The 72,089-nt window shown below is 44.7% G+C and overlaps 2 protein-coding genes across 12 annotated transcripts in view; one reads left to right on the top strand and one right to left on the bottom strand.

Annotated features, from left to right (window-relative positions):
* The first annotated feature begins 22,364 nt into the window (after positions 1-22,364).
* On the top strand, positions 22,365-61,866 carry abi3bpa (ABI family, member 3 (NESH) binding protein a). 6 transcript variants are annotated; one of them, XM_079519076.1, is made up of 22 exons: positions 22,365-22,931; positions 31,861-32,040; positions 32,279-32,347; positions 32,497-32,629; positions 37,441-37,622; positions 38,787-38,833; positions 39,703-39,748; positions 40,840-40,917; positions 42,647-43,231; positions 43,673-43,750; positions 44,221-44,397; positions 45,977-46,042; positions 50,944-51,018; positions 51,750-51,869; positions 52,433-52,522; positions 52,681-52,890; positions 56,242-56,350; positions 58,392-58,471; positions 59,442-59,471; positions 59,938-60,096; positions 60,230-60,352; positions 60,631-61,866. In XM_079519076.1, the coding sequence occupies exons 1-22, from the start codon at positions 22,826-22,828 to the stop codon at positions 60,744-60,746; spliced, it is 2,859 nt and encodes a 952-aa protein (XP_079375202.1). In that variant the 5' UTR covers positions 22,365-22,825; the 3' UTR covers positions 60,747-61,866. The 6 variants fall into 6 exon arrangements, with proteins under 6 accessions (XP_079375202.1, XP_079375203.1, XP_079375204.1 ...); XM_079519077.1 differs by lacking the exon at positions 40,840-40,917 and adding an exon at positions 40,541-40,606; XM_079519078.1 differs by lacking the exon at positions 45,977-46,042.
* Positions 61,867-65,095: 3,229 nt separating this feature from the next.
* The window catches only part of tfg (trafficking from ER to golgi regulator), a 27,783-nt gene continuing 20,789 nt past the window's right edge, over positions 65,096-72,089 (bottom strand). For 4 of the 6 annotated variants that reach the window (XM_079518020.1, XM_079518023.1, XM_079518024.1 and 1 more), the window contains 2 exons: positions 66,992-67,081; positions 65,096-66,514 (listed from right to left, as the gene is read on the bottom strand). In XM_079518020.1, the coding sequence (XP_079374146.1) occupies positions 66,087-66,514; positions 66,992-67,081 (518 nt within the window). In that variant the 3' untranslated portion in view covers positions 65,096-66,086. The remainder of the gene's footprint in view (positions 66,515-66,991; positions 67,082-72,089) is intronic. The other 2 variants (XM_079518022.1, XM_079518025.1) reach the window with 1 other exon arrangement.

Genomic DNA, 72,089 nt, shown 5'->3' with positions numbered 1-72,089 from the left:
GTTTGAACCCACCATCTCCCAATCATGTGGACAGCCTCCTTGCACACTGAGCTACTGTTACCAGACAATTCTCACTGTTTTTTTTGTAGTTTTGTTCATCTCGAAATCGGTCTTGAAAGTAAAGACTTGAGAGGGGTTTGAACCCACCATCTCCCGATCATGTGGACAGCCTCCCTACACACTGACACCAGACAATTCTCACTGTTTTTTTTATTGTTTTGTTCATCTCGAAATCGGTCTTGAAAGTAAAGACCTGAGTGGGGTTTGAACCCTGGACCTGTGGATTACAAGGACAGCCACTTATCACACTGAGCTAACTGCTGGTTATTACAACAGAGCTTTTTGGTGCTACTTGATGTAAGTGTGGAAAGCAAAGTGTCACAGTAAAGACTGGAGTGGGATTGGACCCTGGACATTCTTTTTTGTTTGAACTTAAGTGGGGTTTGAACCCACGATCTCCTGATCATGTGGAAAGCCTCCTTACACACTGAGCCACTGGTACCAGAAAATTCTTATTGTTTTTTGTTTATTTTGTTTATCTCGAAATCGGTCTTGAAAGTAAAGACTTGAGTGGGGTTTAAACCCACCATCTCCCGATCACGTGGACAGCCTCTTTACATGCTGACCCACTGGTACCAGACAGTTCTCACTGTTTTCTCTTTAGTTTTGTTCATCTCGAAATCGGTCTTGAAAGTAAAGACTTGAGCGGGGTTTGAACCCGCCATCTCCCGATCATGTGGACAGCCTCCCTACACACTGAGCCACTTCACTTCACTTCCGTTCACTGTAGTAGAAGAGGTGCGGGTTTCCAGAGAGGTGATGGCCACAAACTCATTCTTCCAAGAATCTCTTGCCTGAAGGACAATTCGTCCGAAACGTACCAGAAACCTAACCCTAACCCTAACCCTAACCCTAACCCTAACCCGATTGTTACGGCTCTAGCAGTGATTCTCAACCCGTTTAATTTCAAGGACCCCCCGAGTTTGACATGCATTAGTCTACGGAACCCCATTGAATGCCATTTCAATCCTGGGACGCTAAATTTATATTGTAAAATCAATGTTAATTTTACTCTGAAAGGGAACCCCCTGGAGTCAGTGTGCAAAGCAAAGTATCACAGTTAGGACTATTGTGGGATTTGAACCCTGGACCTGTGGATCACAAGGACAGCCACTCATCACACTGAGCTAAGTGCTGGTTATAACAACACAGCTTTTCAGTGCTACTTGATGGCAGTGTGGAAAGCAAAGTGTCACAGTAAAGCCTGGAGTGGGATTGGACCCTGGTCCTGAGCCTCCTTACCCACTGGCACCAGACTCACTGTTTTGTTTTTGTTTTTTCTCTCGAAAACAGTCTTGAAAGTAAAGACTTGAGTGGGGTTTGAACCCACCATCTCCCGATCATGTGGACAGCCTCCTTGCACACTGAGCTACTGGTACCAGACAAATCTCATAGTTTTTTTTTTGTTTTGTTCTTCTGTAAATCCATCTTGAAAGTAAAGACTTCAGTGGGGTTTGAACCCACCATCTCCCAATCATGTGGACAGCCTCCTTGCACACTGAGCTACTGTTACCAGACAATTCTCACTGTTTTTTTTGTAGTTTTGTTCATCTCGAAATCGGTCTTGAAAGTAAAGACTTGAGAGGGGTTTGAACCCACCATCTCCCGATCATGTGGACAGCCTCCTTGCACACTGACACCAGACAATTCTCACTGTTTTTTTTTATAGTTTTGTTCATCTCGAAATCGGTCTTGAAAGTAAAGACCTGAGTGGGGTTTGAACCCTGGACCTGTGGATTACAAGGACAGCCACTTATCACACTGAGCTAACTGCTGGTTATTACAACAGAGCTTTTTGGTGCTACTTGATGTAAGTGTGGAAAGCAAAGTGTCACAGTAAAGACTGGAGTGGGATTGGACCCTGGACATTTTTTTTGTTTGAACTTAAGTGGGGTTTGAACCCACGATCTCCTGATCATGTGGAAAGCCTCCTTAAACACTGAGCCACTGGTACCAGACAATTCTTATTGTTTTTTGTTTATTTTGTTTATCTCTAAATCGGTCTTGAAAGTAAAGACTTGAGTGGGGTTTAAACCCACCATCTCCCGATCACGTGGACAACCTCTTTACACGCTGACCCACTGGTACCAGACAGTTCTCACTGTTTTCCCTTTAGTTTTGTTCATCTCGAAATCGGTCTTGAAAGTAAAGACTTGAGCAGGGTTTGAACCCACCATCTCCCGATCATGTGGACAGCCTCCCTACACACTGAGCCACTTCACTTCACTTCCGTTCACTGTAGTAGAAGAGGTGCGGGTTTCCAGAGAGGTGATGGCCACAAACTCATTCTTCCAAGAATCTCTTGCCTGAAGGACAATTCGTCCGAAACGTACCAGAAACCTAACCCTAACCCTAACCCTCAACCGTTTAATTTCAAGGACCCCCCGAGTTTGACATGCATTAGTCTACGGACCCCCATTGAATGCCATTTCAATCCTGGGACGCTAAATTTATATTGTAAAATCAATGTTAATTTCACTCTGAAAGCGAACCCCCTGGAGTCAGTGTGCAAAGCAAAGTGTCACAGTTAGGACTATTTCGGGATTTGAACACTGGACCTGTGGATCACAAGGACAGACACTCATCACACTGAGCTAAGTGCTGGTTATAACAACACAGCTTTTCAGTGCTACTTGATGGCAGTGTGGAAAGCAAAGTGTCACAGTAAAGCCTGGAGTGGGATTGGACCCTGGTCCTGAGCCTCCTTACCCACTGGGCCACTGGCACCAGAATCACTGTTTTGTTTTTGTTTTTTCTCTCGAAAACGGTCTTGAAAGTAAAGACTTGAGTGGGGTTTGAACCCACCATCTCCCGATCATGTGGACAGCCTCCTTGCACACTGAGCTACTGGTACCAGACAAATCTCATAGTTTTTTTTTAGTTTTGTTCTTCTGTAAATCCATCTTGAAAGTAAAGACTTCAGTGGGGTTTGAACCCACCATCTCCCAATCATGTGGACAGCCTCCTTGCACACTGAGCTACTGTTACCAGACAATTCTCACAGTTTTTTTTGTAGTTTTGTTCATCTCGAAATCGGTCTTGAAAGTAAAGACTTGAGAGGCGTTTGAACCCACCATCTCCCGATCATGTGGACAGCCTCCCTACACACTGACACCAGACAATTCTCACTGTTTTTTTTATAGTTTTGTTCATCTCGAAATCGGTCTTGAAAGTAAAGACCTGAGTGGGGTTTGAACCCTGGACCTGTGGATTACAAGGACAGCCACTTATCACACTGAGCTAACTGCTGGTTATTACAACAGAGCTTTTTGGTGCTACTTGATGTAAGTGTGGAAAGCAAAGTGTCACAGTAAAGACTGGAGTGGGATTGGACCCTGGACATTCTTTTTTGTTTGAACTTAAATGGGGTTTGAACCCACGATCTCCTGATCATGTGGAAAGCCTCCTTACACACTGAGCCACTGGTACCAGACAATTCTTATTGTTTTTTGTTTATTTTGTTTATCTCGAAATCGGTCTTGAAAGTAAAGACTTGAGTGGGGTTTAAACCCACCATCTCCTGATCACGTGGACAGCCTCTTTACACGCTGACCCACTGGTACCAGACAGTTCTCACTGTTTTCTCTTTAGTTTTGTTCATCTCGAAATCGGTCTTGAAAGTAAAGACTTGAGCGGGGTTTGAACCCGCCATCTCCCGATCATGTGGACAGCCTCCCTACACACTGAGCCACTTCACTTCACTTCCGTTCACTGTAGTAGAAGAGGTGCGGGTTTCCAGAGAGGTGATGGCCACAAACTCATTCTTCCAAGAATCTCTTGCCTGAAGGACAATTCGTCCGAAACGTACCAGAAACCTAACCCTAACCCTAACCCTAACCCTAACCCTAACCCGATTGTTACGGCTCTAGCAGTGATTCTCAACCCGTTTAATTTCAAGGACCCCCCGAGTTTGACATGCATTAGTCTACGGAACCCCATTGAATGCCATTTCAATCCTGGGACGCTAAATTTATATTGTAAAATCAATGTTAATTTTACTCTGAAAGGGAACCCCCTGGAGTCAGTGTGCAAAGCAAAGTATCACAGTTAGGACTATTGTGGGATTTGAACCCTGGACCTGTGGATCACAAGGACAGCCACTCATCACACTGAGCTAAGTGCTGGTTATAACAACACAGCTTTTCAGTGCTACTTGATGGCAGTGTGGAAAGCAAAGTGTCACAGTAAAGCCTGGAGTGGGATTGGACCCTGGTCCTGAGCCTCCTTACCCACTGGCACCAGACTCACTGTTTTGTTTTTGTTTTTTCTCTCGAAATCGGTCTTGAAAGTAAAGACTTGAGTGGGGTTTGAACCCACCATCTCCCGATCATGTGGACAGCCTCCTTGCACACTGAGCTACTGGTACCAGACAAATCTCATAGTTTTTTTTTAGTTTTGTTCTTCTGTAAATCCATCTTGAAAGTAAAGACTTCAGTGGGGTTTGAACCCACCATCTCCCAATCGTGTGGACAGCCTCCTTGCACACTGAGCTACTGTTACCAGACAATTCTCACTGTTTTTTTTGTAGTTTTGTTCATCTCGAAAACGGTCTTGAAAGTAAAGACTTGAGAGGGGTTTGAACCCACCATCTCCCGATCATGTGGACAGCCTCCCTACACACTGACACCAGACAATTCTCACTGTTTTTTTTATAGTTTTGTTCATCTCGAAATCGGTCTTGAAAGTAAAGACCTGAGTGGGGTTTGAACCCTGGACCTGTGGATTACAAGGACAGCCACTCATCACACTGAGCTAACTGCTGGTTATTACAACAGAGCTTTTTGGTGCTACTTGATGTAAGTGTGGAAAGCAAAGTGTCACAGTAAAGAATGGAGTGGGATTGGACCCTGGACATTTTTTTTGTTTGAATTTAAGTGGGCTTTGAACACACGATCCCTGATCATGTGGAAAGCCTCCTTACACACTGAGCCACTGGTACCAGACAATTCTTATTGTTTTTTGTTTATTTTGTTTATCTCTAAATCGGTCTTGAAAGTAAAGACTTGAGTGGGGTTTAAACCCACCATCTCCCGATCACGTGGACAACCTCTTTACACGCTGACCCACTGGTACCAGACAGTTCTCACTGTTTTCTCTTTAGTTTTGTTCATCTCGAAATCGGTCTTGAAAGTAAAGACTTGAGCGGGGTTTGAACCCACCATCTCCCGATCATGTGGACAGCCTCCCTACACACTGATCCACTTCACTTCACTTCCGTTCACTGTAGTAGAAGAGGTGCGGGTTTCTAGAGAGGTGATGGCCACAAACTCATTCTTCCAAGAATCTCTTGCCTGAAGGACAATTCGTCCGAAACGTACCAGAAACCTAACCCTAACCCTAACCCTAACCCGATTGTTACGGCTCTAGCAGTGATTCTCAACCCGTTTAATTTCAAGGACCCCCCGAGTTTGACATGCATTAGTCTACGGACCCCCATTGAATGCCATTTCAATCCTGGGACGCTAAATTTATATTGTAAAATCAATGTTAATTTTACTCTGAAAGGGAACCCCCTGGAGTCAGTGTGCAAAGCAAAGTATCACAGTTAGGACTATTGTGGGATTTGAACCCTGGACCTGTGGATCACAAGGACAGCCACTCATCACACTGAGCTAACTGCTGGTTAACAACACAGCTTTTCAGTGCTACTTGATGGCAGTGTGGAAAGCAAAGTGTCACAGTAAAGCCTGGAGTGGGTTTGGACCCTGGTCCTGAACCTCCTTACACACTGGGCCACTGGCACCAGACAATTAGCTCTTCGCTAAGTCCCACCCAAGCCCGTTGTTGGCCAATACCACGTTAGCGACGGTTACTAAGGTAGAAAACTGGTCACGCTTGCAATGCTGGTCAAAATGTTTAAGCAGTGTCAATAAATATATTTGCTGTACAGCATGTGTGGACCTCAGAAAGAGGGTTTGTTTTCTTACCTTGTTATGAGCAAACTAGTCCGTTCCATGAATTATTTCGCTCCGTTGTGCAGTTTAATAGTACATATTAGAAATAAAAATAGGCTCTCATTGACTTCCATTGTAACGGGGGAACAGCTCTCAAAGTCACTCTTTTAGAACACTAAGCTGATTCTGACCGTTTATGACATCAGGAAAACTCACTCACTTTTATTTTTAATAAAAAATGTCAACGTTGTCTTGTCTGTTTTTGTTTTGACTTCAGTGTTGCCACATTGTGTGAGAGAAATAAGCCAACCCACCTCCAAAAACAAGCCAACTCTTAAAGCCAAATCAAGAAAAACAAGCCAAAACAAACACAATAATATGACCATATATAATCATAATAAAAAGATTGTATGCATTTATCATTATAAATACTATGTAGGCCTATGTCTATGATAATTAATGTTTTGGTAATGTATTACATACACTAATTATTAGCCTTAAGCCAAAAGTAGCGGGAAATAAGCAGACCTGGCAACCCTGACAAGTTTGTGTGGAAAGAAGTTCCGGTTTGCCTACAAAACGATCTGATTGGTCCAAATCTGTACACACACTTCTGAAGTAGCCTCGGTCTCAGCCTTCCATCCAGGCCGTTGGATGTAAACAAATGTATTTGATCTCGTCCACTTGTCGCAAACACCATACACAATTTTGGACGCGTTTGAGGGAGACACTTTAGGAGAAATGTCTGGGACTGCAGCTGGGTGCTCAAACAGCATGGAGACTTGTTTACAAACGAGAGTTGGGAACACCAGAACCGCTTCACTGTATATCTCCAACCAAAATAGTTACTTTATAAATCTATCAAAAGACGAAAAGTTTTCCTGATGTCATAAACTGTCAGAATCAGCTTTTGTTGTGTTCGCTTATGTGCTAACTGACTGACTTTGAGAGCCAGGTATTTGACCAGCATGCAAGCGTGACCAGTTTTCTACCTTAGTAACCGTCGCTAACGTGGTATTGGCCAACAACGGGCTTGGGTGGGACTTAGCGAAGAGTGAATTCTCACTGTTTTTTTTTAGTTTTGTTCTTCTGGAAATCAGTCTTGAAAGTAAAGATTTGAGTGGGGTTTGAACCCTGGACCTGTGGATCACAAGTACAGCCACTCATCACACTAAGCTACCTGCTGGTTATTACAACACAGCTTTTCGGTGCTACTTGATGTCAGCGTGGAAAGCAAAGTGTCACAGTAAAGACTGGGGTGGTATTGGACCCTGGACCTTTTTTTGTTTGAACTTGAGTGAGGTTTGAACCCACCATCTCCCAATCATGTGGACAGCCTCCTTACACACTGACCCACTGGTACAGTCTCCCAAAGCCTCAGTTGCTGTTGTCCAAGCCCCTGTCACATGGTTTCCAACCAACAGTGCATGACAATGTCTATATATATAGCCTATATCAGGGCTTCCCAATGTGGGTGCCATGAGATTCAAGTTGCAAATTTATATTGTAAAATCAATGTTAATTTTACTCTGAAAGTGTACAAATGGAACCAAATGGACCCAAACGGGTCCATTTGGTTCCATTTGTACACTCTCAGAGTTACAGACCTGTAAGGGTCCATTTGGTTCCAAACTATCATTTAGCTGGGGACCCCCTGGAACTCTCTCAAGGACCTCCGGGGTCCCTGGACCCCACTTTGGGAACCACTGCTCTACAAGACTATTCTTTTACTGGTTTCTTTGCCAACAATAGCCGATCTACAAGATCACATTGCAATGCATTGTGGGCTTGTAGATCGGGTATTTTTTTGGCTAATGTTCCCCCAGAATAAGGCTGGGGTTCAAGTTATTAAGCGAAAGATTCTCTTACAGCACCTTTAAGAGTTTGATAACACAAGTGAATGATAAATTAAATGAACAGAGCTGACAATGAGGTTATATCTTCCCTTCTTCTCTGGAGTCCTGCCTCAGGGCGGACCAGAGGTAGAAAGCTGTCGTTCCCTGATGTCATCGCTAGGGACATTAGTAGGCAGGAACTGGGGGTGGCAATGAAGGACCGGTGCTTAGGCAGGAACTGGGGGTGGCAATGAAGGACCGGGAAGTCTGGCGTAGCATTGTGGAATCCATGATCTCGACCGCGGTCGGAAAATGATGATGATGATGAAATGAACCCTAACCTTAATGATTTGAATAGTTTGAATATCACTGCACTATTGTGAATTATAAGAATAATCTATCCAAATGTTATCCTTGACAGACTGGTAGGTTACTCACGTCTCACCATAGTAATAATATTGACGATGCTGCACAGGTTATCCAGCAATAGGTGGGTGCTTTCCTCCTCATTTTAATAATCACTTTGAAGCTCTTCCAAGCATCGATGCAGTGCAAACTACAAACACTAACGCAATGGTAAATAGTGGGGCCTAATGTTGTTGCTAACAATAAGTCAAAGGCATTTCTCAAAACAGAATGGTCAATTATATTAATAATACGTCCAAAACTGTGAAAATGAAGAAAATAAAGTTGAAGAATCACTATAAATCTTAAAACAGGTCGGAGTATTTCATCCAGTTGTAAATAAGGAAGTGTTCCGAGTCTGCGACCATTTGATTGGAGGAGACAATGTAAGGAGCCCTAGCATTGGCTGAAGGCGGACCAATCTGATTGGCCGAGGAATCATTCTGATTGACAGATTCCCTCAGCCAATGATGACGTTCGTTACCGCCCAACGTTAGAAGAGTCTCAAAAGTAGCGCAGCAGAGTTTCAGCACAGAGAGAATTCACCACAGCACAGAGAAGCACAGCACAGAGAAGAAGTTTGCACATGCACATGAAGGGTTTGTGGATGTATATGACGTGTGTGGGGCGAAAAACATTATTTGTACATTCGTTTTTTGTTTGTAAATTAAAAAAAATTGCAAAGTTTAAGTGTGCCATTGAAACTGGATGTGAAACACAAATACAAAACACAAATTTGAAACACAAATACAAAACACAGACGTGGAACACAAGTACAAAACACAGCTGTGAAACACAAATACAAAACACAAATTTGAAACCCAAATTCATACAAAACACAAATGTGAACCTGTGAGTTACAAATCTGAACTTGTGAGTTACAAATCTGTGATCGTGACTGTGAGACTTTTTTTTTAGACTGTTCTGGCTCCATATATATGTTCTATAAGCCAGTCCAGCTGTGTGAGATTCTGTCCCCACCAGGCCTGCCATCTGTCAGAAGGCAAACGGAGTGACTTGACTTGACTTGTGTTTATAGTTATGTTGGGGTATGGGCTTTCATACCACTGCAACAGTGACCCTCAATAGTTATTAATAGCAGCTGTTCTTTATTTTGTATGCTACTATAGTCTATAAATTCATCTTGACATTCAAATGTGTTCTTTATTTGCCTTTCCGGCAAGTCTGATTTAAAACCCTGATGGCATATGTTTCTTCAGAATGCCAGTGTCTCCCTTGGTTTTTTCTACCTTGAGACTAGCATTGTTGGCGTTTAGCTTTCCATTATTCTAAGGAAGATGTGCTTATACACTACCAACCCCAAATACACACAAACTGTCTGAATGATCAAGGCATGGGGGGTTTCAAACTTCATGCCAGCAGAATGCCAAGTCTTTTATTAGTCCATGGAACCCTATTTCAAACAACCCTGTTCTAGGATCCCTGATATGAAAAGATATGCTTTGGTATAAAGAGCAGATTTTTTGTAAGCACTAAACATCTCACCTGTTAACATGCTAAGGTGAGTTTCAGTGATATATGGATTATGCCATGGTACCATAGATATTAAAAATCACACCCGTGTGAAGTGAGTGGCTCTTATCATCGTACAGCATCATTGCGACGTAAAATTGACACTGTGCCTATTTGCTCAGACACTATGATGTAAAATTCTCCAGTCATTGTCAATGGGAATGTAATGTTTGTGTATAGGACAAACAGACACTAAGCCGATTTGCTCAGACACGATGATGTAAAATTCTCCATTCATTGTCAATGGGAATTTAATGTTTGTGTAGTCGCAGCCCAGACACAGCCTAGTTGCAGCCCAGTTGCAACCCAGTCACAGCCCAGTCATGAACACTATTGTATGAAAAACAACATACAATAGTGTGTAGTTTGTCATGCAGCCTACTGTAGTTGCAGAAATGCAGATGCAGCCCAGTCACATTCCAGTTGTAGCCTAGTTGCAGCCCAGTTAGAGCCCAGTCACAGCCTAGTGTAAGCCCAGTTACAGCCCAATCACAGCTCAGTTGCAGCCCAGTTACAGCCCAATCACAGCCTAGTTTGCAGCCCCAGGTCCCATCCCAGTTGCAGCCTAGTTGCAGTCCAGTTGCAACCCAGTCACAGCCCAGTCACAGCCCAGTCACAGCCCAGTCACTGACACAGCCTAGTTGCAGCCCAGTTACAGCCTAGTCACAGCCCAGTCACAGCCTAGTTGCAGCCCAGTTGCAACCCAGTCACAGCCCAGTCACAGCCTAGTTGCAGCCCAGTTGCAACCCAGTCACAGCCCAGTCACAGCCTAGTTGCAGCCCAGTTGCAACCCAGTCACAGCCCAGTCACAGCCTAGTTGCAACCCAGTTGCAACCCAGTCGCAGCCCAGTTAGCACGTAACGTTGGGAAAGTGTCATAGTAGCTTGTTTACAACTGAAACGGTGCATAACTTCCCCTTCAAAATAAGAGCCACGTGTAATGATTAGTCTATTTCTATTTCTAAGTCTACTTACAGGACATTAACAACACATTTGAGTTCCTTTTGAATGCCTGTCAGATTTCTCTACATAACTGTCTCAGCTGTTGGTGCGCAAATGCGCCTTACAGCCCAGTCACAGCCTAGTTTCAGCCTAGTTACAGCCTAGTCACAGCCCAGTTGCAGCCCAGTTGCAACCCAGTCACAGCCCAGTCACTGACACAGCCTATAGTCGCAGCCCAGTTACAGCCTAGTCGCAGCCCAGTTACTGTACAGCCTAGTTGCAGCCAGGTTGCAACCCAGTCACAGCCCATGTAGCTTTTAGCAATGGTTCAATTAGGAAGATCTCTGTTGTCATGTACAACTTGAGAGGCCAGCTCATCTAGCCAATCTGCAGTCAGCCAATCAGGCGATTGGACTCCGCCTTTAAATATCACTGCCTCTGACACTTGCCATTCTCTTTTCAGTTTGCAACAAGCAACTCCACCTTGTCCATAGTGTTGAGAAGGAAGGAGGTTCATCTGCTCTGCCACCACCAGCGTCTACAGACTCCAATGCTCCAATGGGGGGGTTCTCCCTATTAAAAGCTAATCTTATTCAATAAATGCAATTGGAGTCTAATCGACAAAATGTTAGGCAATGCCAATGCAATAATGCAAATGCAAATGCTATGCAATAAAAGTATTAATTCGCAACAACTTGATCTCTCCTTTCATTGAACTACACCGGTGCATTAGAGAGCCTGGGGCCTCCAAGGACATCAACAACTCAGAGTTGGTCGCAATATGTTGCATAATCATTAGAATCGTTTTCCATTCATCTGTATAAACAGCTGGATGAAATGAACAGAAACGTCACATCAGTATCATTATTTCCACATTGTTGTCCACGCTCCTTTTTTGCTATACTTTCAGGCAGTTCATCCTGGTGTCCCTATCTTACCTATCTTGGGCATTTTGGCCAAAACTCTGCAAGCTCACAACATGTTGCATTGCAATGTGATGTGACCATTAGATCAACTAAATGTAATGATGGTGACAGCCATACAGTAGTCAATCTTTTCTCAGAGACATCTGACTGCCGTCTCTAAACTTAGCTAAACATCCACCCATGTGATTTATATGCCTCCCCCGCAGAGATAACGCATCCACGTTCCACCACCTAATGGGAATACGGAGTTATTGCCATTAGACTTAGATCCAAATGTAGTAAATATTCAGCCTTGTTGACAACAACAAGAAGCACAGACCTTCTGTTGTTTCATGTCTTCCCGGCCATGTTGCAGTAGGGAAGGACATCTCTGTGGATGCCTGAGCTGCTGCTCCAAGGCATGGTTCTCCTTAGCGAACCATGCATCAGCTGTCTTTTGGATTCACCTCACATGCTGTGTTCGTGTGAAGTGGAAGGCCTTCCATGGAATGAACATTAAGCCGCAGTGTTTTTACTGACTGGAGACAATATGCAGCAGCGCTCGTGCTGATTGTGTTCATCATATCCAGACCTTTCAGACCTTTTATTGTCCTATACACATGCGCACACGTGCACGCACGCCACAACACGCACAAACACACACTCACACACACGCACGCACGCACGCACGCACACACAAATAGACGCACTAATCAAGACACAGCTAGGTTATTGAGTATGAGTGCTTGTGTATACAAATTCCATTCACTCCATTCCATATCTCTCTGTCTTCTGTTGACCTGCTTCAGTCTGACAGGAAGGAAGAAACATACAGCTTTGGACTGATTAAGTTGTGTATTTTATACAAGGTCAAACAAGGACTGGTGTGTATACAGTATATCACTTCTTCATCTGCAATGATTTTAGTTTGGCACATTGCCACAACATTCTTCAACTTTATTTTATTTTTTTGTCAGCATGGATTGATTGATTGAATACTTTATTAACAGTTTGCAAAAAGTACAGTGGTATACGGTTACACAATAATGCTAAGTACAGCGCAAAAAGCCCTGGAGGAACGAGATGCAGTCAAGCTCCTTCTGGTGTTGTGCCCGTGGGCGTTTCCAACTCTATTGAAGTATTTTGACAGGGCACATGGTCCCTTGAGTGTCTTGACCTCTCAAAACAAACTAATCAGACTACTACTAGTAGTAGTCTGATTATAGTTTGTTTTGAGAGGTCTGTGGGTTAGATTTTAGTGCCTTTGAGGTGCTAGAGCAGGGGTTCTCAACGTTTTTGGCCAGGGACCCCCGTAAATGCTTTGGCAATGTCCCGGGACCCCCGCCCCCCTCCCTCCCGACCCCCAATATAAATTGACTGCTACAATAACCTTAATAATAGACAATACATCATAAATAAATACTGAAACCACATTAGGGGAGGTGTATGCATGTACTGTGTGTAGGCCTACTATGTAAACTCTTCATTTCCATTTTCCAGCCATTCAGCAATTTCTATTTTAATTTTTTAATTTGGGGACCCCCCAGAATTATTTGCCGACCCCCCGAGGGGTCGCGACCCACGGGTTGAGAACCCCTGTGCTAGAGTACCATGAGGTAGGTACATGCATAGTCAAAATGACGTTGGATGAGTACTCCAGCTAGTGACCCAAAAAGAACAGATTCAGTTTTACCCAGGTGTAATGAAAGTTTATCAATGGGCCATGGAGAGACATGTGCGAATTTTACTGAGCTCGGAGCTAAGGGCTTTTTCAACCTGCAATTTGTTCTAGTCCAATACCAGGAGTGCAAAGTCATCCGCGAACATGAACAATTTGCAGCCACATGCTGATGTCAGCATGTCGTTAACGTAAATTAGGAACAGTAAAGGCCCTATAGCTGGGGAGCCAGCCGTCCAAAATTTGAGAGGACCTGTGATGTCATGACATACTTTTTTTTGTATATATCTTTTGTATTTATTTGGTCATTAGAATGTCTGCTTTGCCGGAAATATCGTTATGGACATATTTGTATACCCCACCATAGACAACCAATATAAGGCAACATTTCATCATACCTATTTAAGTAGCATATGACATGTCAAACTAGGGGGTATTCATGATTCTGAATCCATTCCAAGCATTAGTTTTGCACGAAAAAAACCTAGGCCTAAATTCGGCCATATCCACTTGCCCAAATGTGCTCAAATGTGCTGACCTCATCACGTTTGTGATGACGGCTATCGCCGTTTTCCGTTTTTAGGCCAAGGAGTGTTTTTCGTGCAAAACTAATACGGGTGCATGAGTTTTAACCCGGCCACGGGTTAGTTCTAACCGGCCACACATGTCGGAAGCGACGTTGTTGTCGGACTGTTCTATGTCTAACCAACGTAAGCACCCCGTGTTTTACACCATATAGGCGGCCCTAGATTGAGAGGACAGATATGTTAACCAGTGTGATGGCTATGGTTGAAAACTTGTAAAGATAAGTAAGCTAAGATTAGTAGCTTTTCAGTAATGAGCGTGCCATGATCCAAATTAATGTTGATGTTTGCAGATGGTTAAATAGAAAGATGGAAGGATCGCCATGGCGATGCAATTATTCTCACTGGACCCCTGAAGGGTCTGTTACATCATTCAGAATGTGGCATCGACACTCTGTTTTGCTTGTGGGTTTGAGTGTGGACTGCTGTGATGATGTGATGCAGAGGAGGTGATTATTTTCCACCGTCCAGTCGACGGGCCTCCTTTTTCACCTTCACCTACTCCACTTACTACATGTACGCTGTACTGAAATACCTCTGTCCAAATGTCTCCCGCCTCCCTCCGTTCTGTCTTCCAGGGCCTGTCTAGGTCTGATCCCTTGGTTTATTTGTCTTAATCACCCAGAGGAACAAAGCGGGAGGGGAGACCAAAGACGGCGTAAAGGCGACCAAATCACCAAGCCAGGAAAACAAACGCGTATCACTCCGAAATTATCTCTCCATCTTTTTTTTCTTTTCTGTCTATCCACTTCTATTTCACTCGCTCAATCATCTCTTCCCTGTCTCATAATTTATTTTCCCTATTTTATAGCCACAGATTTCAGAGTATTTCAAGATGGTTGTAAGTAATCTAGGTCAACATGGGAGCATATATCAGTATGATCTAAGAAAAACTGTATTTACCCAATGTTGTTTTATAATCAGAACCTTTGTTATTTCTGGTTTTGTCAGCAGGCCTCGCTCTGGGTGAGAAGTAACGCATGTTTGCTTATTCTGTTGAATTCCTGGAAATCATCATATCAAAATGTTTGTGTTGTTTAACTTGTTTCTGGAGAAAGAGTGATTGACAAAATACAACAAGAACAGCGTTCAGAATAACACAAACTCTGAAGGGCAGGTATAGGCCTCACTCACACGTAAGACACACGCAAGACACACTTGTGTCCTGTGTCTTCTGTTTGTTATGGCTGCCTCAATGCATTTCCAATGGGAGTCACATGGTTTGAAGACAAAACCTTGTTGCATGGCTGTTGCATGGCTGTCTTCTGCCCTCCCCCCATATGACTCACTCAGACCTTTACTGCATTGCTGTATGCTTGTTGGATGAATGTTGTGTAGTGTCATGTAGTGTAGTGCCCCAATGCATTTCCAATGGAAGTCACATGGTTTGTAGTCCACATTTTGGACTACAAGCTGTTGTATGGCTTTCGGCTGTGTTTCGACTGCGCCCCTCCCCCTCATACAACACAAATGTTGTGTCAAACCATGTGACTCCCATTGTAAATGCATTGGGGCAGCCATGACACTACACAACATTCATCCAACAAGCATACAGCAATGCAGTAAAGGTCTGAGTGAGGCCATATGCAACAAGGTTGTGTCTTCAAACCATGTGACTCCCATTGGAAATGCATTGGGGCGGCCATGACACTACACAACATTCATCCAACAAGCATACAGCAATGCAGTAAAGGTCTGAGTGAGGCCATATGCAACAAGGTTGTGTCTTCAAACCATGTGACTCCCATTGGAAATGCATTCTGGCGGCCATGACACTCCCAACACGCAAGACACATTGTGTCTTGCGTGTCTTTTTACGTGTGAGTGAGGCCATATATAGGCATATACGGTGCAAAAACACAAACACACTTGGTAAGGGATTCCCCTCTATTCTTTTGGTGCTCATCGTTAACCCATTATGTGTGACTCATGTACAGTACTGTAGGAAATGTTACATGCCACACAAATATGTGAGAAATAGCTTATGGCTCACCTCTAAAACAAATGCTTGTCTTTTATACCGAAGGAGTAGAGTGATTTTCAGTGTGTCTATGTCTGGAAATGACTTAAGCACAACATGTAACTCATATGCGATTTCGCTCATAAATGTGTGTTACATAAAGCTACATTGCTGTTTTAGCTATTGTCAAGGAGGGCCCCTTTCTTCTGTTTGAGATGTATTTGGTTGCCATCGTAAGACTTAACAACCTATAGTGGAGTCATGGAGAATACAATTCAATATTGTAATAATAGGATGGTTGAATATTTGGCTCATTGATCAAGTTTATATTTTCTGTTACATAATACGTACGTATACTTTTTGTTTTATTCACAGACTACACACACACACAAGCACACACACGCACACATGCACATGCACGCGCGCGCGCGCGCACACACACACACACACACACACACACACACACACACACACACACACACACACACACACACACACACACACGCACTTGTGTGTTTGTATTTGGTAAACTTTTAGCTTGAATGTGCATCTCATGCCTATATTAAAGCATGCAAGATTTTTCCAAACAACTCCCCTTTACAGACAGCAGTGTATAGCATAATTGCAGAAAGCATTTACCGTAAGAAGTGGGACTTTTATGATGGCTCCATCTGTGTATTTTTGAGCCTCTGTGTATCTGAGCCAGAGTCTTAGTTTATGGCCTGTGGAGTTGTCTCGTATCTTTTCTGCTGTCAGCTCAAAGTTAAGACCTGATCTTCTCGTGTAATGTGGTTATTTATCATTAAGAGACACACACACATAATTTAAAACACATTGAACTCATGGCTTCTCTCCTAAACATACTTGAGTGGGTGAAGCATTTTAGCACATCTTTGCACTCTCTCTCTCTCTCTCCGCTCTGTTCTGTCCAGATCTCTCTGCTTCACTCTTCACAACATGCTGCCCCACATACGAATTCCCGTAAAATGATTGCTGATTGCCTCATCGTGGTTGGCAATAACTATATCTGGCCCGTCTGTCAAAATGTGTTGCCAGTAGGATGGACGATCGTGTCATAGTGACGCATTTTATTTTGCAGAGTAAGGTGTACTGTAAGCTTTGTCATGTTGTGGGTTTGGGCCCCATTGCTCTGACCCAAACCAAAATTGCTGACCTGACCGAAATTGCTGGTTTTGGCCCGTGCTGTAATGGGATACGCTTGAGCATGAGCATTTACAGTCACAGCAATCAAGATTTTAATCCCGTGTAGACTCCTACCCTTCAAAACATTTCTCCAGATGTGTATCCATGTGCAGATGTTGTTCACCTGTTTGCACGAGTATGAGTGAGTCAGTTCAGTCAGTTTGACGTAGGCGCTTGTCCTACAAAGCCCAGAAACTGATGAAGGCTGATGCAATTGTGATTTTGTCATCTTTATCGACATATTATGGTTTATCTAGCTACCGTGGGGACTAGGAGAGTCAGCTGAGCATTGCTGTCAACATGCGCAGGAGAGTGGGATTGAGCCATAGATCATTCGGAGAAGTTTGAATGGATACAATAGGTTGTGGCTGTCAGTATAGGCTGGCAATAGGCTGTGGCTGTGCACATGATTAATGAGATATTCATATACAGTATATGTGTACAATGCATGCGTACGCATGCGTGTATATTTGTGCAAGTGTGTGGGGGGCAAATGCAAAGGTACCTTTGTGTGTGTGTGGCTCAGGCCTTTGAAGAGCTGTGTAAATATTTGGTGGAACATTCCATACATCATATTTTCCACTTTGCTACAGTATGCGGAGCCATTAGAGGGCACGGAGGAGAGACTGGAGTTAAACATGTTCATCTGGCGGTGAAACCAGACGGCTGCAGCACCACAACCTGACAGACACATCATAAATTTCCAATAACGGAGTGGGGTCAAAAGTCATTATTCACTCTTTCAATAAATGCATGAATGTAAAGTTTATAGCATATGAACTTAGTGATTCAGTGATGACAGAGTAACCTGAATTCCACAGGGGTAGAACTCTCTTATCAAACACATGAAGACTACGAGTACATTACCATTGTGTTTGAACTCTCGCAACATTAAAGCTTGGAGAGCTCGAGGCAGAATTCTTCTGACCTGGTATGGAACAGTGGAAGTTAATAAGCCATTCCATTCATGGCATCAGCAGATGCGGATGGCCTTTGGAAAAAGTAGGTGGAAAAAAGAAAATCTAAATTATTTTCTTTTTCCATACTCAAAATCGAAAACGGGCCAAGTGGGGAAAACTTACAAACTGGACTAAGCTGTGAAAGCCCTTCTCCTGCACTTGGCTGCACCAGCAATCGTTTTCCAACTCCCCACACCTAGGCCCACTGGAAGCGACAAGTTATGGCTGTTTAAAACAAAAAAGTGACCTCAAAATTTCAATATTTTATTCTGATATTGGGAAACATTTGGGCCTTGGCTGATCTTGTTCTGGCAATGGCCGCTCGGGTCGTTGGGATCCGACAGAGCAGTTTTCCACCTGAGTAAAGGTGATCCCTCTTCAGGGAATATCGTGGATTAGCCTATTAATCTATAAATGAGGAGGGAGAGTAGTCTATTGTTCCTTTGAATATTATCAACTTTTTCCCCTGCACAGCTGACATGTGTGGCTGAGTGCGTCTCATGCATGAAATCCCAACGTGTGCAGAGCGTTCCCCTTTCTCCTCCGCCGTGCCCATCCCCCGACACAGTTTTCCGGCTGCGTGGCGCTCGTTGGCAGGTGGGCCTGATGATGTGTTGAAAACCTATAAAATGGAGAGAGGGAACGACCAATCGGTGATGACTAAAGCAGAGCGAGCACAACGTGTCTGTGTGCCGCTCTGTTCTCCCCACTCTGCGTCCTTCACAAAACCCCCGAAGCACAGTCAGGAGGAAGGAGAGGAACAGGGACAGTGGGAAGGAGACCGAGGTGAATAGGAGGAGAGAATATGATGAAGGGACAGAAAAGAGCAGGGACGTGCAGAGAGTGTTAGAGGGGCAGGGGCTGAAATCCCGTAAGAGGGCACGTTTGGACACAAATAGCGAAAATAGCTGATCTACAAGCTCTCAACGCGTCGCGCTGCGACGCATTGAGAGCTTGTAGATCAGCTATTTTCGGGGCGCAACCCAGCACTCTTTAGCTATAGTGGAGATGCGGTGTAACGACATGGATTTCTAAACAAATTTGTTCAACGCAAAATACTGTGTTCAAGTTCAGGAGACTTCAGAAAAAAAGCAATTCTCCTGAATGCTGCCTTCCGGTATGGCATGGAAAGGAGTGGCATTTTGCATTACAAACGGGTAAAAGGGCAGGGGCTGAAGCCCCCATTAATGTCTATGTGTGCACGTCCCTGGAAAAGAGATCAGGGAAGGGAGATGGACAGAGGCCGAAAAGGATGCCGGTGTTGTAACACCATCTGAGGATATGGCAACCCCCAAGACTTGCAAAATATCAAGGGGCACGGTGGCGGTGTCGGTACTAGTGCTGTCGCCTCACAGCTAGAAGGTCCTGGGGACGCTGTGGGCGCTGGGGGCGTGTTCCCTCCTCCGCGTCATCAGTGCCCATACCCGAGGTGGGGTTGGCGAAAGGGCCTTTCTGTGTGGAGTTTGCATGTTCTCCCCGTGTCCCCTAGGGTAGGTACCCTCACAAAAACATGCAGTAATCCTGGTCTCTAAAACTACCTCCCCCTGGCCAGCCGGGGTGCCTGATGGAGGGGAATGGAACTGGTCGGAATAACATGTTCCTTCCACGTGCTACGTCCGGCCAGGGAAATTCCCCCCTGTCAGGTGAAAAGAAGCAGCTTGGACTCCTCATGCATAGAAGGAGGCATGAGGTCAGTCCGCTGCCCCCCCAGGTTGGCAGAGGAAGTGTAGCGCCCAGGATTACATGTGATAATTGGCACTGGGTGAAAAAACTGGGTTGCAAAATCGTGGGATAAAAATTATAGAGAAAAAAGAAAAAGACTTGCAAAATATCATCTGCGACTTATAATGTTGCATAATACAATATAGGGACAGGGGACACCATCTGGGACTAGGAAAGACACTTGTGTGGTACCATAATCATGACTGTAGAGAGGGTCTCAATGTGGGGGTCCGGGAAGAACCCCCAGGGTGAGGGGAGAAAGGCAACAGGAGGAGGAGAAAAGGAGGAGATGGTCGAAGCAGGAGGAGGACAGAAGGAGGAGCCAGACACAGATGTGGTATAGGAATGAGAGGGAGGAGATGGTATAGGTGAGGGGTGGATGAAGAGGAAGTGAAGGTGTGGTGGCGAAAAACCACTAAAGGGAGCGAGAATGGCAGTATAGCTGTACCAGTACAATCCTGTCATTGACAAAAATCCATTCATTTAAAGCCACAATGTGTATTCTATAACTTTATTTTGTGGATTAAATGCTATTTTGATCAGCATGGTGGAGTATGTTCATAACATAGAACACATTCTGCAGTGGTTGGTCTCCCTACTTGACTTAGACCCTGTGTTTGGGTAGGAACACAAGGATTACTGCATGCAATTTGAAACAAAATATCTTCCCTGCCAAAGCGGGTGTTCTGCATTAGCTCAGCGGTAGACATTTTCTTTACCCCGCGCGGGAGACCAATTTGAATCCAGAGAAGGACATCAAGACTTTAAGAGGAGAGCAAAAAATGCATCCGCAATTTGTCCAATTCAGGAATTTGACAGTGTTATAAGGACATTGACAGCAACCTATGTCCACTCCCATCCCAATATCTGTACCTTATTTTTGTGTGTCCAAATCATCATGACGTGAAAAGGAGCCTTACTTGTTTCCAGTCAAAGTGTTATTGTAAAGTTACAGAGTGTCGTACCAATAAATAAAGCCAGTGAAGTCTCAGACATCGTCTACAGTTTATTGAGATGTTTTCATCATGTTCTCTCGGTGCAGCACGTGTTGCCTCGACACGTCTCTCCTCCGTGGAGGCTGACAGAACGTCTCTCCTCATGCATGGAGGCTGACAGAATGTGTAATTGGGATCAGAATACAAGGGATTTCCAGGGGAGACACACCTCCGGCGTAGTCTCCATTTCCTGTCTCATGTGGAGCTCATGGAATAACCGCACGCACCCACGCACCCACACACGCGCTCAGACACGCACAGTCGCACACACAGAGTATACACAAAGACACACCCAAGTCCTTTGAGGCCTAATTCTGGATAAATGGATTCTTGGACGGTTCGCGAGCAGACTTGGGTCCAGCCATGCACGTGACACGTCTGCATGCACGCACGTGCACGTGCAAACACACACACACACACACACACACACACACACACACACACACACACACACACACACACACACACCCACGTGCACATGCACATTATATGCAACCACGCACACACACGAATGTACGCACGCACACACACACACACACACGTACACACTCATGCACACACGCACGCACAAACACACACGCGCGCGCGCGCGCGCACGTGCACATGCACAAATATGCAACCACTCACACACACACACACGCACGCACGCACGCACACACACACACACAGAGACACACACACAGACAAACACATAGCCACACTCAAACATACACTGAGACTGTAAAAACTATGATGGATTAGCTCAGACTTCAAAGAAAATGGGGCAATGCAACATCAGCATGTGTTTGTGATGGGCTGCATTCTGCAGAATGACATGTTTGAAGCATGTGCAAAGTATGCGGTCTGCAGCACGTGATTCTGAAGGGCTCTGCCGTTATGCAGCATTGCATGGGTCATAATGTGTTTCTGCTTTTGGCAGCGTGTGTGTTTTGTGGGATGACAGACAATGTTTCCATGGAGTATAATGGGAAGAAATCCCCCTACATTCTGCAGCGCTTCATGGATACAGGACGATAACACAAGTTATCAACATTACAAAAAAAGAAAACTCTCCAATTCTCCTTTGGTCCGAGTGAAGAAAGGAGGGAAAATAAATGGACTGCATCTGCACGTGTGGAAGAGTGAGATGGATGTAGCAAATAGTGTACACAGAACATTATGAAAGTCAACACAAACTAAGAGAGGGTGAAAGAATGAAAGAACGAACGAGAGAAAGAGATAATGAGCAATTGAAAGGATTAAAATGGCCTTGGGGATGGAAAGCCAAGTTGAAGAGGACGAGCCAGACCAAGAGGAGGAGGGGGGGGGGGGGGGGGGAATGGGACAGAGGAGGAGGGAAGAAAAAGAGAGAACTTTTTTTACACAGTGAGAGAGGAGAGACCGAGAGAAAGAAGGGTGGGTGGTGGTGTGTGTGGGGGGGGGGGGGGGCAGTGGGAGAGGGAGAAATGAAGAAGGGAGGGGGCTGTGGGAGAAAGAAAGAAAGAAAGAAAGAAAGAAAGAAAGAAAGAAAGAAAGAAAGAAAGAAAGAAAGAAAGAAAGAAAGAAAGAAAGAAAGAAAGAAAGAAAGAAAGAAAGAAAAAGAAAGAAAGAAAGAAAGAAAGAAAGAAAGAAAGAAAGAAAGAAAGAAAGAAAGAAAGAAAGAAAGAAAGAAAGAAAGAAAGAAAGAAGAAAGAAAGAAAGAAAGAAAGAAAGAAAGAAAGAAAGAAAGAAAGAAAGAAAGAAAATAAAGGACCTGGTACGTGCATGTGGAGTGGGTGGGGGGCGTCTCCCTCATGTCCCCTCCCTCTCTCCCGTACCGGTATAGATGGTGCTGGAGGAGCCCGCTTACGTCCAGACACCCGGTCCAGTGAGCTGTACTAGTCCTGAGAGCTACCAAACTCAGAGAAGTAGTACAGCCACTATACAACTATCTACAGCATACATTTCTTCCAGAACTCTCCTCAGCACCGCTCTTGTCCCTATACTAGCTATAGTCCAACTTTCATCCTGTTCACAAGGTTAAGTCAGCAGTTGTTTCCTCGTATTTCTGCCCAGTAAGGTCCCTTATTTTTTCTTTTATTTTTTGCAAAAATTGCTTCGCTCAGTTCCTCGTCCAGCTCCTAGCATCTAACAGCAGCAACACGTTCCTCGTCACACCTGAGACCGTCGGTGATGATGCAGCGCCGCACCACCACCCACACCTTCCTGGTCCTTCTCCTCGTGCTCTTCGTAACTGGGATTGCTTTATCCGGCCCCTCCACGGCCCAAAGGAGCAGAGGTACGTGGCATCAGCATCAGCATTGTGTACTGAAATAAATATAGCCACTTATCAGAGGATTCTAAAAGCTCCTGACATCCTTGTCAAATAATCCTGAGTGATGATTTCAATGTTTACACTTCAAGGATTAAATTAACGCTCACTTGCTGAGCAAAAGCTGCTGGTTCATGGAATGCATTGATATGTATATCTGTGTATTTGTGCTGGTTAGGTTTGAAGTCACATATTGGGATGTACAGTAAGTTGCATGGGGCTGTTCAGACAGACAGATCTTATTTGTTATTGTGATTCAGCCATGAAGACGAACAGTTGGCAGTTCTAATTTATGTACATTTTTGTTGTGTGATCGATGCTGGCTGTTATAGGACATAGTAGAGATGTTGTATTTATGATCTCTTTGCATATACTGTATATGGCTACAGAAGAATACCCTAATCAGCACATATGTGGTCATAAGGTACTGTAGCTCCTCCTTGGGGTTCCCATTGCAGACACTTGTTTTGTGGGTGTATCCTCGAAGCAGATCTAGCTGCGCTCTATCATTATAGCACATGGTATTAAAATGGTTTCTCTGCTCCAAATGCACACTGAAACTTTTATTTATTCGAAAATATAAAAGCAAAAAGTCAAATCCCTAACACTGTAAAAAAAAAAAAACACTCCACACTGTACAAGCACGTACGCCATTTAAAACGTAATTGATTTGGAACTATGCAAACACTGGGTGTTTATGACCCAAGTGCGCTATTCCCATTTCCCTGAAATGAGGAGAGCAGACGCACGCAGAGAAAAGAGGTCATGCCGCTGCTCACGGTGTCCAATGAAAGTGTTTCCAGGTCGGTGGTCATGGGGGTTAGGCTTGTATAGACACCCTGGTGGGATGGCTTTCCCAGAACCGTGTGCCCACATCACCCACCAAGCAGAAAATCTGTCTGGTTAACAAGCTGGCTAATTACTTTCATTCATTGCTTCTGGCAAGAGCTCTTTTATTGTTTCTATAAAGATTTGTATTAAAGCGCTCATTAATGTGTTTACGTCAAAGACCCTGAAGGGAAGTCTTGTGATGTAAACAAAAGACATATGGGAGACATGCAGAGCACAGACCCTTCCCAGAGCTACATTTTCTGCAGGTTTTGTATTACCAATTTGAATATATTGTAAACATAGCTCCCAACTAGTGGTTTCTTTTACAGACATAACCATAAAAAAGGGGCTTTAAACAGGATACACTAACGCAAATTCGCCTGTATTGGGCCTTTCTACTGATTAAGATTCTCACGTCCCGACAGTTGTGGAAAACTGCAGATTTTCCACCAACGTTTGCCATATTGTATCATTATCCTGCCACTTGAACACACACACACACACACACACACACACACACACACACACACACACACACACACACACACACACACACACACACACACACACACACTGTACACCCACCCACATGCACTTGATGCACACATGCACGCACTGGCACACATTTATACACACACGCGTGCACAGTCTGCGCACGCACGCACACACGGACACACACGGTCAAATAGATTTCTGGCTTCTTGTTGTTTGAGCTGGTGTGTGTGTGAGCAGCCGTACTGTTTTCTGTGAATTAAAGTTGGGCACCCTTTAGAGACTTTGACGGTCATAAAAGTGATTTGAAGTGAAGAGAGTGGAGTCAGTGAGAAGAGGCAAGCGCAGTGGAAAAGACTGTGAAGTTGGCTCCCAGACAGCTTCCAATGTGTTGCTAGCTAAACCTGGCTTGCATACAATCAGTGTGCAGATTTGGGAGTTGGATGAAAGGGTGTATGTGTGTTTTTGCTTTGGGGGAGGGGTGTTTATGGTCCGCTCTTCTTCTTTTGGATCACGGCCCTGGTGTTGGATTGACGCGTATTATGAAATGTGATATTGTATGTGTTTTGCATGCTTTTTTATTTCTTTTCAAAATCTTTTTATTAAAATGTTTCAATAGCAGAAATCTCAGGGGCAGGTAAATAATAAAAAGACTATGTTGTTGAGCAACACGTGCCCCTCCCAGACAAAAGAGAAAAAGAAAATTCTCCTCTTCATGTCCCAATTTAATACGTAAGCCAATTCCCAATTCCCCAGCCTCTCTACGAGTACTCCATCTCTGCTAACCCCCACAATAAGTCATTGGGAGGGGTGAAGATAGCCTCGGGTCTCCTCCGATACCCGGGCCGTCAAGCCACCATCTTTTTTTTCCCCTGACAGTGAAGGGTCTCACTAAGGGGGCGTATCGAATGTGGAGGTATATGCTATCCCCCCCCAGTTCCTCTCCCTCCCCTGAACAGGCGCCCTGTGCATGCTTTTTTCAACTGTAGATAATACGTACAGTATGTAGCCTACTGTTTATATTTCACAGATGACTTTCTTTTTTCAACAATGGCACTTACACCAGAACTATGATAGGCTAACGAGCTACAGTAGGTGGAGCAATAAGGTAGCCACACAACAGCTGTGCCAGTCAAAACATGCCATATATTCACGTGTAGAGTAATGATGAGGACAAGGAGAGGAAAAGTGGAGAGATTACTCGAGGGGAGTGGAGGACAAGAGAGATGGATTTAAGGGATTGAGAGGAAGTTGAAAGAGGGTCACGGAGACTGGAAAGATGACTGAAGACAGATATGGGACAGGAGAGATTGAGTGAGGGTAACAGCTGTTGCTCGGTAGAATCTGACACAGGGAGATATAGTGTGAGAGCACGGGGAATAGCACAGAACCAGCCAAGGCATGGGAGAACGTGGGAGAGTGATCCCCGGCCCAGCAAGACTCTTTCCAGCTGGGCTTCGGGGTGCATGCAGAGGGTCCAGGCCTCCATGGCTCCCAGAGTCTTAGGCCCCATTTACACTGGCAGCCAAATCCAGCCTGAATCAGATCTGAGCCACATCCAGATTGGAATCTGATTTGTCTAAATGAGTCATGTGACCATTTAAACCAATCGGATTTCAATCTTGATGTGGCACAGATCTGATTCAGGCTAGCTGTCTGCCAGTGTAAATAGGGCCTTAAAGCCCCCTTTCAGCAGATCTACAAGCTCACCACGCATCACAACAGCTATACGTGATGTCACTCAACTTATATAAATCACCCTGAAGAGTGTGGTTCCAGTGACAGAAGAGGATGTGAGAGGTCATGCCGTGGATTGAACAGGTGGGTTGAGGCCCCCCCTGGGTGACAGCTATAGGGTATTTCTCATTAGGGCTAAATATACAGTAGGTCAGCACTATTGATCTATATCAACAGACACTTCCTGAGAGGCATATCTCTCTCTCGCTCTCTCTCTCTCTCTCTCTCTCTGCCTCTCTCTGCCTCTCTCTCTCTCTCTCTCTGCCTCTCTCTCTCTCTCTCTCTGCCTCTCTCTGCCTCTCTCTGCCTCTCTCTGCCTCTCTCTCTCTCTCTCTCTCTCTCTCTCTCTCTCTCTGCCCCTCTCTCTCTCTCTCTCTCTCTCTCTCTCTCTCTCTCTCTCTGCCTCTCTCTCTCTCTCTCTGCCTCTCTCTCTCTCTCTGCCTCTCTCTCTCTCTTTACAGTACTTACCAGTATTGCTGGCATGAGGCTCGTGGGATTTTGACACTTCACTGATTTAAATGAAGGCGACCGTTTTACCGAGGGCCATTAAACATCTCTGCCTTTCTCCCCAGTGGCGGAGGCCAAGTCCCTCACTATACCTCCTCCCTCCTCCATTCCCATGCAGGACAGAAACCTGAGAGGCCAACATATGCCAGAGCTGCATGAAATCACGCTGAGACTCATTATCTGTGCGTCCGTCCGTCCGTGTGTGTGTGTGTGTGTGTGTGTGTGTGTGTGTGTGTGTGTGTGTGTGTGTGTGTGTGTGTGTGTGTGTGTGTGTGTGTGTGTGTGTGCGTGTGTGTGTTATTCTAGGAATTATATAGACATTATGATCCATGTAGATTGTAAAGTTTATGCACAGCAAATTACGTGAATGCTTTTGGGACGAGTGCCTGAAATCGCGCAGTGGAGCAGATAGCTGTAATGTTCAATTGCAGTTCCTTATTTAGTCGGTTCCAACAGTCAGACGCAAAAGCAAACGGTTCTTCCACACGTTTCGCAATAAATCAAGTCGTTCTTGTTGTTGTCCCATTCCAAGACATTTGAGATGCTGCTTTGGATATTTCTAGTTCGTTACCTCACAGAAGAATAATCTCTCCGTATATAAACAGAGCACTTGCTTCCACGTACTGTAGTTCCCCTCATTTAGCAAAAAAAAAAGAAGAAAAAAAAGAGGAAGTGTGAGCAGTCATACAAAGACAGGAGAGTACGAGGTGGGGTTGCCAAGAATAATTAGTTTGGCAGTGTCAGACAGAAGGATGTAAATCAACAACTAAAAACACTGAAATACATAAATACTAACACTACACATGCATATAAATGCACGCGTACACATGCACAAGCGTCATAAAGACTCTCTGAGGATTGCGTGCATGCGCGTGCGCGTGCGTGTGTGTGTGTACTGACAACCTTATTAACCCACTCCCTTTCCCAGAGGACCATCCATCATCACTGATGAGCCAAGATTGCCTCTCCCGAGCTCACTTGCCTCCAGTGAGTGTTTCCATTGAGCCTTTCCAGTGAAAGGGAGTTTTCTCAGTCTCAGACCCAGAAGATCACACCGCCTGGCTCCCAGTTCAGAACAGGACGAGAGCCACGGTGGTGTTTTTGCTGAATGATGTGGCACTGTTTATTGTATGATCTGACGTGTTTATTGGCTGCCTCTTTGCGGATTGATGAATTTGCTGGTATTGTAATTACCGACGGACCCAGCTACAGTATTTTCTTGTTGCATAATGTACTTCGCAGGATGATTATCCATCTCTGGGTTGGTCAGCAGTATATCTTGTACTTGTTGTAGCCTTGGAATGCAGCTGAACATTGTGCAAGGTTTCAGTATGTGCTTCCCTCTCTCTACTGCCATATGAATGTGCCGAGAGAGCGAAGGGCTGACTTTAGTGATGGGATTAGGTTTTATTCCCTATACCTTAAAAGTTTTAACAAGATGCCATGGATGGTCTTGGATTTGTGTAAGCCAGTCTTTCAACACAGTATCCATTTGTAGCATTGTGTTGGATCAATGTAGTGTATTTTACTATTTTCAGACAGTTAACCACATTTAAACCCTCAATAAACTTGTACTTCGTCTGCTCTTTTTCCCTCCCTACACCAACTGCCAGGCGTTGCGTGCTTGCAGATTGGCTAATGTTCCCCTCAGGGATGCTAGGGTTCAAGTGATTAATGTAAAACAAATCACACCTGTGTGAAGTGAAGGGCGCTTTACCAACCCTTATCATCTTACATCATCGTGATATCATTATTCGCCGACCCTGAAGTCTTTGGGGAGGAGGTCGTATGGTGTTCGTCTTACGGCGTGCATGGACGGTCACCCTCCAGCAGGAACCAGTTGAGAAATGGGAGAGGGGGAGAAAGTAGAGAGAAGAGAGTTTTGTTTTAATCGTTTGTTCCACTTTAGCGATGTGAATGTAGGATTTCTAGTGCCGATAAGCTCCTTTGAGGGGAGCAGAGAAAGGAGCGAGAAGCCTGTAGGAAAAGCTGTAGCGACGCAGCGAGGCAGGTGAAACATGGAGGGTTCTGCATGGGCGGTATTGGGCAGGTGTAATTAGGGGCAGGTAGATTGGCGTGGAGGGCGGAGAGTGGCGTGAAGGGCAGGGTGAATGTGTGTTTCTCCAACTCCTGAACATCTGTTGTTCCAACTCCATTTAATGTTTGTGTTAGTGACAAAACAAACATTAAACTCTGTCCATTGTCAATGGCGTTTGTCATGCCATTTAATGTTTGTTTAGACAAGACAAACATTAAACCTGTATCAAAAAAAGGTTCCTATCACACAAACATTTGACAGCCCCACCGTAGTAACTCCGAGGACCCCCTAGGAGGCCCCTGGCCTCAGCTATCTATTCTAAGACATGTGCAGAAATATGTGGTCTTTTCCTCATGACTTTCATTAATTCCCTGATTCCGTGGTGGGCTTGCAAGCAGATCTCAAAAGTTGCCATTCAAATGAATTCCATATGGATATATTAACAATAAACGAGAAAGGGCCCGTGTTAATGCATCAAGGATGGCAATTATGTTTCTAAACTGTCAAATGGGTCTACATCTCTTGATGTTGTGAGAATGAATGATGAGAATGTGGTAGAGGCTAGCGTTGTGTCAAGTGTACACGTGAGATTAGCTGGGGGGGGTCAAAACGTTTTGGGAACCCCAGCTATAGACCACAACATAAGGCGGTCTGGTATAGCATCACCATGAGGCCAATTAGAAAAGAATGAAGGGAGTGATTTCATTTTCTTTCTGGCAGTTTTCACGAGACATTTGGCAATGATCGGTCTAGTTTACAAGATTAACTTCGGACACGCAGACAGCCTTTATGCCTGGTGGGCTGGTGGAGATAATAAAAAGATCTCAAGACTCAATGCAAGGGCCTGGGCCATGGCTCAGTGGTCCAGGCACCTTGGCTGTCAATCCAGCCTGGCATTGTGCCGCGGGTTCGACTCCCGATCCCGACAGCCTTTACTGCATGTCTTCTCCCCATCTCTCTCTATTCCTGTCAGCCTACTGTCTGTCCCTCCATAAGAAAATATAAAATAAAGGCGAAAGCCACAAAAGACTCAATGCAAGCTTTCCCTTTAACTTCGCAGTGATGACAGGGTCCAGATAAGGTCAGGTGCAAGGATGCAGCTCTACAGTATACGCCTAACGACCTTTGGCCTCTGGCACCGCTTGTACGTTCTGGGCATGAGCACGGACCACCCTTGTTTCCATGGGGACGAGCCCCATCCTTCAGATTACGCTTTAACACAGCGGAGGAACAAGTTGAAATCGGGTCAACATGTCTCAGTTGTCTGCTGCACTATGGTCTTCATAAAACAGGCTGCGGTTACACGTGCACACACGCACGTGCACGCACGCACGCGCACACACACACACACACACACACGACTTGGCACATCAATGCCTTTGACGGTCTGTTCTGGGTATACTTGGCTGTTGATTCTTCTCCTTTGAAGTTGATTGATTGTAGGGGTTATGACTGGATCCATTTCTAAAATCTTTATTCATTTTACGCTGGAAACACTGATAAGTCTAATAGTCCCCAAGTGGTGTGTGGGCCAAGCGGCTGGGCTTTGGAACAGGGTTGCTGTGGGCCTGGGCCAGTGTTTGCTTGTATTGGAGCTTAAAAATGTCTGCCAGAACTTCTCTAATGTTTCATATACTCTGAGCCCTCTCCCTCAGAGTCAGTCCCACTATTGTTTTATCGGAAACATTGAGGGGGGAAAAAAACAAATGCAGCTTTGATAGAAAGCACACAGCTGGAAAAGCATGGGACTATTTTTCGAACCCAGGGCTTCCCCCTTTTTTCTCTGTGTCTCTGGGTTGGCCTCTGACAACTGCTGGCATAGTGCCTCAAACAAAGTTCCACTATTTCATTTAACTCTTAAATGTGAGCCAAGCATATGCGCTGAGGGGAATACTGTCTTGCACAAAGCGAGTACATATTAGTTCAATAGTAAAGCGTGTCATATTTGCCACTCTCTCACCCACCGCAGATTTTGTTCTTGGATGAAGCACGCAAGCAGCTCTCTGACCTCACACAGCATCACTGCAGTTGTTGTTAAGTCAGGGTTTTCGTTCATTATCAAAGTACATTTAAGTTTTCACTGCCTGCAATGTTGCCAGAGCTGTATTGTAACTTGTAAGTGCATGTGACTAAAGACCTTGGTCATTAGATACTCGTCAGGAACTCTCAGCCTCATACTTCCACCGCTAATCATAAAATAACAACAAGTGCAACAACAACAACAAAAACAACAACATCATGAGCTGTCCTGTGGGCTCTCTGGGAGACCTGTGGTGTACGTCCTTTGTTAAACTCTGTCTCCAAGCACTGGGAATGTGCAGTTGGGCTCGGTGCTGACAGACACTCAGACACTATGGCAGGGAACATCAAGATGCTTGGCAGGGTACTACAGTATGTTTATATGCGTGTGTGCGTGCGTGCGTGTGTGCGTGCGTGCATACGTACGTCTATGTGTGTGCATTTGTGTCTATTTGTGTGTGCATTCTATTTTATGCCATGCTCTCTGTTTTCTCATTTACTTTCATGCCACGTGTTTGCAGATTTTTGATTTACTATTTGTCGTAATTCAAAAACCACTTTCATGAATCAAGGCATACCCGTGCCCACTGCTAGCACCTCATAGAATAGCTAACGAGGTGCTAGCACACACACGCACGCACGCGCACACGCACACACACATACAGTATACAATGCTTTTAAGTAGCATTATACTTCTAACTAAACTGTAATGTTTCCACCCAACAAACACTTAATAAAACGTGTTAATAGAGCGTCGCAGTCCCGCCTCCTGTCATGACGACGCCAGGCCCAGGAAATGAATCCCAATGCATTTTTCCCATAGACATTTCAAAAAGTATTTATTTAAAGACGGTTACGCCGCGGACAAAGCCAACTCCAGTCTGACAAATCATGACAATAAACACAATATTTTTTTTCCTACGTTCTAATTCTTTGTTTGGCCCAAAACATTGTGTTTATTGTCATGATTTGTCACGACAAGAGTTGGCTTTGTCCGCGGCGTAACCGTCTTTAAATAAATACTTTCTGAAAAGTCTATGAGGAAAATGAACGGAGAATCATTTCCTGGGCCCTGGTAGGGGGCGGGACTGCCACGCTCTATAGGTGCCTCTCAGCTCGTTGTTCAGCCTTTTAATCATTGCTATTGCAAAAGCAAAGTATAGTTAGTGTGTGTTTAGTAAGAATCTCATCCCACAATTTTGAGCTCTTCATTCAGTATATTATGCAATACCTGAGGATTGAATAGAACATGTGTTTTCTCCGTCCCCGCAGTGAGACGCCAGAACATGAAGGTACGCATCAACGCCACGGGAGACACCATCGTGATGAAGTTTCTGCGTCCCAACGCCGACACCAAGCTGGAGGGTTACATCCTAGGCTATGGCAGCAGCATGTTCTCCAAGCAGTTCATCCAGCTGCCCGAGAATGGACAGCCCTACGAGACAGAGATTGGTAGGAATCAATCTTCATGAATGTTTCATTTTTTTGGCCTTTGTTTAGTCATTGCTGCACGTCTGTGCGTCCCTGAGAGAGAACAGCATATCTGTGGAGGTTCAGTGTGCATTCCTAATTTCCTCCACATCACCATTGGCCTCTGTCGACGGTTAGCCCTGCTATCCCCCATGAGCCGTTTGGGCCCTATGGGGGGGGTCAACCTTTGTTTTGACTCCTCCTTCCTCTTGATTTTTAGATGCAGAACCCAAATACCTCATCGCTGTCCAGCCCATCCCACTCAATGACGTGAAGAAACACTGCACCGGTAAAAAATGATTCCTGAATACATTTAAGAATATGTGGCATTAAAATGACATGCATACGGTAATACTAAGATTAAACTCTAAAGCACGAGCTGTTCGACATCAAAATGCACCTTGGACGCTGATAGAGGGCCTTCTTCTCCCCTTCTAGGGAAAGTTGAACTGGAGAAGCCACTTCATCTGGTCATTGGTTCCGTGACCCCGACCTCAGTGCTGTTGTCGTGGGGGACGCTGCTGAAGACCCCCTATGAGGGCAACATCATGAAGGACTGCCTGGAGGATGGGTGAGATTTACACACACATGCAATGGGGAGAACTGGATGGGGTAGTTACTGTTTCTTTCATTTCTGGGTCTGGATGCTCATGCCTCTGGCATGTTATTATGGATCCCACGCTCCCACGCTCCAGGCAAACTCCGCCCTCGCTGCTCCAAAGCCCTGATGACGCATGAAGGAAAACCCTGTCCGTATGTAATGATCAGATCTCATCAATCTCCTGTATTGACTGCGAGTTTGTGATGAAGCAAACGTCTTATCTGTACAGTGATCCATTTAACTGCCTGCTAAAACATTTTTTTATTGTTTCTCTTCTCGCTTGGTTGCATCCAGTCTGTTATCAAACATTTTTTTTGAGTGGTGCAACCACTCCCTTACGGAGCTATGTGTGTGGGTGGGTGGCTGGCTGGCTGGCTGGGTGGGTGGGTATGAGCACGAAAATAGCATGGTTGTTTTTCACCACCTGTGCGAAACCTAACACACACACAAACACACACGCACATATTAACTGTATATATGATGATTTCGGGTGTGCCAGTACAGTACAGTACAGTACAGTACAGTACAGTACAGTACAGTACAGTACAGTACAGTACAGTACAGTACAGTACAGTACAGTACAGTACAGTACAGTACAGGCTACAGTAGAGGGACCCCCACACGGTAACTCTGTCATTTCTAAAACGTTTCGGACGTGGGGCAGCTCGGCGGAATCGGCCGGGCCCCTGGGCGCATTTCTGGGGATCTGGATGTTCCGGGGACCCCCCCGGGACTACCCGGGGACCCCCAGATTGTAACTCTCTCATTTATCTACCGTTTCGGATGTGGGGCGGCTCGCCGGAACCGGGCCGGCACCCTGGCTGTGGTCCTGTGGGTCTGGAACTTCCGGGGACCCCACACGGAGTTGCACCACTCACTTTTTTTATTTGCACTGGATGTTTGGATATACATGTTTTATTCTCCATATGCAGACCGCGGCCATCTTACCATATAAGTTAATGGCAAGGTGCAACCTAGGTGCAACTTCCAATGGCAGCCCATTCATCCAAACAGAAAAGTCCTATCTGATTGTATTAAACAATGTCAAACTCACCAACATTGCAGCTGTACGGAAAGCTTGAATTATTCTCTTTCTATCCTCAAAGTGTTTGTTTCATAAAAATCCCCTGTATACATGTTATGAGCTAATTTGTGTCCCTGCAGGTGATTATTTTTCTAAGTGCTGGAGTTTGGAAGTGCTCGTTAGATATCACTCAACAGCCCATGTGTACCACCTGTTTTGAATTAGCACATAATGCAAGAGGCAGCAGGACATTGCTTTACTGAAAACGAGTGCTTCCAAACTCTGATGGAAACATGGCCGCTGTCTGCAAATGGTCAATAGCAATATTAGACCAAATATTCACTCATGTTCTAATCATGGATACTAATTACTTACATTTTGGACTAAATTAATGGCCATTGCTCAAGGCGAGCATGAATTATTAATTTATTATTAATTAATTAATTCATTAATTATTATTTAATGGAAGGCTTACAGCTGTTTTCACAGCTGGGACCTGGGATGAATCAGCTGTCTACAGGGATGCAAGGCCAGAGCAGCAGGGGGCGGGGCTTTCCTGGGGTTCTGAACCATAGACATATATACATAGACGCCTCATTTGCCGCTGCAGTTCATTGGAGGGACGTGTATCCCAATGAAGGCGGAAGTGCAGTGCTGAAGGCTTTTTTGTTTTTTTAACAAATCTTTATAACAGTCATGACAATATACATTACAAAACAAGACAAACAAACAAACAAACACAAACAACAAAGTTATTAACAATACAACATCAGAGCCAGGGGGGATTAGATTACTAACAGAAAACATTAAAGAGTGAACACAAAGCAACAGTTCTCCGCAGCTTTCTTATTTAGAAGTGCTGAAGGCATTTGCTGAAGGCGACTGCGTCGCTGCCCGAGTGACGTCACTCACGTGACTCCTCCATGTCTCTCGCTGTCACTCAAGTGACTACTGGCCAATCACAGCGCGTCTTTTCCGGGACTTATGTTACGCACGCGGAAGCTTGTAAGCTTCCGCTTTGCTTCCGCTAATGCTTTGCAAGGAATGTCGGGAAAATTGTGCCTTCAATGGTGACACACGCCTCAGAGCCGGAAGGGGCGTCTATGTATATATGTCTATGTTCTGAACAGCAGCTAGGGGGTGGGGTTTGCCTAGAACTGTGGTGGGATCCATAATAACGCGCCTCGGACCAAAGACAGGGTGCTAAGGATGCACACATGTGCCAATACAGTCACACTGATGATCCATAGAGATTCACTTTCTGCTTTGCATGCACAGTGCACACACACACACACACACACACACACACACACACACACACACACACACACACACACACACACACACACACACACACACACACACACACACAATAAAATAAATGAATGCCCTATTTTACACCTAGACAGTGTCCAGGAAAACATCGTTAAAAAAGCTGGTCGCTATTTTTCTTTAGAATAATCGCCTAATGACATGCACAAAATATGGATGCCAGGTTGAAAGTGGTTAACGTGTGGGCTGTGGGTTTTATAAACTATGTAGAGTTTACATCTAGAGTTTGGGGCTACGCGGCCCTCAAAATGACGTCGCTATGCCGATCTGTCGGGGGCTTTGTCAGAGTACCCGTTGTAACGTCTGTGTGTCAGGGTGCATTCAGAGGTCCTAAAAGCAGTATGACAATGGCAAGATTCAAAGTTCAGTTTATTTTCTAACTTAAACTTCCCATAAAATGGGGCATGCAAAATTAGGACTGAATGATACAGAATGGCTTGTGGCCAAAACACAGTACATAACACACTGACACTAAACAACTATCTGACAAGGAACTGACCAAACTGGGGCAATATATAGACAAAGACTAACTAGACACAGGTGAACTGAAACAGACAATCAACACTGGGATAGGCTAACGGGCAAACAGAACACAGGTGACTAGGGTTACACTAATACAGGGAGGTGAGACAAGGCAGGTGACAGCAAACAAGGCAGACAGCAAAGCACAGGACTGTCAGGACACTACTACAAAATAAGATACACAAAACCAACAGAGTAACAGAAAACCAAAACCAAACAGAACAGGAACACATGGCAAAATACAGAAAATACTGAAATAACAGAATAAGTCCAAAACCATATGTACAAAGGCAACAATAATAACAAAACTCACGCTATAGGCTAAGTCATGCCCAATATTAGTCCAACAGTGGCTATCTATAGTCACAGTTCAAATTCAAAGGCAGGGGTGCAGGGCGTCACACTGTCTCTTTTGTGCCCATACTGTATATGGAGATATCTGTATCTGTCAGTACATGTCCCCTTTGTGCCCATATATGGAGCTGACTTGTTTATGTTGTCATAGTGACGTGGCCGTTGTTTTGTTTATGTTGTCATAGTGACGTGGCTGTTGGTTTGTTTATGTTGTCATAGTGACGTGGCTGTTGGTTTGTTTATGTTGTCATAGTCACGTGGACATTGGTTTGTTTATGTTGTCATAGTGACGTGGACGTTTGTTATGGCTGAGTCAAAATGACACCCTCCCATTTTCCAATTTTAATTTAATATTAGAAATAATAACTACATTGCATTCACGGGAACATACTGTACACACAGCTTCTTTTTTTCCCCATTTCCTGAAAAGTAACGGTATTGGACATACAAGGTTTCTGCTGGATAGTTATGATATGATTCCCTTAAGTCTCTCGTATTACGGAGCAGCAGTGCCAATACATGGAGTGTTCACAGGTGTTTAGGAGAGGAGTCGTCCCACAAGGCCTAAGTCACACTTCCTCTTCTCACTGAAATCCCCCGTTCTCTCGATCCATATGGAGAGAGAGAGCAGCTTTGGAAAAGCCATTGGAAAGCTTGACCTCACTCTGCTATGACTCTGCCTAAATCTTCTGTTGGTTTTATAAATGTACTAATGTTAGTTTCATCTGTATCTCCTGAAATAAGGGGGAAAGAAACATGTAGTGCTCGTATAGCACTGCTAAAAGTCTTCCCCAGGAAGGACAAGGGCAATGGAAACTGAGCAGTAGAAACTCAGATAGGTCTACTTTACTACAGTAGAAACACAGAAAATGTACTACAGTCAGAAACATTTTCTTTTATTAGCTGCCTTTAGAGCCACATTCGTGGATTAGGGGTAATTGTTTAGTTGAAAACATTTTCACAGCGTTGGCTCTGTCTTGAAGGCAAAATATCTGTGACTCTTTTGTCTGTCTGTTTGTTCCGGGACTAATCTCTGAAACCACTGGACCAATCACTACCAAATGTCTTGAGCATGCTGCCAGTAGGCCAAGGAAGTCACAGTACATGTTGTTTCACACATGTTTTATAGTTTTTGATGGATGGAAGGAAATGGCACTCAGATGGGGTTTGGATAGTAGACCAGGTCAGGTTGTGTGATGATGACTAGCTACCACTCCACTCAGACCAACCCTCGACCAGTGCAGGGTAGTCACTTTTGTGGGGTTGAGGCAGTTGCCCCCTCTGTCTAAACTAGGGGTATTTTCCTAATATTTGAGGAGCAAATATTATTAGACAATTTGCTGTTAAATGTTATGTTCCATGAAAATATGTTCCATTTAAATAATATTTTGAATCCATGTATTCCCTACAACGCCCTTGACTCGTGTCTGAGTTTCACTGTATGATTCCTTGTTTGATACAGATATATTAGCTCTTTTGAATTTGCAATCATATATACAGTAGCATATTGTATTCTATTATAAAACAATGTGTGTTTTTTTTGTCTCAGACACTACACAGTGCGTTATCGTGAGAGGAACAGGAAGTGGAACTTCCAGACGTGCCCCACTAGCGACACTGTCATTGACAACTTGAAGCCCAACACAAACTATGAGTTTGGAGTGCAACCCAACTCTGGGAATGGAAATGGAATGTGGAGCAAACCAGTCGTTCACAACACCAATATGGGGGGTAGGTAACACAAAACATATCCTCTTCTTGCAGTACATCTTGTACCCTTCTTTATCCTTTGTTCCATGTTAACTGCAAAAACAAAATATTATTTTTGAGTGGTGTAACCACTCCAAGGAACAGCAATGTCCGTCCTAACCTATGTGACTATGAGTACCAGTAGGGGCAAAAGTGGCGCTGTTGTGCCAGAAACAGAGAGATAGTGCTGCACTGTTGCCTGCTAATGAGAGAGAGAGAGAGAGAGAGAGAGAGAGAGAGAGGGGAGTTGCACCACTCAGTTCACACGGGTGTGATTTTTTTATTTTAGAATGCTCATATACTTAAAGGGATATTTCACTTTCAAAAAAACTTTTGGTCAGTTCATCGTCTACTCAGGCTTATGTGAACACCCCATAGAGTTTTTAAGTTACTTAATTCAGTATTTAGATGTTTGATATTAAATGTATCTGCCCCGCCCCCTTCCTATACAAACCCATTGTAACTTCAACCTCCATTTTAACCATGATAGATTAATCGAAAACACCCGTCCTTTTTTCTGGTGACTCATACATCCGTCCTGATACGTGTTTTTTTCTACTTTCCCTGATGCTTTTCATTTTCAAAAAATAAAATACATAAATACATGAAAAAAGTAATAATAAACACGGGCACCTCACGTATTAGTGTCAGTCACCAGAAAAAAGTGAATAGAGCAACTTAATAACTGTCTGGGGTGTTCACGTATTTGCGAATACGATAAAATTAAAGTTTTTTTTAAAGTGAAATATCCCTTTTAAGTGCTCAGTGCTCAAAGTGAGGTTAAAACTAGCAAACGTTTCGGCCCTGGGACCTTCGTCAGTGCTAATATTTATGCAGTGATTGGGTCTTTTTCTGCAGTACATCTTGCACAGTAAAATCCCAGTCTTAACTTCATTTAACATTTGCACACATTTTGGAGTTAAATTAACATTAAGGATTTTACTGTGTCTATTACCAAAAACCACAGCCTCATATGCACTCTGCAATAGCTAACTTGTGAAACCCTCAAACTCTGCAGTTATTTCATGAGTCATTGTGACCCACATCTTCTTCACAACATCTTTGCAATGTTATGGTTTTGATTAGTTCTCTTTCCATCTGTCCCACTTATTTGTTTACTGATGTATTGTGTATTGTGTTTTCCAGAGAAGTCCATGCAGAAACCCTATAAACCACGTCCTGTCAAGCCTGTGGTATGTATGTCTGGACAACATTCTGTTTCAATGATCGTTTAAACATTGCTTTTTAAAGTGAACTTTATTTTGTAGATTGTTGTTGAGGCATTTTCTACCTACAGTAACTGCGACATGGCCTGCTGGTACAGAACTACAACATGGCCTGCTGGTTATGCAATAGCAAATGTAAATGAACCTGGAAATACTGTACATTTTATGAAAAGACTAAAGCTCTACAGGTGCATTTTGTTCTCTGTTTTCCAAAATAAATATCTTATTTTGGGGAATGCGTCTGAAAGCCAGCAGTATGCTTCTGTGATGGTGTAGTGAGCATTAGTGGGTGTAATATGGTCTCATGTTTGGATCATTTTCTTTTCCATCCTGCTGATGAATGGAAACTGCATCAGTGCAGCCAGAGCTGACCAAGCCAAAGCGAGCAGACCCATGACTATAGCTTTACTTCTGGAATAGAAGAGCAGAAGGAAAGAGGAGGAGGAGCGGAAATGGGGAGAAAGCAGAAGGGTGTGGAAGAGAGTTGAGGAGGGAATGATGGAGAGGTGATTGTTGGTGCCGAGTTTCTGACCGTGAAACGCTGTCGCGTCACATCGGCCCCCATGCTCATAAAACACCACAGCTGCTGAGAATCAACTGCAGCACTGGCATTTCTTAAAAGCCCTGTTATACTTCTAATCTACAAGCTCTACAACGCACCACATTGCGACGTGTTGTGAGCTTGTAGATTTGCACAATGTGCAGTGAGAGGAAGATGCATAGCATGAAGATTTTGTCTGTTTATAAAAGGGATTTTGGTGGTTTTACTAGGCTGTGACTGATACTTGGACTAATCAGAAATGTCTTAATTAATGTTCTCGTCTTTCTCCTGACAGAAACCCTTCCTGACAGGCACACGCTTCAGCTTCCCTCCCCGCCATGGTAAGCCAATAGAGACTTTGGTCAACGCACTGAAACCTGTTTTAATACGGCAGCGGCCGTTTTACAAGATGCAGTGATTTATCACTGCTCAGAAATGTCCGTTTCAGTCCCCCTCACTGACCCTTTGCTTTAAGACTCGGAGCTGGAAGAATTTTAACTGGATCTTTTTGATTTATCATTTTGCAGACATCCTCATCATCATCATACCCAATCATGTTGTGTAATCTCACAATCTTCCTTTGGCTGGTTTATTGTAGGCTATAGGAGGATAAACCGCAGTCAAAGTGTTTCCTGACAATGAAATTGTGTGCAGCATATAATATAACTCTTTAACTGTTACGGTTTGTTAAGATTGAGCTCTATTGTACAAATGCACATACAGTATACTAGTACACATCAGGATCAGGAGCAGGTCACCCAATGACCCGTGGGTTGGCGGTTCGAATCCCGGCTCCTCCTCTCTACATGTCGAAGTGTCCTTGGGCAAGACACTGAACCCCACATTGCCTCCAGTGGTTGCCACCATTGGTGTGTGAATGTGGGAAGTGAGGACGCTGGCGTTGACTGTTCGCCGCTTCACCTCCCAATGTATGAATGAATGAACCAACCATTGTAAAGCACTTTGAGTAGGCACGTGGTGCATAGAAAAGCTCTATAAAAATGCAATCCATTATTATTATTATACTCCACAAAGCCATTAACAGATGCTCTCTTTTGCAGGACTCGAATCGACGTCTTCAGAGATGATTTATTTACTTTTTAATATTAATCACTTTCCTTTGTCCTTCCCAGTTCTCCATAATAGGACCAAGGGCAGGCTGCCCCTCTTCCGGAATGTAGCCTCCAAGACAACCCTCGGTAATGACCTTTGTGACCCTTAACTTGGCTCAAGGGTTTTTTTGTTTTTTCTTTCTCGTCGGAAAAAAGCTCCTGTCCACAACTCTGATCTTCTTTTCTGAACTCTCCACCTCTGTCTCTTCTCAGGAAATCTTAGAGAAGCCACCGTTCGTCCACATCAGTTGTACTCACTACACACTGTAGGGCATAAGTATATTTCTCCCAGATTTCATGTTGTACATTATATTCCTCAGCTCCGACCCCCACCACTAGACAGGATTCCCTGTCAACCGCTGGAACCACATTGCCTTTGGTCACCAAACAGCAAATCGGTAAAATGAGTCTCACAGAATTGTTTTTTCAAAGCGCTTCATTGGCACTCAGCCTGGCTGCGTGCAATTACAGGCTTGGCAGAAGGTATTATATTCCGGAGGTTGTCTTGTTTGTAAAGGACTGCATGAGCAAAAGTGCATGCATGCTCTGAGTAAGAAGATGTAGCCTACATCCCCACGGAGGCCACACGGAGGCCCCGAAAGCGAGAGAGATTCGGTTCATAATGAGGCGAAGGTAGGTGGCCTTGGCTTCACAGCATTTTAAACAATGTAGTTCATAGGTATTCAAGTATGGCCTCCAGGTTCTGTTAAGTTTTTCTCCTGCACTGCACTGACCAATATGCCACATAAAGTTCACGCAGAAATTGATAGTGAATCAATCAAACACATGTGCCAGCTATAGCTAGCAGTGCTGCGGAGGCCTGGACTTGACTCACCTTGGTCTACATGCAGTAACCATATGTTTGCGCAGCAGAGATAGAATGACCTCTGACCAACTCTGAGAGCATTGAATAGGTGCTTCTCATTCACGCAATACGTTACAGATCAGTCACATCCCACAAACTCTTTGTGTCCATGTCTTTCTCAACATTCCACTCTCTGTCTTTCATCTCTTTACCAGTATTCCAGCCATTGTCCATTCATTTTTTCCCATCATTATGGAACTGTGTATGTGTTTTCTTTGTTTTACTGCCAGATACTATTCCTGTCAGTATCAATGTCCATTCATTACTTTCCTGATCATCTTCACTGTCTTCTTTTTTGTTTCTTCTGATCCCAACCCAGAAGCTTTAGCTTTCAGCCGGATGCATTGTAGATGTGAAGTCTGCATGTCTTGCATGCACCAACCTTTAATAGTTTTCTTTCTTTTTTTTTACTTCTACTTTTTAATCTTGTTTGTGACTTTTGTCACAATTGTCTTATTCAGTAGTTATTTAAATTTCAAACCTCATCAAGGCCAGCTATTTTTACATCTGATTCTGTTCAATGTTAGTAAGGACACCACTGTGCCATCTACTGTATAGTTACAGTTACATAACTGAACTGCCATAATAACCCAAGGTACTATAAACAGTACATGCGGCCATAAAGATGAGTAGAGGTACTAAACGCCTGGAATGTCCCGTTATCTCCTCTGTTTCTTTTCTGTTCCCCCTCTCTTTCTCTCTCATATATATGCATTGTGGTGAGCACCTTATCAGATTGAACAATCAATCTGGAATGGTCCATCAGAATCCCACGGCAGGCGATCAATCAGTGGCCCATTAAAGCCTCATGTCTCACAGCCCCTTAGAGGCAAAGCCAATGGTTTTGGACGGCCGTCACTTGCATGCATCCTGGGGTCTGGTAGCCCAGCCTGTGTGTAATATTACGGTTGTAACACTGCAAATAGCTCCATATGGGCTGTTCCCCTTTGAAATTGGATTCCCTATATCAGACTCGTGCCAGTTGGAATTCATCATTTTAACCCCTGATTTGGTCCAATAAGTTCTGTGAGACCTAAAACCAGCTGCTACAGTATTGGCTAATACGGGTATATGATGCCTTGCCCATCTATCACTCTTCCATCTTATGATTTATTTGTTTTTCCGAGAATGGTTTAATCCACCTTTGTGTTCTTTGTTTTGAAAGACATTAAATTGACGAAACGGGTGATTCTTTTGGATATTGTGTTTGATAGAACCATGTTGTGCCATCATGGCTATACTTTTCTCTCTCACATACCCAGGAGGAGGAGACCAGCCCAGATCTGCTTTCCCTCCCTTCCTGGATTTCCCTGTCACACCAAAGCTCATTCTCACCCTGCCCATTCGCACAAGCCATGCCCCTGTGACAGTCCCACGGACAAAAGGAGAGAGACTGCAGGATATACATGCCAAGTCCCAACCCAAGCCCAAGATCAAACCCCAATCCCTGCCCAAACCCCAAACCAAGCCCAAGCCACCATCCCAGCCCAAGTTCAAACCCAAACCTAGACCCCAATATCAACCCCAGCCAAAGCCTCAGTCCAAGCCCAAGACCCAACCCCAGCCAATGATCCCACCCCAGCCCCGAGCCAGACCTATAGCCCAGCCTCAGAGTAAGGTTCAACCTCAGCCAATGATCCCACCCCAGCCCCGAGCCAGACCTATAGCCCAGCCTCAGAGTAAGGTTCAACCTCAGCCAATGATCCCACCCCAGCCCCGAGCCAGACCTATAGCCCAGCCTCAGAGTAAGGTTCAACCTCAGCCTCAACCTGGGCCTCAGATCCACCCTGAGACCAAGACCCAGCCTCAATCCTCCAGGGTCAACCAAAGGCAGACGGTCTCTCCGGGTAAAGCCCCTGCTCTTTTCCATCAGCAATATAATATAGACTCTCAAATTGTACGTACATTTTAAAGGGGGGGGGTATTGTATTATTTTGTCATTATAACAGTCACAATCTGTGCAGTTATTGCATTGATTAATTTAAATTATACTGGGATCATTCGATTAGTTACAGATCACAACGGGTCTTTGATAGCACACCCGTTAATCAGCCTAAATCAGTCCAATTGAATGGTCTCGTTTTACAGCATTTCTAACTATACATTTCCAGTATTCCTCCACTTAGCAAACCGTGTTATATTAACTATTGTTTGATTCAGAGACGTAATATAATGACAATGTTATGAAAGAATAGATCATGTAAGGACATGCCTCCTTTAGAATTCAAGAATTGTTCTAAAGTTGAACAGAATCTTCAGATAAATAGTGAGTTCTCTTCCACATACAGCTCCTAGTCATCCAGAAGAGAGCAAGCCTCTGGCCATTCCTGCCCTGGCTACAGAGAAGGCCAGTAGTAACAATCTGGGTAAACACGATGACAGTTTTGTCCCATTACCGTCCTCTGTTGTCATCAAGCCACTCGAAACCTAACGCTTTCAGTGAGCCTTCCAGCTGTCCATCCGTCATTGGATGATGTCAATGCTTCCCCCCATTATTCCACCCTCCACCCTGTGTGCTCCCCACCCTGCCATTACTCCTGCCTCCATCGCTGCCTCCATTCTCAGTCCACCACACCACTCACGCCACCCCTCATCATTCACAGCCAGACGAGTCCCGTTGGCTTTGCCTACCGCGACATGTCATTTACGCTTGTGTGTCACGTCATCCTTCAATTCATTTTTCCCCTCTGCTTTCCTCTTTCACGTTCCTATACAGTTTGTATTCACTGATCATTTCTCTCTGTTTATTCCACCCAGGTCTGCTCACGCAGGAAGTGGATTGTAACCTAACTTGACCTCACCAACTCCCCCCCACCCCTCCCTTCTTTTCATCTAGGAATCGGCATCCAGAAGCCCGCCGCTGCCGCCCCTCGCACCCCCATTATCCCAACAGCCAGAAACACCACGCTGTCTCGACCTCGGGTCCCTCCCATTTCCACCAACCCTAATGGCCTCAGACCATTGGTTCCACCCAAGAGCTCCAACTCTTCCCTCACCTCCATCATACCTGGGGGTAATGGAACACTCAAGTTCCCCTCCTTCTCTCTCTTCTTCCACACATCCTTTATTCCCATGTGACTAACTACCTCAGATTCCCTAATCCCGTCCCAGCTAGGTTTCCTGTGGCTCCTTAAAAACACATAAAATCTGGGAAATTAAGTCAATACATTTTTTATACATTTTGCAGTATAGGCATTATATTTGCTAATGGTTTAAGGCTGAAAATTGGCATGCACAGTGGCCTCTATAAAACATTAGCATGTATTTTTTAACATAGGAGAGAATGAGAACCTCTATTCGCCATTAATAGAAGCTTGATTGTGTTACCTATAGCTACAGACGTGGTTGCTAGATAGGGATGAGCCAAGATGGGGAGATAATTTGATGAAAAATGGGTGGGGGGAAGATATATTCCGGAGGTGGTCGACTCTGACAGGAAACGGGGCAAGGTGCAATTTACGCTGAAAGACATTCACGTCACAAGCCATTAAAAAACAATTACTGAACTGGAATTTATATCTAGAAAACATACAAAGCTGTCTTTGCCCTTAACTCGTTTTGAAGTGAATATCATATACCGCACGTCTTTTCCTGTGCACGCACGCACGCATGCACACACACACACACACACACACACACACACACACACACACACACACACACACACACACACACACACACACACACACACACACACACACACTGCTCTCTCATGCACCTATTTGTGACTCTTCTTGATTTCAACCTGCGAAATGAGGGTCTGAGGGAATGTCTGACAGTTAGACATTGGGTTCAAATGACCACAGCAGTCTAGACCCAACATTGAGCCATTGTGAGCCTTTCTCTTTCCCATTCCTCTCCTGCCTCTTCTTTTTCTCTCTAAACTCCCCTCACAGTCCAGATGTGCCACATGTGCTCCTGGAGGTCCTCCCTTTTTCGGTGTACATTTCACACCTTCACCTAAAGGAACGGTGGCGTCTTTGGGGTCAAGGGTCGTTAACATGATTTACGCTCCGGCTGGCCCGGCCCGGGTGGGAAGTCTGGCCACAACACTGGCCAGGATACACCACTTTTACACTGGCCATGCCAAGCCAAGCACTGGCCAGCCAGCACCACCACCACAGCCTGTCTCGGTCACTAATTTCTCACGCACGCACGCACGCACGCACACACGCACACGCACGCACGCACGCACGCACGCACGCACACACACACACACACACACACACACAGGCATATATGCACGCTCGCAGACAGACATGCACACAAAAAAGACTTGAGGGAAGGACGTGAGTTAGAGAGGGTCAAATGATAGGCTAGATGTTGTGCTTTAAAGTCTCGCCAGTTCCACTTGTATGTCTTTAACATGTGCATAAAACCAGGTGGATGAAAGCACAAACAACTGTCCAGCTGTACAAAAAAATAATAATTTGCGTCCTGGGAAAGACACCCGTCTATCTTTCTCTTCTGGATCTCCGTTTTCCTCCGCATCGCGAGGCTCCCTTTGGTGTTCCCTCATGTGAACACATGTTTGGCATGTTGACAGGACATGCAAGCATTTTCATAACGGACCCCTCTTCTCCCTCCAACAGCCGACGGTGAGCACCATAAGGGCCATGGCCTTCTCAAACCTGTGTTGAGCTCCAAAGAGAAACTGGGTAAAGACCAAACCCGAGGCTTGACTCTCAGTGTCCCTCACCCTGCACTAACCCGTGTCTCTCTGAGAGCCATTGTTTTGTCCTGTCCCCCACAGTGTCGCTGACCTGTGCTTATGTCACAAGCCCTTGGTGCTTTGTTGTGTGGCAGCGTCTGTGTCGTCTAATATGTACTGCGTCATCAGCTGGGACTATGAGGCTGAATCTCCATACTCAATACTTCTTCCTCGTCACCAGGTGTGTGCCTGTCGGTTCCATCACATTTTGACTACTGCGCAATGTGGAGCTGCAGTTGTGACAACATCACACAAGACTTTGGTCGATTGTTAACTAAAACGCTTCCAATGATTAAATCTAAGCCCCTTATGGTGTGAAGGATTGATGTGGTTTGCCCCCATTGTTCGATTTGCATTGTTTCCATGGTGTCCGCCAGGCTCAATTAATCAAAGCAATTGGATCCATGTCAGATAATAATTCATCCCAATGTCTGGATCACATGTATTCATGGTGACACTCCTTTCACTCCCAGTTGCGTGGAGCTTTTTGAGGAGAGTTGTGCTTCAGTTCCATGTCCCAGCTGGTGTGTGTTATTTCTGGAAACTTGGACGGTTTCAGAGTCCTTCGAGGAGCCAGCCGCAAAGCAAAGGCTCTCTGGAAGTAGCTCTACAGAAAATAAGTACACTTTTGTTGCCTGCCATCCTATACACAAATCCAAACCAAATGACCAGACTTTCTGACAAGGCTTTGCAACAGTCATTTTTTTAAAGGGGATTCAATGGCTAGCTAGTTTTAATAATAACCTAGGTAATGCATGAATATTGAATATAAGAGTTAAAAAGTAAATAGTAAAAAGTAAGAGATAAAAAGTAGCATGTGCACACATTACAATTATTATTATTCATTATTATTATTATTATTATTATTATTACATGAATAAGAATCAAAGTCCAATCTTCATGTATTTCATGCCATTCAGCTATACAATATGGGCCTATTTCAACTTGAATTTGTTTCAAAGCCTTGCTTTTAGTGAACTGCAGGTGTGTAATGGACAGTGTCCATCCATGAATCCCCTCTGAAATGTGTGTTGCAAAAGCAACAAACCTCAATGATGTGGAACAGTGGTATGTATTTCTCTGGGAATATTTTTCTGGGCAGAGGGTAAAGCTCTGTGTTTTGACTGCGCGCATATTTTCACTTTCTTTGCCTGGAGATGAGAGGATCTGACACAAACCAGCCCTAAAACCCTGCTGTTTTAACTCAAAGTGTGATAAAGACCTTTGCAGCATTCGAGGGTCTGGTTTGTGCACCCCTAAAGGTTTAGTCTGGACATTGTGGAGTGCATTGTACTAGGCTGCTATACTACATCATGAGTGGCCACTGGCCATTTCATGTCGAGGACCCCCAAATTTATATGTATTTGGTCGCGAAAATACTTTGCGCCAGGGACCCCCATAAAAGATTAGTTTTTGAGTGGTGCAACGACTCCTAGGAACAGCAATGTCCGTGTTAACCTACCTATGTGACACCTACCTGTGTGACTATGTGACTATGAGCACCAGTACCAATGAGTACCAAAAGTGGCGCTGTTGTGCCAGAAACAGAGAGATAGTGCTGCACTGTTGCCTGCTAATGAGAGAGAGGGGGGGGGGGGATTTGCACCACTCAGTTCACACGGGTGTGATTTTTCAAGATCTTTCAAAATGTTTGAAAATAGAAGAATCTATTAGATTATTTCCCCCAAATAGCCTATGTATAGAATGGGATTTACTAGTAAGAGACCTGCACCTCTACTTAAGTTCACAGTGTATTGAAACAGAATGAGATGAATGTGGAACGGAGTGAGGAACCCAAGGTAGGGCGAGACTCAGGGTGGGGGAGTCTCTGGAGCTGACAGCCATCTTTGCTCTACTCGGGATGAGCGGTTGGTCATCTCTGCTCCGTCAAGGAGGAGGATGGCAAATTTGAAGAATACAATCTACAAGTGCAGTACTCACAACCCATGTTTGGTCTGTTGTGAAGCAGAACAAACAACTTGGTCGAGAGATCGCAGGTGTCTTTATACTGTGGTGATTGCACCAGGGATTGGCTGTGGTGAGAGGAGGCAGGTGTAGTGGATACGGGTGATTGTGGATGGGGAGGGGCCGTTGAGTGGAGGAGGGAGGTGGCTGAGAACAGAGTGGCAGTGATAAGCAGAGGCTGGTCTCCACTCCTGAAACTACGTTGTATAAATACAACTACCCTTAATGTGGGTTAAACTGAATACAATTGTGATGCTATGTTAACTAATTTAGCTGGGGACCTCCTAGAACCCCTGGGGGTTCACAGACCCCCACTTGTAAGAACCACTGCTCTGCATGATACCTACCTACAGTTCATTACATTGATGGTGCCAATCACATCCCATCTTTTCTCCAAGCCTCTGTTCAGTTAACTAGCTCAGTGGCCTTGTGGTTAGAGTGTCCGCCCTGAGACTGGGAAGTCGGGGTTCAATCAAGGGGCCAGTGAGGCACTCCAACGTTGAAGCACTGGGCCCTAGTGGTAGGAGGAGGGACTACAGGCGGACCCGTGGATTCATGACCGGGAAACCCCGTGCAGCTGGGCTTTAACATTGAGCGCTCGGTTGCACTTCCGCATTGGACCACCAAAATGTGGTGGTCCAATGCGGAAGTAGACGTTTTGAGACGGTCCTTCCGGGTGCTTCAAAACGCCACTGAGCAACTTCCATTGACATGAATAGCGGATGGGGAGGAGCTTCTCGCCAGATCAGTCTCTATCCTTTTAATACTCTATGGGTTCAATCCCCGGCTCGGTCATGCCAAAGACTACAAATGGGACCCAATGCCTCCCTGCTTGGCACTCAGCATCAAGGGTTGGATTGGGGGTAAGTGTACGGATTCAATCCCTGTGACATACTAGCGTCATGTCCAGGGGGTGTACTTGTACATCAAGCTGCCTCACGCTACAGAAACAGGAGATAGGCTCCTGCCCTCTATGGGCCTCATGGCTCAGCAAGGCTACTCTGTTCAGTTAGGCACAAACCAATCTGGGAACCAATCGGCAAAAATCCTTTGAATTTGCCTCTGGGGGCACCGCCCTAATTCCCCATGTAGAGACCGGATGTCGTCCCGTTCACTCTCCTTCTTCAACCCTCCTCTTCTGGTGGTGCTCCTTTGTTTTCATTCCTAATATCAACAACTCTACACGTTGTGATGGGAGTTGCAGACCAGATACAGCTGCGGAGCTCTGAATCCTCAGAAATTAGGCTCAAACAAGTTGACGTTGCAGTCAGTCAATCATATTCATACCTGCATTACTCTAAATGTGTATGTTGTTGTGAGGTTGTTGTGGCCAACCTTCAATGACTAAATGACCAATGGATTGATCAGCAGATCTACAAACTCAATGTGTTGTGTGAGCTTGTAGCTCAGCTATTTGTGGTGGAGAGATTTAGTGGGGAGGGGGAAAAAAGGAGTGGGCCAAGGATGGAACCCTGGGAGCCCCTTTTCAACAAAATGTAGTAAATGTCTTAATCAACACGTTTTCTTTTGGTTGATATTTGCTCCTAGTGCGAGACGTTTTTCCTAAAAATGTATTATTGCTTATTGTTAACCAGTGTGACTTGTTGGCAGGTGTAGTCTCGGTTTCCTGTGATAGCCTCAGTGTGTATCTCTCCTGGGTATGTGTGCCAGAGATCACTGATTTATCCTGACCAGGGTGGGAGGCACGAGGAGCTCAGGTCAGCTGTAAACAGGGATTAAACAAGCCAAGAGAAATGTTTATTATGGGCTGACTGTACAGGGCTTCAGGGCAGGCAATTACACAGAATGTGTGGGACAGAAAAGGCCATTAATGAATCAGATAACACAATGCCAAATGCTGATGGGATGGCTCTCCCTTCACATAGCTCCCTGGAAAGATCTATGGAGCCCCATGAGGCTCGGATAATCTGGGAAATCACTCAGTAATTATGCAACATGCAGTGCAAGGCTCTGGTGTCAAGCCTCCCAGAATTTCCTCACCTCTCTTTAAGAAGTACATGATTTAAAAAGCATATGCTTCATCTACTGTATAACCATTATTAAACATTAAACCAGACCCATGTGCGGTCCTCACATTTTAGCATCCTGAATTTTGACAGCTTGGAGGTCAAGAGGGCTTCACTGCTAACTCTTTGCATTTCCTTACGGTTTTGTTCCCCAGCAATCTAAAGGTCCTTCGTCCTCAAAGCTAGTTAAGACCTGAAACAGAGCTGGTCTGCGTCTTATTGCCCAGGGCTGTGTTTCATTTGATCGCATCCTCTCTGGAGCAGGAACAGTAAAGGGATTGTGAAGAATGTGGCCTGGTCGTACCAGAGGATTAATTGAGAACAGGTTTTTTTTACTCTATTTTGTTTGAGATATATAAGCCCCTGAGCATAAAAGTTATTGGAGACTGCGGTTCACTTATTTTAGCCATCCACACATATGATTTTTGAGTTCATCTGATTGTTATTTTTCTGGATTTTATAGTGAATAGTTATAGTTGGGTTTATAGTATCTATCAAGGTTATTAAAAGTTGACATGTTTTTGTTATTAGTCACAGACCACAGCGTTGCACTGCGGTGGCACTTCACAAGAGACTTCAGCATTTCACATCCAGTCTGTCTGGCTTTTATGTACTTTATTGTTGCTTGCGTTGTGTCTGTGTTTGCATACTTTTCCTTGTGTTTCACCACACAGCTTTACCACAGTCTTCATCGTTCCTATATATTTCCTCCCTGCCAACACATGCTATTCACTCAATAATTGCACTAATGTAACAACTGACAAAACTTATTTTCAGCTTTGCATCTCCACCCCACAAGCCAGCATAGTCTGGTTCACACGTAATGCCTAACCCTGCCATGGACTCTATTCCCCAGGCTCCTCTCCAGTCCTGCGCCCCTCTCCTCCAGTCAACAAGAGCCCAAACCTGGTGGGGCAACCCAGTGACCATGGTGAGGCTGAACACTGGTGTAGCTGGTCCATTATTACAACCACAACAAGCCTTAAGAAAGACTTTCTTGTGATGCATTTGTGAATAACGTGAACAACTCTCTTGCACTGAAATACACAGAACATTGTTGCTCAAATATGTTCATTCTGCCTAAACATCATTGTTGTTTTCAACAGGTTGTTATCACTGGAGCTGTTTTTCTGGTTTACTGTACGCATCTCTTTCTGACTCCGCACACTGTATGTGTGCCTGTGGCTGTGTGCGCGCACCTACCAAGGAGAGAATGTGTGTGTGCGCGTGTGTGTGTGCGTGCGTGCGTGCGTGCACGTACGTGCGTGTGTGCGCGTGGCCGTGTGTGTGTGTGTGTGTGTGTGTGCGCACACACTTCAACACAGTAATATGGTGCGAGTAGGCTGCCTGGAAGAGTGTGTTGTAACATGTACACTTGTGTGCATGTGTGTGTGTGTGTGTGTGTGTGTGTGTGTGTGTGTGTATGGACATACACAGTATACGCGTGTGCAAGCGCATGGTGTCAGTGAGTACATTCTGGCTGAACCCCTCTGAAAGGCACGAACCCTGTTATGCAACACACAAGCTCAGATTTTTCAGCAGAAGGAAAGGAGCGTGCTGAGATGCACTGCAGGGATGTCCAGAGCAGATGGATCACAACTGGATGCAGAGAACAGACGAGACCAGCCGAGCTGATCTCTCCTCCTCCTGCTCTGTCCTCAGATAAACCCATGGACCTGATTCAGGGAGACAAGGAGTCCATCTTGAAGCCATTCCCTCTGGTCACAGCCAAGCCCAAGCAGGAACGCAAGCAGACGACCACCTCCGCCCCGGCAGTAAACAGTACGAGAGTGCATCAGTGATTGAGAGTGTTTGTTTGTATCTGTGGATGGGTACAGCCTGTGCCTGCGTAACTGGTTTCATGCCCCCTGGTTTCAGTTCCTGTGGAGTGCTCACCACAAAATGTCTGAACTCTGAAAGAGTAAAATTGGACCCTTATGGGTCAAACTTTTTTTAATGGACTCTCCAGATTTCTTGTAGTGTGTCACAGACCTGGACAGTGTGGACGTGTTAACGTGTGATAGGAACAGTATTATTTGGGAAATCACGCATGCACCTTCAGGGCATGAGCTGGTATTATCAGGGGGAGGCTTCAGGGAAGCTGTATGGTTATGGAGAATGCATGCGTCACTGTGCGTTCGGGTATATGGCAGAAGTTCAAAAGTGAGAGAGAGAGAGAGTGTGAGCGAGAGAGAGAGAAAACTGAGATGGAGAAAGACAAAAATAAAGAGTGGAAGCCAGAGCAGGTGCTGGCTAGCAGTTGACCTGGCCTGGGCCAGAGCAAGCTTCCAGGGAATGCTGGCACATCCAACTGATCCCAACCCATCTCTCTCATTTCCTCTCAGGCAGCCGCTTTGACATATATGAAAACTCCTCCATATTCAGCTCCCAGCCTGCCTCAGATGTGGACGCCATGGGCAAGAAACGATTCCTAGGTAAGAAAAGCATCAAGTAATTTACAGTACGTCCCGCATTGCACACATTTTAAATTCATGCCTGCATAGCAAACAATATGGCTCGTTGGCTATTTCACAGCAGAATGAATTGGTGAATGCATGCATGCCTTTCTGAATGTTTTTTTTTCCCTCTACAGCTCCTCATGTGATCTACAAGACAGATAAAAAGCCAGATGAGCCGTGCTCCATCACCACCTCCCTCAGCTACTTCCCCGAGGAAGAGGGAGGGGAGCAGAACGTGACCGGTCCTCCCCGCACACCTCCATCCAATCTCACCGTTGTCACAGTGGAAGGATGCCCATCCTTTGTCATTCTCGACTGGGAGAAATCAGACAACGACACTACAGGTGTGTGTGTGTGAATTACACAAATTACGCAAATTATTAAGCCACTTAGCTGAGGTTAAAAGACACAAAGCGCTCTGCAAAGACAAATATGCTTGATCGTTCTCTCTCACATGCGTGTACGTGAAGTGGCGTATACAGGAATTCATTACAGGCTAGGCCTGGCACGCCTGGTTATTTTTTAATTCGTTTTTCCCTTAAATTTCCTCAAAATATGAAGTCAGCTGTCCAGCTCTGGCAAACAAACGAGAGAAACAGGTGCTACAAGACACTACACACACACACACACGCACGCACGCACACAACCCAGGGGAGAATAGCGACTCGGAGTAGAGTAGCTGCTTCTTCGCCTGATAAGGAGCCAGGTGTTTCGGACATCTGGTTAAGATGCCTCTCAGGCGTCTCCCTAGGGAGGTCCTCGACCTCTTACTCACTCCTCCAAACTGACTCCCCAGGTGGCTTGGGAGCCGGTTATTTAAAGGCTTCTGTTGATTGCCTGACTGGCTGCAGGTGCGTCCATTTCCAGGCTCACAATGGCTGCAATACCTGGACCAGGTACACTCCCTCTATCACCTCCCCCAGCCTCCCTCTCTGGGGAATAGGCCTGGCTGTTTCCCCTGGTTTGCCACAACATATGCATGCACGCACACGCACACAAACACACTCTTCTCACAGTATATTGCAGAGTGCACAACAACAGCTAGTTTCAACTTGCATCCACATTTCTAATTAAGCGACATAGCACCCCATAGCATAGCAGCAGACAACATGGGGCACAATCAATGAAAATCCATTCGGCAAAAATTACAATTCTGACCTTTGATGTCTTCCATCACGTTGTAATCCATAATCAAGGGAGGACGCTGTTGTGGAGTGTGCCGGCCCAGTAAAGGAAAATCAGTAAATCCTCAGGATACAACTGTTGTAGCTCCTCCGGGGACTGCTGACTTCCTTCCAAAAACTTGTGAGGCCTAAATTTAGGCTACTCTCAGATAGTTTGTATTTAATCATCGACAAAGACGTGAGTTTCTGGGGTGAAGAATAACAAATCTGCATTCTAGAAACAGCAAATAACAACACAAGCACATGATAGTGTCAGGGTCGCGTCCCCGTTTTTCCTACCCGGTTTTGCACCAGTGAGGGGTGGGAGGGGCTGGGGGCCATCTTGAAGGACAACTTCACTTAGATTGCCAAGGGCGGGGGATGCCATTAAAGGTGCCAGCATGATCATTTCTTTGCGGCTTAGGTGGTCAGGGCACGAATGACGTGTGGGGCGCCGGCGAGATCATCCAAGGTCATCGTTACACGCAAGCATGTAGCATGCAGCTTGGATGGTCAGGTCGGGGGGAGGATGCCATTAGAGGCGCTGGCATGAACATCTAAGGCAGGGGTGCCCAAAAGGTAGATCGCGATCTACCAGTAGATCACAAAGGCTGTGCAGGTAGATCACATGACATGCCCCTAAAGAGTATTTCATTTAAATATATTGAAGACAATAAAAAAAAAAACATTTCTCCCCCTCTATTTCCCATTCCAAGTGCATTTGTCTTATACTGTACAGAATGTAACACAAACTCTACTATTCCGAAGCCCCCTCAGGTACATATTTAAACTATTTTCAGCAATGGTACAATAATTGATTTGGTGGGTAGATCTTGCCGAGCTGGTCATTTTGAAAGTAGCTCTCTAGTCAAAAAGTGTGGGCACCCCTGATCTAAGGTCATCACCACACGCGAGCGTGTAGCGTGCGGCTTAGATGGTCGGGGGCACGAATGACACCGGAGGTGCTGGCTTGGTCATCTAAGGTCATCATCACACGCAAGCGTGCAGTGGCTTAGATGGTCAAGAGCACGGGACGTGGGCGGCAGTGGGATTAGGGTTCGAGGGGGTGTGGACCCAGATACTTTGGCTTGGGGTCAAGGCGAGAGCCTGTGCCAATGTGTAGGAACCCCTCTGGAACCTGCAGAGAAGTTAGAAGTAGGAGAAGTTTAAATACCCCCAGTGGTTAGTGAGGTAGGAGTGGTCGGCCTGGTTGGAGGTAGGTGAGAGGGAGGTGAGCATGGGTGGCACAGGGTGGAGTTGACAGTGGCCAGTGAGTTGTGCTTGGTTGTCTTCTGCTTGGTCAAACCTCCCGAACCTCGGTTGTTCCAACTCCATTCAATTGTTTATAGGGTCAATATAAGTAAAATAATATAGCCTTAATGAGTATCTCTTTATATTTTTCCAAAAATAATACAAACAGCCAATAGCATATTACAAGTTATGAATCTTGAACTAAAACATTTGAAAGGTTGTTTGCTGTAGTAAATAAGGCAGTGTGTTTGAATCTGCATACAGGGCTCTCAACCCTCCCACCCCGCACTGGTGCCAAATCGGGTAGGAAAGCGGGGAAGCGTCAGGGGTCAGGGGTCAGGGTCAGGGATCAGTCATGACCAATCAATCTACGCAGGCCCAGAGGGACAAATGCAAATGCTTCCGTCGTACAGTCTGCAGACTCTGTACAACTAATTTGTAAATAAATATGAGTCAAAGCATTATATAGCTTGCTGCTTATCAGAAATGGAAATTTAAAAAAAGGTTTTAAATATATTTTGAAAGATATTTTTGTGAACCGAAATGATGAACAGATGACAGTTTATCCCGTATTCAGAGATTGTGGAACAGTAATCTGGCTACGCGAGATACGTTTTCACAATATTATCTTATCATGCGCAGCTACCATGTGGACCTCATCTGTGCCTTGTCTTCAATCATTTCTCAGATTTGCCTATGTTATGGCTACTGAATGCATATGCTTTGGGCTACTTGCCTAAATGCTATCAAAGCGTAGCTATAACTACAGGGTAAAACTAAAACCACTCACAGATGTAAATCCGCTGATGCATGCGAAAGCACAGACATGTTTACAAATGTATCCAAAGGGTTTTCCGAGCAGCAAGGTGTCATGAACACTGAAGGGCCATGTGGCTGTGTCAACATGAGGACCTCATTAGACTTACTTAAAGCTTAATGAGTCTGTAATGTATTATGGAACGCCATCTGTACTTAATTATGCTATGTGTCCATATAATATCAACATGTTGTGGAGGAGACCACATGCTGAGCTTCCTCGCGGCCAAGTCTTTCAAGGCAGCCTTATACGAGTCATCCAAACTAAGCCCCATGTTCTGTCCTCAATTTTCACATTCCTCTAATTATGCCTGAGTTGCTTAAAAAGAAAGAAGACGTTTTGTAGCGCTGCATCTGTCTGTATAATATTTATTGGCTTGTTAAAATGCAGTTATATTCAAAGTTAAAAATGTTGTGTTTGTGTTATTGAACACCTGTGTGGGATTGTCGGTTCCTTTGTTATAGAGTATGAAATCACGTCCACCACCAAAGGGCCCGACGGCAAGGAGGTGTCCATCTTGACCACCACCAACCAGACGCACACAGCTGTGGAGAACCTCATACCAGAGAGCAGGTAGGCTGCTTCCCGCAGAAAAGGCACATTCATGTAGGGGTAGGTAGGTACCCTCACAAAAAACATGCAGTAATCCTGGTCTCTAAACTGCCTCCCCCTGGCCAGCCGGGGCGCCTGATGGAGGGGAAAGGAACTGGTTGGAATAACGTGTTCCTTCCACGCGCTACGTCCAACCAGGGAAACTCCCCCCTGTCAGGTGTAAAGGAGCAACTTGGACACTCAGGCATGAAGGAAGCATGAGTTCAAGACCGTTGCTCTCCCCATGTCCCCATATATGGGGTCCAGGTTGGCGGAGGGTGTGTAGAGCCCAGAATCACATTAGATAATTGACACAGGGGTGAAAAATGGGTTACAAAATCGTGGGATAAAAAAAATATATATAAAAAAAGAAAAGGCACATTCAAACCGCTGTGGTTCTAATCTCTGAACTGCAGGCTAAAAAGTAAAAACACGTGTGAAAGCACTAGTGAATATCATGATGCCAAATGTTTTCTTTTCCCCCCAAAACTTTAAATAGGCTATCGGTTTAGTAGCATTGTTTAATTATTATGTTTTTAGGTACAATATGGAGCTACTTATGGCCATTTTGTCCAATATCTACTGTACTAAAAATACTTGAAGCCTCACGACTAAAGATTTATTACACCAGTAAGCTTTACTACACTACCACCAATAAAGAGACACATATTGCACAGAGCCTTGCACAGTTTGACATTTTTAAACAGTATCAACACTATTTCATCCAATATGTGGGATTTGGGGTTTCGTTGGATAAACAAAAGGCAAAGCCGAGCTGGGTGGAGTTTTTAATTGGACCCGGCAAACATCTAGAGCCTCGGAATTCAGAACCATTCTCTGGGCTTGGTCTGCTGGCCCATGGATTGCTAGGACATCTGAACATAGCACATGGAATAGTCATTAGCTCTGTGTGTGTGTGTGTGTGTGTGTGTGTGTGTGTGCGTGCGTGCGTGCGTGCGTGCGTGCGTGCGTGCGTGCGTGCGTGCGTGCGTGCGTGCGTGCGTGTGTGCGCACACGTGTGCGTGTGTGCGCACACGTGTGCGTGTGCGTGTGTTGACCCAAGGCTGTCTTGAGAATAAAAATATCAAGTGTCTCTGCTCTGGGGGAATGAGGAATATGAAGTAAAACTTCTCAAAAGTTACGATTATAGTGAACAGCAGTGACTAGGGTTTCCATTCCACACTCTTTTCTTGGGTATGTGGACTCTCTCTTTTACTATCCACGATTCAAAATGACATTCCACGCCTGGTAAAACCATTCTCTGGTGCTACAGGATAGGGCTGCAACTATCGATTATTTTCTCAGTGATTATGTAATCGATGACTTTTTGGATTAATCCTGAAGTGTTTTTATTTTATTTTTATTGTTTTATTATTATAATTTTTGCATATATCAATGAAGTGATCGGATTTCATTTCATATAATCTGTGTAATATGAAAATAATATGATCCGCAAGCTCACAACATTGTGAGCTTGTATATCTGCTATTTACTGTATTTCTGAAAATCTATTATTTTAGTAAAATCCATCATTCTTTATGATGGTTTGAATTGATGAACTGTTGCACCCCTACAACAGGGTGGCTGTGGCTCAGGAGGTAGAGCAGGTCGTCTAATGATCCCTGGGTCGGCGGTTCGAATCCCAGCTCCTCCTGTCCACATGTCGAAATGTCCTTGGGCAAGACACTGAACCCTACATTGCCTCCAATGAGTTGGTCGGACCGTGTGAGCTTGAAGAGGGAATCTTGAAACAACAAGAAAGTGGCCGCACATGCCAATAGCCAGAGTGCCAATACTTTATTAGGACAGCAGGTTAAGACAGAATCCTTCCGGTGTGAGATTGCCACCATTGGTGTGGGAAGTGAGGACGCTGGCGTCGACTGTTTGCCGCTTCACCTCCCAATGTATGAATGAATGAACCATTGTAAAGCGCTTTGAGCACTTGGAAAAGCACTATAAAAATGTCAGTTAAACTGAAAGGCTACAAAAACTGACCCCACTTTATTATTTTGTTTCTTTTCAGTTATGAATTCAAAGTGACACCAAAGAATGAATTGGGAGTGGGACCCCCCAGTGACCCGGTGTCCTTTAGCACAGAGTCTGGTAAGTCTTAGAATAAACTGATTGATTGATTGATTGATTGATTGATTGATTGATTGATTGATTATAACAGTTTGCACAAAAAAGAAAGAAGCACAGAAGAGTACAGTAGTTTAATACAAATAGAAATCACTTTGGTTTGTTTGACCCTTTGGGTCCTGAGTATTCAATTCATATAAATTGGGGTCCTGAGTATCCAACCCTTCCTACAATCATTTTAACCACACCACAGAGAATCCCTGATCACATGTGTTAGCTGTTAAATGCAGGACTTAATTATGTGCCTGTTAAAAGGCACAACTTAGCCTCTGTGTATGTTGCTAATTATGAGGCTACGATTAGCATAGCTTACAATCTCATAAGGTGTGCAATTAAGCAGTTGTTAGTCTAATGATTTCAACATGGCCTCCTGATTTTCTAAAGCTTGGAGTTTGATGGAGACCCAGGGGTGCTGTTGAGTTGCCAGAAATCACCTCTGGCTAATTCCTTAACTTGGGAACCTCACTAACACGGGGACAGAGACAGTAATGCACCGGTGTTCCCAAAACTTTCCATGGCAAGGACCCCCTAATGGCCATAGCCTCTAGCTGGCTGCGGCGCCCTTATTGCGAAATGGCCTGAGTCGTGACCTTGTAAATTGGCACAAATTTCTCATTTGGACTTATTTTATACAGGTTATTTCCAAAGAGAGGAGAATAAGGTCCACACTGGTGTCACTGAGTTGGGTTAAATGTTATCAGATTACCCTTGTGATGACAGAACTGCGTGCTTTGCTTAACTGGCGTCTTGCCTTTATGCAATCAAAGCTCAAAGTCTCTTAAGGCTAAAAGCCAAATAGTTTCCCATGTAAACTAATACTAATACAGACACAATTATCCCAGATGTCTTCTGGACTGTGCAACTTCATCATCAAGTTGTTTTGATATGCGCTTCATTTTAACTCATAATTCTGCTCCACCTCTCCCCTTTTCAGCGGATCCTCGGGTCAGTGAGAATGTATCAGGTGAGTGAGATGCTATATCACACATATCGCTGCCGCCGAGTGGAAACCTTGTATGTCCAAAACCGTTACCTTTCTTCGTATGATTAAATAATGGTACTTGTGATGTTGTGTTCATATTTTCATTGTTTATATAGTTTATAAACCCCACTTCCCCACTTTCAACATGGCACCCCTATTTTGGGAGTGGCATTATAGGCAAATATGTGATTTTTAGTCTTTAGCTTGTTGATCTGTTGGTTCAAAATGTAAGTGCAAACCAAGAGCTAGAGACATCTTACAGTACCATTAATTAATAATCATACAGTATCCTTTATTTAACCAAGTAAAAGTCTCATTGAGATTAAGAATCGCCTGAGACTATTTAGATCACACTGCAAAATGCCTTGATTGGCCAATCAGAATCGAATAATCACCAAAGTTGTGTAATACATAAGACGGGTCTTAGCCAATGTTCTCTCTCACACAGGAAAGGATGCCATCTGGACCCAGTTCCCATTCAAAGCTGATGCTTACTCAGAATGCAATGGCAAACAATATGTGAAGAGGACTTGGTATCGCAAGTTTGTCGGCATCCAGCTCTGCAACTCCCTCAGATATAAGATCTACCTGAGCGACTCACTCACTGGTAAGTGCATATCAATCCATGCGATTGTTGTTCAATCTTTATGTGCTAAACACTGCTTCTGAAGATTGTATGGGCTATACTGTACCATTATGTGGCTGTGGAACGTTACCAAACGGCCCTTCTGATTTTGTAGGAAAGTTCTACAACATTGGAGATCAGACGGGTCATGGCGAAGACCACTGCCAGTTTGTAGACTCCTTCCTGGATGGCAACACTGGCACAAAGCTGCTGGCAGACCAGCTGCCCCGCAGAGCAGGTATGTTATCTGACTGTAGCTATTCATGGATGCTTTTAACCCATTTTGACCTGAGATCAGATTCTAAAAATGTCTTCTACATCCTGACAGTTTTCTGAAAAAGCTATGTTTCTATGTCAGTCGTTCTTCGATTTTTCAAAAATAGCAGATCTGCTATTTTTCAATAGCTAAAGCATAACATAATGCTAACACCAAAAGGGGTTCCCGCCCAAAATGGGTTTTAAGTAACTACTGAACAGTGTGGAAACCCTCGATCTGTCCCCGTCTCTGCATACTAGGATTCTACAGAGCAATGCGACAAGAACCTGTCCACTTTGGAGAGATGGGAGGGAACTCGCATATAACCTATGTCGGATGGTACGAGTGTGGCACTCCCATCCCTGGGAAGTGGTAGGACCCAAGCGGGTGTCCAGGATACTGCCTGACAGGAGAACGACGTCCTTGGGTGTGAGAAGGAACAGGAGGCCTGAGGAGGCCTAACTAGGCCCCAGCGGCAATGGGCCTCTCTTTCTTGTTACCATGGACACTGTAGATAGGTCCATCTGTCTGAAGAGGTCCTACTCTCTCCCATGTATGTCTGTACAGGACCATTAGGTGTCAGAGAAATCTATTGAGTGCATTCGTAATATCACAGGTCTTAATTTCACTATTTATCAAACACAATGTCATGACGAGGAGGTGAAGTTACAGGAGTTTCAGAGTGAATCGAAAATGTTGAATATTGAACACAGAGAAAATGTTGGGAAGCTGGCTCCCAAAAATTGTAATATCTTGTATTATGTTATTTATCTATGGATTCATTGTTATAAAATGTTCTCTGTGTGTGTTCTGACTTTTTGATATGAAGTCAAAATGGTTTCCAGTACTTGCATGGTAATGCAAATAAGACATTTGATTTTTTTTGCACACACAAACACGATGTCAAGCAGTTTACTGTACAGTCACAGAATATGTAAATGCGAGCACAAAGCTTTACAGTGCATACAGACATACAGACTTCAAAGGATTATTAGCCGCTGCAGTTTGCACTCCACAAGTGACAAAGAGCTTTCCAACGTTCCAAAGGGGTCACATGGGACAAATAGCATTATGCTATTTTGTAGCCTTTACAGAATGTTTGCCCTACTTGAATATAGGTGTACCTTGTTAGTACCAGTCGTAATATTATGTTGTGTATCAGTATTATTTCAAGTAAAGCATTGCAATATGGAAATAGAATTTTCAAGCAAGTGACCCAGTTGGCCAACGGATGAGGCAAATGTATTGGTATAGCGCATCTCATAAACAAATGCAATTCAGGAGTTTAATCAGTTATGTAATATTATGTTTTATCAAGGTCAGATTGTTTTCTCCCTTTTTTTCTTTTTTACGAAGTGTACATACAGTTTTACATAATTATCAACTGCAACAAGAAATCTTTGCTTTATCTTACATGACTGCAGTTGTTTTGTTTTGTTTTTGATATGCACAATATCTATTTTCAACAATAAATGAGTATGGTTCTTTTTTTACGATGGGATTCACTTCAATTTGTATCTTTGTATGTTTACATAATATCTATTAGTTCAATTCAGCAAGTACTACTTTAAGACTACTGGAGCTATTCCAAGATCATCTGCATCATGTCAGTATTATGGTCACGGTCAGTTATCACTTTCAGAGGCATGCTACAGAAACAGATCATTATTTCAACATGTGTGTGTGTGTGTGTGTGTGTGTGTGCTCTGTGCAAATGATGTATGTCAGGGGTATTTCTGTATTACCTTCTGAGACACGTGCACACCCATGCATGTGCACATGACAGGCGTTTAGACTTTCAAACACTGTGCTCTTTCTTAGACATGCACTACAGAAACAGGTAATTATTTCAACATGTGTGTGTGTGCGTGCGTGCGTGTGTGTGTGTGTGTGTGTGTGTGTGTGTGTGTGTGTGTGTGTGCGTGTGCGTGCGTGCATGAAGCTCCATGCCGATATGTAGGGATTTATGCTAGTGACTCTGATTTGTGCAAGATTCAGGCAGCCTGAATCAGATCTGTGCCACATCCAGATTGGAATCAGATTTGTTTAAATTCTAAAGTCTAAACACAAACAAGTCCGATTTAGATCAGATTACGTGTTCAGTCCGAGACTGAAGTCAACTGAAATCCGATTTGAAACAGATTTGAAACCACCTCTGAATGTGGCTCAAGTCGCATTTGTATAAAAATCTGATTCCGTGTGACTCGTTTGTGTTTAGACCGATATAAAAACTAAAATAAACCCTTGATTCAGTAGTGTGAAAATGAAAATGTTTAATTGAACCCTTTGAATACACCTGCACGCTGTAATTGGCTGGAAACTCAAAAGGTAACGCCCAAATATGTCCCAGTTTACCAAAACAACAGTGAAAACAAAACTAATACAGTGATGGCAGTATGTTTCTGCAGTGCAGGTAAACACTAGAGATACAGACAGACCTATGGCTGATGCTGAAATACAGGGAAATGAAGGGTAGAAAACATCATATCCAAAACTGTTACTTTTCAGGAATGTAATTCAATCATCAAAAAATAGCAGATCTGCAAACTTCGAGATTGCAGATCTGATATTTTTTATACTTTCATAAGAGGTTTCTGCCAGACAGCAACGATATATTGTTTTGTTACACAGGGCAGTGCTGTCCGAAAGAACCCACCTAACACGAACATATTGGATTTTCCTTTAAAAAAATCAATGCTGAACACCCTTATTTATGTCTTGTCTTTATTTATTGGTTAATTAAAAAAAAAAATAGATTGATTGAAACAATTTGAAAGTATTAAAAAGCGCTTCGACAAAAACCTCCTAACTCCACTTGAGATGGATGGGTTTTTTTTCCCATTCCTGGAAAATGAACATTTTGGAGTTAGGTGGTTTCTTCCAGACAGCGGAGTCTTTAACGTATGACTCAGTGTGTAAACTAGCCTACATGTGCAAAAACAATATGTTGGACTCTGCCAAATATAATGACATGTACAGCCGTACAGTAAGGCATAATTCAACCACTGGTTGTCAAGGTGGTTTCCACATAACTTGGCCTTTATACTGTACAAGTTTAATTATTTGTAAATAATATAAATACAGTATTTTGCTCCAACCAGGAGGCCGGTTTTTGCAAGACACATTTTTTTAAATATTGCTCCTACAGATTTTGTCCAAACATCAGGCAAATCGATCTTATTTTTCATATTCCATCCTGATTGGCTAAGATTGGCATAGAAAGTTTGCAGGAGTGGCTCATTTTGAACAAAATGCCTCAAATTAAGAACAGTGTCCGATTGCTGTGACACTTTGCATGTGCAATTGTGCATTCCCTCTAGGTCGAGGAAGAAATGCCAGCCTTTTCACATTGGCCTTATAGCCAATGTGATAGCACCACCAGTATGCAGATTTCTATTGGGGGAAAAACATAAATTATATATATATTATACACACGCACGCAATTTATCCAAACATCACACAAATTGGTACACATATCTGTAGTAATGTGATCAAGACGGGATCTGTCCCGATTTTCATGATCCATCAACATTGATGGCTCACAATACCTGACCCGGTGCTCCAACCGGTGCTCTGAAGACTTGGCCTTTTCCTAGTCTCTGCCTAGCCTGAGCTAACGTGTTAGGTTTCTGGTCTAGAGGGGCGGGTCGCGGCTGAGATTTATGCGCACGCCCTGATTGGATCTCACCGATCTGTCCCGTCAGCCCCCGGCCCCTCCTCTCCCCCCCTAGTGCAGCGCTATACGTCACATCATTTGGTGCAACGCCCACCCAGAAGTGTTTACTCCCACTTTTCTAGACCAGAGCGGCCAATGAGACGGTTCCCCCAGGCTTTACATTTTTGCGCCGACGAAAAGTAAAGCCTGGGTACCGAGGCTAGTCTCTCTGCCAGACCGGACGGCTGAAGGGCGGCCATAACGTAACCATGTTATCGCCCCTGTCCATCGATATACATGACCAATGTGGAGCGTGAGCTTGTAGATCGGATATTTTCAGAGAATGTTTGCATATTAATATTATGACAGATTAAGGATGCCATGTTTCACATGGTTAACTGCATTCCCTGGAATGGAGAATAAACACGTTATCCATGTTCTCCAAAGCCTTTCAATCTTTCCCCAGGACACTGGCTGGCTCCCATAGGGAGTCGGGACATCTCAAACAATCGGTGCATGTGCTCAACACAACAAGTCACTGCATCTCTGACTGTCCCCTTTAACAGCAAGCATTCTCTGCATGTTGGCTATACGTCGAGAGTAACAAAAACATCACACGAGGTGCTAATTCTCGTTGAAACATGATTTATGTACATACACAGACAAAACCAAATCATCCAAAATAATCTCTGCGCCGTTTTTCCTGTGCTCAGTTTAGACAGTTTGACATGGAGGGACCCGCCGCCACCACATGTTCCCTTGCCATCGGACACGGCCAACCACAACCCTCCCATCAGGGAAACAAATATGAATACCAGCATTACCACACTTTTCCAAATCCGGGTGGGAGAGAGAGAGGCCATTGGTAAGCCAAGCTCAACACAAGAGACATGAACTCACAAACCACAACGTGAGCAAAGTGTGCAGAGAGAGAGAGACACACACACACACACACACACACACACACACACACACACACACACACACACACACACACACACACACACACACACACAGGGAACAACAAAGAGCAGTGCCAACAAGAACCAAATATCAACACAAACTTCAAACTGGGTCTCAGTCCTTTATTAGGTTTCATAGGAGAGAAAAAAATGTTACAGTTTATACATAAAACAATATCACTTGAAGGTGGAATTTCTGATTTATATATTATTAGTAAAACGAGAGAGAGAGAGAGAGAGAGAGAGAGAGAGAGAGAGAGCATTAGCAATAAGCCATGCTGGAGGTGATCTAAAAGGCTAAACACTGTAGGATCCTTCTGGGTGCATTGACCTACATGTCCCTCAGCTAGTAGTGTTCCCAACACAGGGTAGTTTCAATGGAACATCATTACTACCAACATGGCGACGGGATATGATCAAATAAAACAAAATGACGACGACAAAAGGGAAGGTGGGGGGGGGGGGGGGTGGGAAGTACGACTTCATTAGGATAGTGTCTTAGAAACGTGTCTTCTAACCAAGTGCTCTGCTGGGAACCCATATGTGGTTCAGCTGAACGCTTAAGGAGCGTCAAACTTCATCTCTGTATCGGACGAGCACAACCACTGAAGACGTGGATGTCGCTCGCATCAGCCAACCGCATGGTGCTGGTACCGCAAAGAAAACCACCAACGAGAGTTCAAACGACAGCCTGGTTTTCAGTGTGTGCAGAATACAGACTCATTAACATCTTTTACAACGACAGACAGAGAGGACATTGGTGTTGGTTGGGGGGGAGGGGGGTAAAAGAAGAGTGTATGCGTGTGTGTGTGGTGGGAGCAGAAAATTGCAACCGTGTCCCCCCCAGCAGGGACAACAGAGCACTCAGCACAGTGGTGTGTTTGGGGGGGAGACAGACGGCATACAAACATAGAAGATTTAGAACTGAAGGAAAGGAAGAGGGGTTTGGCGTATTTTGGACATTTTGATATTCGTACGGGTGGATCGGTGCCAAGCGGGCAGATCTGCACAGCCACCCACACCAAAACAGAGCCAGAGCCACACAGGGAGGAGGGGGGGGGGGGGGGATATGAGGGATTTTAAATGTTCCGTTTCTCTTTTACCGGTACCCGGGGCCCGGCTGAGTGTACCCCGAGCCGTAAGGAGGACGGTTGCGGGCGTAGGGGTTAGCGGCCCCTGGAGGAGGGGTGCCACCCGGAGGAGGGGTGTACGCTGGCCGGGGCTGGTACCCTTGGCCGGGTTGGGCGCCGGGGGGCATGCTGTAGTTGGCAGGTTGGGAGGCCTGGGAAGTGTAGTTTTGGGCAGGGTAAGCTCCCGGAGGGTACTGCTGGGCTCCCTGTGGCGGCGGCTGCTGCTGGGGCTGCTGCTGCGGCTGCTGTTGGCCAACTTGGAAAGCTGGTGCCGGGGCCTGACCAGGGGCAGGGGCCTGGGAGGTCGGGGCTGGGTAGTTCTGGAACTGCTGCTGCTGGGGCTGCTGGGGCTGCGGAGGACCAGGCTGGGGGGCACCAGGCTGGGCGCTGTATCCTGCTAAGAGAGACAAAGTATTTAACTTTTAAGTCACCCGGAACAAAAAGGAATAAAAACTGACATTGCAATAATAAACATTAGCAATATTCATATGGTGGCTATTTGTCTCCACCAGGCCGAAGGCATGGGGGGGAGAGTATGTTTTGCACTCCGTCCGTCTGTTACCAGCTAATCTTCGCCACCGTTATCCCGGTCGATGCCAAATTTTGCATACACACTCCCTAGATGCCAACGATGAACCTCTGCCCCACATTTTCCAGAACGGCCTGTTATAGCACCACCCGGACGATGACTTTTGTAAAACACATTTTTTTATATTACTCCTCGTTACACAGTATCTCTATAGTCATGTGTCCACATTTTATTCCCCTCAGCTGCCAAGGCTGCTCAATGACTCTGGCTTCTGGCTATAATTGGCTTTCAAAGTTTGCAGGATTGGCCCGTTTGGAACAAAAAGCGTCAATATGTTGTTCTTACCTGCGTACTGCACATAGTGCTGCTGTTGTGGGGCAGCTGGCTGCTGAGGGGGGTATCCACCTGGAGCCTGGTACTGCTGGTACACCTGGCCTAAAGACGCAGACACAAACACAGTCTCAGTCAGGACACAGGCAACCATATCCCATTTAGGCACGACGTCAAAATAAAAAAAAACGTTCGCTCTGAAAGAATATATATTCAAAGGTGTGTGCCGCATTTTTACGATTTAAAAAAAATAGCAGACCTACAAGCTCGTAGCGCGCCACTCGGTGGCGCGCTACGAGCTTGTAGGTCTGCTATTTTTCAATAGCTAAAGTCTAACATAATGCTTAGTTAAAACACCAAAAGGGGTTCCCGTCTAGAATGGGATATACCATGTGTAGACAGCTGCGTTTCCATTAGCCAGTAATTACCTGCAAAATAAAAAAAATCCTGCTGGACATAATGAGTGTGATAAAAAGAAATGTTTCACCATTTCTTCACTCGGATGAGACGAGCAAGGTTGAACGGATCTCGAGAGTTCTTCAGATCTGAACCGAAGCTAATGATCCATGAGAATAAATAACTTCAAATTGTCTATTAAATGTATATTTGTTCTACTGTACTGTAACTCTCATCCCTCTCTGGGGCTTATTTAGTCCAAATGACTTTGGGGCTAAAAATTTGTTTTACGACTACCTCAAATACTTTCCAGACATGTTGGCCGGCATCAAAAGTTCATTGCGGAAATCCGGATAGACAGTACTTAAAAAAGCAAATATACAATTAGTCTACGCATCATTAATATGCACATTATGCGCCTTCATCCATGCCTCTACATGCACACACACACACACACACACACATCTACACCTGTGCATCAGGACAAAATATAGAAAAGCAGTGCCTCAGTGAAAACAGCTGCAAGCACCATTATTTATATATAACAAAAAAAAAACATTTGTTCCCCAAAGCCCAGTGCAGAGACGCAAGTCTTTATGGCACATTTACAGTCAGCTTTGGAGCTCCAAGCTAAACATTACAGTACTGCACACAGGACAGGTGCCTCGGCAGACAGAAATACATGGAGAGAGGGGGAGGAGGGGGGGGGGTCATACTGTACAATAAACGCTCTCACTAAACAGACCCATATAACCACCCACCGTAAATAAATGTAGGCTACACACATGCACAATCCAAACACGTCTCTGAATCGGTGCAGAGAGGCTGCCGTCTGTGCAAACAGGCCTGTCCGAGTCTGTAGACAGCGACTTCCTCCCGATGCTTTTATTAACCATGACTTCACCAGCTCCACACTGCCCATGTCCACATGTGGAGGATGATCCCCCGTCATCCCACTACAAGCTTCTCAATAACATACCCTGTAGAGCAACGGCTTTCGATGGGCTCTGAATATTAACCCATTTTGACCCGAGATCAGATTCTAAAAATGTGTTCTACATCCTGACAGTTTTCTGAAAAAGCTATGTGTCTATGTCAGTGGTTCTTCGATTTTTCAAAAATAGCAGACCTACAAGCTCGTAGCGCGCCACTCGGTGGCGCGCTATGAGCTTGTAGATCTGCTATTTTTCAATAGCTAAAGCATAACATAATGCTAACACCAAAAGGGGTTCCCGCCCAAAACGGGTTAAAGTGAGCCTTAGTGTGGAACATCATATTAGATGACGAGTCTCGTTTGATTATCGTAGCACGAATCAATACCGCCTTGACCCAATTATGGTTCCATTGTGGTGTTCAGAAAACATGGAAACTTATCTCTCTCCCCCCCCTCCCCCCGAAAACCAGCGGGCAAAGTTTTCCAACTAATGTCTGCATGTTCAGCAAACATGCAAAAGACTTGGCAAAACTTTTTTTCCCCCCCTTTACAAGACCCAAACACACTCCAAGATCTCCTGCCTGGCATGTAAAGTAGGGCGACAACACATAAAAGGCACAAAAGGGTAAAGACAAACGAGAGAAGGCTGTACCAGGGTTCACTAACTTCACTGGCTTTTCATGTGCCAGTAAAACCCGAGTGCCGATTTTCCATACTTTGAGAAGGATGATAATGGAGCCCTATATGGAGAGTTTAACCCATTTTGGACTGAGATCAGATTCTAAAAATGTCTTCTACATCCTGACAGTTTTCTGAAAAGGCTATGTTTCTATGTCAGTCGTTCTTCGATTTTTCAAAAATAGCAGACCTACAAGCTCATAGCGCGCCACTCGGTGGCGCGCTATGAGCTTGTAGATCTGCTATTTTTCAATAACATAATGCCAACACAAAAAGGGGTTCCCGCCCAAAATGCGTTAAAGAGGCCTATGGCCTGCGGGAGAGACAACTAACGTTATTCTTCAAAGGACTCATTTTGTCAGAAAAGGTCAGTTCGGTGAGCAGGCTCTACGGTTCAGTAATGCAGTGGTTCGCAAACTGGGGGTCGGTTTCCCACCAGGGGGGGTCCCCAGTACATTTTGGAGGGTCCCCAGATGATTAGCTAAAGTGCAACATTGTTTTCTCACTCAGCAGTAAACAAACCGACATACAGTATAAGTGTATACAGGGTATCTGCACATTTCTAAAGTTAGAATTGAATTTCATTTAACACAAATCGGTGCCGGGATTCCTTCAAAATAGGAGCTCTGGGGTGCCGAAAAGACATGCTTTTACTCTGAAACCCACGACCCGGAAACAATCCGCTAAAAATGTTTGCTATCGTTTTAATTTATACGATATATGATCCAAAAAGCGTTCATATTTTGCGGGGGAGACGGATGAGGAGCAGAAATGAAGCGCTAGTATATCGATCAGTTCAAAACCACGGAGAGACGAGTCATTCTTTCTGCCGCGCTAACAGCTAAGTCAACGGTAAGCTAACATGAGCCCAGCATACGGTAGCCGAAAGGCGAACTGACAAATAAAATTTAAAAAAAGGAAAAAATTCAGAATATTCCTCTCTCGCCCGGTATCATTGAGGATGCGCTAGGACGTCTACAGACGTCGTATGCACCCCTCGGTTCGATTCCCTATGACGTTTCCACACGTCCTACGGACGGAATGTGTTTTAATGCCAAGTTGGCAAATATTAAGCAAGAGGCAAACATTGTGAAAGATAGATCTACAAGCTTGAAGATGGGCTACTAAATGTGATGCCTACAATTCATGCTCGTCAGGGTGGGGGGGGGGGGGGGGGGGTGAAAGGTTTGGGAACCCTTGCAGTAATGCACCAACTCACAGCGGTTTCACAGTAGCACAGTCACATTACGGTAATTCATAGATAATGCCGAGATGCATGCGATATGATACCGTGTATTCCCCTGGAACGGCATTCCAGTTGAATGTGCACAACGGAACGCATGCCAAGTTCCAGCAGCTGAGGCTTTGTGTGCCAGAAATCCAATGGCAGACAAAAAGAAACTCAAGAAATGTAAAGGTATATTCAGTGATTTCACTTAATTCAAATATCACTTCTTTTTTGTTTTGTCGTGATAATCCTCCCTACTATAGAGTGTGCTGACCATATAAGGAGGTCCTCCCTGTACCCAGTTTACCCCTGGGGTAAAAAAAACCCTGTAGGTTTCGATTTTGGCTAGGTGGCCCAGCCGTCATCCAATCAGGATAGAGCGGGTCCTTCCGCCAATCATGATCGAGCGTGGGCGGGCCTTGTGTGCGTGCTGTTGGCCTGTTGCGTGTCCCCCCCACTGTAGTGCGTGCATGTGCACATCTTGTTATCGGGGCGGAACGGAGGTTTTTCCGAATCACCCAAATCACTGAATACTCCTTTAAAGTAAAGTACTATCAACTATTAAAAATACATTTAGCGCCAGCATTAATTAATCCCTCGCTAGCGTATTGCCAAGGTTTTATCGCGCGTAACACTTACTTTGAAGATCCAAATATCCGTAATCGCATGTTTCTGTGAGAAACGGCTGTGTGTGGTGTCATGACCGGTTGTTGTCGTCTCGCTCGGCGGTGGAAAAAGCTGACCGCGAGTATCACAGCGCCTGCTACAGGCCGTTGAAAACGCTTGTCTGGGCCAAAAACGGCCCCTCAATGTCGTTTTTTGAGATACAGGCCTTTGAAGACAGGGCTTCCAATGCAAGTGGATGCGCGCGCATCTTGCCGCGCATCTTGCCGCATCTTGCCGCGGGAAAGTGGGACACTTGCCCGCGGCCAAGTGTCCCACTCTATGTTGACGCGATAGCAACAATAGCATCTTATACGATCGCATTAAAACTTGTGTTTGGCGGGCTAGGGTACTAATTTACACCCTCGTGTTCCTTGTTTGTGGCGGGCAGATGGTTAAGCAATGGAAACTTCACTTTTTGCTAATTGAAAATCTTAAATATTTGACAACAAAATATGTATTCAGCAAAAGCATAGCTTTGCAGTGTCAGTCATAATGTACCAAACAACGACTCAAAACATGAACGCCATGATCTTTACTGTGCGAGTCGGTGCACGTGTGTGTGTGTGTGTGTGTGTAATTGGCTGCGTTGCATGTTGTCTCCAGTCTGCTATCCATCATGTGTGTTATGTAACAGTGATGGAAGGATGGGCTGCCGTCAGGCCTCATTGGCCTGGGGAGTTCATTTCTCTTCAGTGAATACAATATGCGAGGGCCTTAACAGCCCCTGCTCGGGGAACAGAGGAATGACTGGAGGTCTGTGGAGAGGTAGGCGGTTGGCTCCGTCGCTTTTTGGAGAGGAGAAAACAGAACTGGAAAAATGATTCTGTGGAAAACGCAGTTTGCCTGTAATTCGTCCGACTTCTAGGGATGCCTTAATAAGAGAGTCATGAGAAAACACGGGCCTGTTTGGAAACTAGGAACTAAATCCCACCAAACACACGTCTGCCCATCTGATTATATAAAAAAAGAGAGCCTCACGCAACTGTCCGATCCATTCTTGCACACGTGCGCATTTTCACCATTTGCCTTCAACAATCTACTGCCTAATTTCATCAGCATCTTTTACACTAAAAAGGTGGGAAAAAATCTATACCATCTGCTTATGGATCTAATTAGCAGCATTCTTGTGGCCACAAGTAACCTATGCTGGCATTGAAGAGGGCCTGAGGGTATCTTTAAAAGACCACATATGCTCATTTGGAATCAAACCT

This window comes from Electrona antarctica, assembly GCF_951216825.1.
Source record: "Electrona antarctica genome assembly, chromosome: 13".
Taxonomy (NCBI): Eukaryota; Metazoa; Chordata; class Actinopteri; order Myctophiformes; family Myctophidae; genus Electrona; species Electrona antarctica.
Note: the sequence above shows the minus strand (reverse complement) of the source record. Positions and strands in the feature narration are given on the sequence as shown.

What these genes read in the sequence shown, in the direction of transcription:
- abi3bpa (XM_079519076.1), top strand. Translation starts at nt 22,826, where the DNA reads ATGATGCAGCGCCGCACCACCACCCACACCTTCCTGGTCCTTCTCCTC. An exon ending in GGTCACCAAACAGCAAATCG is followed by an intron (nt 40,918 to 42,646) that starts GTAAAATGAGTC and finishes TCACATACCCAG; the next exon opens with GAGGAGGAGACCAGCCCAGA. An exon ending in GTCCTTTAGCACAGAGTCTG is followed by an intron (nt 58,472 to 59,441) that starts GTAAGTCTTAGA and finishes TCCCCTTTTCAG; the next exon opens with CGGATCCTCGGGTCAGTGAG.